Below are 72,089 nucleotides of genomic sequence, written 5' to 3'. Positions count from 1 at the left end.
GTCTTTCTTCTCCTCATGGTATGTACCTTTCATACTTCAGTTTAGGAAATTATTGTTCTAGGACTTTATCCAAGGAAATAAGGGGGCAGAAACTATTATGTTTTCCCCAAAGCTGACTGTTAAAAATGGTTGTCAGGAAGATTTTTGAGGTCAAGAGCAGAGGTCAACCTTGATAAATTATTTGCAGGGTCACTCTATTTGGACATAGTTGTAAAAAAAATAAAATAAAATAAAGCCAACTCAGCAGATACAGGTTCTACTCTATCTGCTCTTTGCCCTTCTCCTCCCCATTTGCCTGTTTTGTTTTGTTTTTTCCCCTGCTCATTTTTAATCAAGTAGACTAGTCCTTACTTAAGACCATGGACCTTAGGACAACTAGGTGGCTCAGTGGTTGAGCATCTGCCTTTGACTCAGGGCGTGATCCTAGGGTTCCGGGATCCTGGGATCAAGTCCCACATCGGGCTTCCTACAGTGAGCCTGGTTCTCCCTCTGCCTATGTCTCTACCTCTCTTGCTGTGTCTCTCATGAATAAATAAAATGTTAAAAAAAAAAAAAAGACCATGGACCTGAACACCAGAGAGTCCTCATGATCAAGGAGTCACAATAAGACACTGATAAACTTTAAAAACATTCTTCCCAGAAGGACTACCAGGATGTACAACTATTAGATGCATCATCTCAAGAGTGAGCCGGCACTGTATCTAAATGTGCATCTCGCCAGTCCCAGAGGAAGAAAGCAATATTCTTTTTGACCAACGACAAAGTCAAATGAACTGGGAATCTTACTGGAATCAACTGGGAATCCTTATGCATGAATCATTTAACAGAGAGAACTCACAACAGACTCCTTTTAAAAAAGAGAGACTGGGCATTATGCACACTGGAGAGAAACTTTCTTTAGTGTCACTGTCTTCTTTTTGTCCTTGTCCCTTCCTATAACTCTTTATTGAAAGGATTTTTAAGGAAGATTAGCAGACTTATTTTGTATAAAATAGACAGAAGTACAAGGTTACTGGCCCTTTAAGATTTTGTTTTATTTCTGCTTTTTCTCTTTATAATTTCTACATGGCTTCCTCCATATAAGATAGTGACACTCACTATATCCTATTGTTATTTTATTTTTTTAAGTAGGTTCCATGTCCAGCATGGAACCCAACCTGGGGCTTGAACTTACGACTCTGAGGATCAAGACCTGAGCTGAGATCAAGAGTTGGATGCTTAACTCACTGAGCCACCCAGGCGCCCCTCCTGTTGTTATTTTTAACATAGAGGTTCAACCTGCTAAAGCGAGTCAAATTTTCAATATTTCATCCCTGCTTCTGACTTTTCTCTTACAATCCACAATCTCAGTATGGTTCTGAAGGTCCAAAAGCAGCTTGGGTAAAATATTAACAGTTATTATATGAAAGATTAAGTTAAAGAGTCACTTCAGCATTGAAAAGGTACTATAAAACAATGAACCAAATGAAGTTAAAGTCAATGTTTGGAAGCCTGAGTTTTGCAAACAAGTTAGAGGGGAAAACGTAAATACAGGAAATGATTAATTACCAAATGACTTCTGATTAAATGGTGTTTTAATTTGCTCCAACTGCATACAAAGGTACGTTACTGTATGATTAGAGAGAACCAGACAAAATGCCGATTTCATTACGGTTGTTGCATGTTTGTACACAAAGCCAGTTAAATTACATCTTCCAGGGTCCATTTTAAGGCCTTGAAATAACTACATGCTGATCCAGTGACAAGAACATCATATGACATGAAAAGCTTGATGAACAGGAAAGATCATTTCTTCTCCTTTTTAAAAAAAATAACTAAAATAGAGGAACTAAACTACAGTAGAGTATTAAAAGTGTGGATTTCAACCAAGTTTTTCCAAATATTAAGGTAAACTTCTAAAACCACCTCCTGGGCAAGTATATTTTTGATACAAGAGAGCTCTATTGGGTCTCAGCCTTAGAACACTCATGCTAATGACAGGCACACCCTAGCCTGACAATAGTCACATCTGGAGCAAAATAGATTCATCATTCAATATCCCTCAAGGATACCCAAATATTCCCAGGAATCCAGGAGTTAAGAACACTCCTTCCCTCAAGCAGAAAAACAAATAACAAAAAACAATCAAGGACAAAAAACAATGTCCTTGTCTGCATGGATGAAATGGAAAATTTTAGATCCAAAACAAAATACATACATCCATATTCATATATTTGTGTGTGTTTATCTATTTGTGTGTGTATATTTGTCTGTGTATACACACACACACATATAAGTGTATATATGCATCCATAGACTTTTATGACATTATCTCCAGTGAGACTAAAGCCCTAAAAAAACAAAAATACCACTGACATGGTCACTCTCTTGAGAAGATTATATGTAGTGGGGAAAATATATTCATCAGATTGATTAGTACATCAGATAAACTACTGTGATGGTGGTTCATTTTAAGTGCCAACTTGATTGAGCCATGAGGTGGCCAGATATTTGGTCAAACACTATTCTGGATGTTTCTAGAAGGGTGTTCTTGGGTGAGATTAAGATTTAAATGGGAAGACCTTAACATTAGATTAACATTTTAATCAGTAAAGCAGATTGCCTTCTATAACATGGGTGGACCTCATTTAATCAATTGAAAGCCCGCATAAACTGTAGACTGACCCTCCTCCAGGTAAGACATAATTCTCTAGCTAATTGCCTTCAAACTTCATCTGCAACACTGATTTTTACTGCCTGATAGCCCCTTAACTGGAAAGTGGGCTCTCCCTGAGTCTCCCACACTATCAGTCCACCTCTGAAGATTTTGGACTTCCCAGCCTCCATAATCACATGAGCCAATTCCTTACAATAAATTTATATACACAAACATATATTTATTTTTTTTCTTTTCTTTTTTTCTTTTTTTTTGTTTTTTTATATTTATTTACTTTATATATATTTATATAGAGAGATTTTAATTATATTAATCATTTATAATAAATCCTAATTATATTGTATGGATATAGATATAGATATAGATACAGATATAGATATAAGGGTTTCTCTTTCTCTGGAGTACCCTAATAAAACTGTGATCATAATATTAATAGCTAATACTTACTGAGGATATATTTGGTGAAAGACATTTCAAATACAAAATTCCAATTGATCCTTACCACATTACTATTACATTAGTACTATTACTCTCATTTTACAGTTGGGGAATCTGAGAATCAGAGTTTCAGTAATTTTTTGTTTCCCCACCTACATATTAGGGAAAGCAATAAAACCTGCAGGATAGGGTTGGGAGCAATAACTGAAAGAAATAATATTTGTTAAAACTTAGAATAGTATCAGACACACAGTGTTGTGTGTTTGCTCTTATAATTAACAGTAGCATTGGTTACAGTATGTTGATCAACATCCCATTGTTATTCTGTAGCAAAACTGAATTTCAAGCCCAGTCTCAAAAAGTCCAACTCCTAACTATTCCTCTCCACTACCCCTCATTATAAACAAAGGGGAGAGATTGTAGGAAGAGTTCATCAAATGAAATATTTGCAGAACTTTCCCACATGTGACATGAGAATGATGGGCCATGATTAATTGTGGTGATGGTATAAAAAGCAGCAGCTAATTTCTGAGGTGAACAAGGCCTAGATTATTTAGGGCTTGATAGACCATAACCAGCTTCCTGAATTGCACTTGAAAGCAAATTGGCAGCCAGAGCTGAGTGAAGATCCTTGGTATAATGTGCTCCCTGTGGCTCGCTCACTTAGCACTTTATACCACCAGAGTTTGTTCTATTTGCTTAGTTTAGAAGTCAATAAAACTGTGCACAGAGCTGCTAAGCACACATAAAACACAAAAAATACAACAGTTGAGAAAAAAGATAAATCAAAGAAAACCAACACTGCCATTCTTTCTGAATCCTCAGGTCCCAGCCAAGGTCCAGAAAGGTCCCACCAATAAAAATATGCCCTTGACATCTTCCTGAATAGAAGGTTCATGCTGATAAACAAATCCCTTTAAGACGATCTTAGTTACACATAGTTGGTTGAAACAGCTCCTAGATTTGGTCACTAAATACAGCTGAATAAAGAGATAAAGAGCTACCTGGAGACCACGGATAAAAAAAGCCACAAAACTCGAACTTCAACTTTAGCACCCCTCATCTTCTTAGCAGTTCTTGAGACAGAGAATATGAAAGAATATGGCTTAAAGGGAAATGTATTCAATCATGTGAGCCTTTATCCTAATATTATGAATCCTAACACAAAAATACTCACCAGACATAATGCAGAGCGCTATGATCTCAATTTAGAGCTCTCCAAAATCAAGGAGGAGAAACCTTAAGGTTTGCACCCAACTCTTGTGTGCCTCTGGCTCCCAGAGCAGAGGTCCTGCGACAGGGGATTGTGTGAATAAAAGTATGTGTCCTCAAGAGGCAGGAGTATTAACATAATCTTATGATCCAGATCTAGGTTACCCTCATGTAACTCTAACCATCAATATGTCACATATACTTTTGATGATACACAAGAAAAGCACTTGCTAAGACTCAAAAGTAAACTAGCCAATTGCTATAAATAGTTTCAATGATTGCAAAGGTTCAAGGTGTAGAAGTAGAGTTTTAGTTCCATTGTGACTCAGTCTAATGCTTTGACTTCTCACTGTTTAGAAAGGAAATGTCCTACTTAAGCTGTTACTGTCCTAGTTGTTTTATATGTTCTTATGATCTGGAGTGTGCAAGTTATTAAATTGCCTTGAGCTTTATGGAGTTGTAATGCATCTGATAATCCCTCAGGTTTAAAAGCAGTAAGGAGGACACTCAGCCACTTTTGTTTCTTAGCTTGGGGAATCCAAAACCCTCTTCATCAAATGAATTAAGAATACAGAGAATAAAGAATGACTAAAAATAATGCCACAGAACCAGTAGATGTCAAACTGACATGGTCAATTGCCTTAGTTTAAGAACTAGGTATCTCTACTTGGTGGAATGGAGATTAGTATTTGATCCATGGAGCAGACATATCTTGAAAAATAACTGCTAAAAGCAGATCAGAAAAAATAATAATAAAATAGACATAGCATATACAGATTCCTAATAGATAAAACTTAGATTAACTAGAATCTCAAAGTCAAATATGAAGCTAGTAGAACTTATAAAGATTTGAAATGGGATCTGTGTGAAACTACAATTAAATCAAAGGAGAATTTAATGAGAAATCAATAAATATCATAAAGCTATATCTCTGCAGTTCTTATGATTTCCAAGACATAAAACAGCATCAAAAATTTCATGGTGCCTGTGTGGAGGCAAGGCCCCTGTTTTTTCTCATCATTCCTACTATTTTTCCAGCTGTCAGACTGAATCTACCTATAGGCAGGACATGGCCATACCAGGCAATCTGTGAGAACAAATGGAATGCAAACAACAAGAGTAATATCAACAAAACCAGATTAAATTTGGTGAAAATGGTATTATTCTAAGCTGGTTATAGATATTTGGTGATTATTAATGAGATCTTGCAGACATACAGTGAGTTCCTCATAGCATTTCCTAGACACACAAGACTACATTCTCCATAGCGAAAGGGAATATAAGGGAAGGGAGAAGAAATGTGTGGGAAATATCAGAAAGGGAGACAGAACATAAAGACTCCTAACTCTGGGAAACGAACTAGGGGTGATGGAAGGGGAGGAGGGCGGGGGGTGGGGGTGAATGGGTGATGGGCACTGAGTGAGGCACTTGACGGGATGAGCACTGGGTGTTATTCTATGTTGGTAAATTGAACACCAATAAAAAATAAATTTATTATAAAAAAAAAAAGACTACATTCTCCAGTCCACTTGCATTTATATGGTGCTATATAGCTGAATTCTAGTCAATAAGAACATGGGTAGAAGAGAATTGTATCACTGCTACCCCAGGCCCCCAAAACTGCCTGTTTGATCCTACAAACTCTTGATCTTCACTCATCAGCCAGCTGGATAGGGGGATGCAGCTGGATTTCCAAGGAGGCTATAGAGCACAGATAGAACCAAGAGAGGAAGATTCTGGATCCCTGAGTCACCACTTGAAGAAGAATAGCCTCTCAACTTACAATTACCACTAATTGCCTTTACTAACATAGCTATTAATATTCCAACTGATTTTCAAGATTCCCAAACTCTGGGGCACCTGGGTGGCTCAGTCAGATAAGCGGCTGCCTTCAGCTCAGGTCATGATCTCAGGGTCCTGGGATCAAGCCAGACATCGGGCTTCCCAAGCTCAGCAGGGAGTCTGTTTCTCCTCTGCCTCTTCTACCCTGCCCCCCTCCCCGCCCTGCTTGTGCTGTTTCTCAAATAAATAAAATCTTTAAAAAATAATAAGATTCCAAACTCTGACCAAAATGTAGGGGAAGTGTGATGCTATATTCCTAAAAATGAAAGCTAATGTTCATCAAGCATTAAATATGTGCCAGGCACTTCCTAAAGACTTCCTGTATACATTATGTCATTCCATTCTCCCAAGAATCTTCTATGCTCTATTAGCTCTATGAGGAAGCTGAAGCTAGAAAGACTCAGTAAACTCCCATGGCTACACAGCAAGAAGCAGCAGAGCCTGGTCGAAACTAGGCAGTCTCTGGAGCCTACAGAAGAAAACTCCATGGAGTCACCACTTGGTACATCCTAGGCACTATCCCAGTAATTGAGACACAAGGAATAAGTAGAGTACCTGACTTTCAGCAGCTCATTGCGAAGTGGAGAAACAATTAAAAGTAAACATTTTGACTGTTTTCACTATCCTAATCGATTTCCTAATAATCATCTACCTCAATAAAAAAACTAAAAGTGCAAGTAAAATAAAAAGAACTTCCAGATGAATTTATAATGGCAGCTTCGAGTGAATACAATCACTATTTTTCATTTGACTGAATAGATCCAACTCCTAAGCATCACCTTGAGGCCTTGCCTACCCTGAACCCCTTGAGGAACCAGCTGAGGAACAGGATCATCCATTACCTGCATATTGGCAGGATGGGTCTTTGAAGGACTTCTCCATTAAGACTTCAAGTAGCCTGGGATTTAGTTACATATTGTTACCTTTTTTTTTTAAAGATATATTTATTTATTTCCAGAGAAAGAAAGAGGGAGGTCACAAGTGGGAAGAGCAGACAGAGGAGAGAACTCAAGCAGCCTCCCTTCCCCACTGAGCGTGAAGCCTGATACGCAGCTTGATCTAACAGCCCTAAGATAATACCTGCATTGAAACCCAGAGTTGGACACTTAACCAACTGTACTACCCAGGGGCCCCATTAAGTCACCTCCTGATTAACTACTGCCTGCCCATTTGATAGACTGTTGCTAAGTTCAAGGAAATAAATGCAACACTCTTCAGGCTCAAGCCATGTTTCCCTAAGTGCTGCAAAAGTCTCTCTGACCAGGTATCCCTGGATGGCTCAGCGGTTTAGCGCCTGCCTTCAGCCCAGGGCATGATCCTGGAGTCCCAGGATCCAGTCCCACGTCGGGATCCCTGCATGGAGCCTGCTTCTCCCTCTGCCTGTGTCTCTGCCTCTCTCTCTCTCTCTCTCTCTGTGTCTCTCATGAATAAATAAATAAAATCTTAAAAAAAAAGTCTCTCTGACCAATCTTAATTGCTCCTTTCTTTGCTAATCACACCTATATTTTACTTGGTGTTTTATAACTGCATCTCCTTTCCTAGTCAATCAAGCTACAGCCAACTGTGAAGAGCCACATCTGATGCATGAACGATTTCTGCCCAAGGGCTTGATACCAACATCCTTTCCAAATGTTTAATTTTAAATACATAAAAATATTAATTAACTTAATAGATATTTACTGACTACTGACTATGTCCCAGAAACTGTGCTAGGAAGTTGTAGGAATATAAAGATAAGCAACAACAAATGCATTCCGAGCCATCACAGAACATATCGTTTGGCAAAGAATAGACACTAGTGTGTCTATTTTTACAACTCTAATAGATGCAAACTGAAATTGTGGTGAGTACCATGAAGCAATATACACATAACATCTCAAAGATACAAGATCAGTACAAGAGGATAATAAGGATAGGTGGGGTCAGAGACAACAAAGGGGAGATGGAAACTGATTAGACGGAGACTGGAGAGAGAGAAGCATTTTATACTGAGGGCCCAGCTACGTATTAAGAGGGAGCACAGCGAACATAAGAAAATTAGAGAATGTAGAGAGCAAGGGGAAAGCTGGGACAAGATGTAGTTGGAAATATGGCCAAAGGCCAGATCACATAGGGATTCAAGGATTCTGTTAAACATGGGAAGGCACAGAGGGGTTCAAGCAACTCTACAACTGCCTCTAGAGATGTACCACTAGATCACGTAGCTATCAGAAAACTGCTGAAATCCATATAAAAGGAGGTTACCCTTCACACCTGGGAGAGCCATCCAGAGGCACAACTGACTTGTTATTTATGCACACTCTGTGGGCAGTTTTTCCTACAACAGGAGCCATCTAATTAGAAAAAGTGCTGTGAAATGTATCCCTGACTTGAGCTGAAGTGATCAATGATACCAACCAGGCCTTGGAAAGCATTCAGGTCAGCTTCAGCTCACTGGCCAAGGCTGTTATGGATGACAGAGTGCCCTAGACTTACTCCTATTGGGCTGAGGCAGAGTAGATACATCCTGCACTGCCTGGATTAAAGCTAAACCAAGTGGAAAGGTCAATACAGAAACTTAAGGATAAACCCACCACGTTTTCACTGACCCTGATGTGTTATGGGATTTGTTAGCTAAGTCTGGGACCCTAGAGGGTATGGCTGGACCCCTGGAAGATGAGGTTGGCCTCACCACACTGCTTGGAATCCTGTTGATAGTAGTCTTGATTCAACACTCCATTCGATGAAGTAAACAGATCTGATGCAGCTTCTGTTGGCCGGCATAGAATACCCCTGGTGTGGCATACTCATGGGAAAAGTCTCCAGAAGCTGAGAGGCAGCAGAAATGTGCGATGTCATCAGGAAACAATTCCACAGGTCCCTCATATTTATGCACATCTTGCAAGTGGAGGCACTAACAGCTTTTGTTCTAGGCTATCTTTTCAGGGATGCTTGTGTAGAAGAAGTCTTGGAAGACAAACATACTCTCTCTCTGGAACAAAAGGTAGATTTATTGTCCAGTATAATAAAGATAACGACTATGTTCAAGGTAAAGGCCAGGCAGATTTGCTTAGAGGACGTTATGAAAGATTCCGCTGCCCTAATCTTAGTGGGGTGGTCCTCTTATATAATGCAACCTATGGCACCTGCAGATGTCATCTGGAGTCTTTGCGTTGCCTTGTGGGAACCGGGCCTGAGATAACTAGTACAAACGCTAACACTCCTCCACTGCTATCATCGTAATAAACCCTTTGCACCCGAATTAGGAGTCCTGAGCAAACATGAACTGGGGCAGGCTAAATTATTAGCTTGCCCAGTAGGGTAAAATCTCAGAATGTTCACACTTCTTGATAGTCATAACCATCTGAGGTAGGTATTTTTTCTGTTGAGACTCTACCAAGCAAAGTGTAGTGTCTTAAAACTACTCATTTAATTTTTTGATTAATCAAGCTATTTCAGTTATGATTCCAGGTGTGATGCATGGGTCATGTGTGCCCCTGAGCTCGATCTCAAATATTCTTCTCCAGGCACTCATTGTTAAATATGCCAGAGTTACTTATTTATTCAAAGACAATTGTTTTATTGATGAGCACTAATCCCTTTATGAGCCAACTAGTACAGATTTCCTTAACCACAAGGGTTGGCATGTGGCCTAAGTTGTTCCAAATAAAATAAAACCTAAGGCTCCCACTGTAGGGTTGAGAACGAACATTTTCTACATTTTCAGATGGAGTGATATAGGGTATGAGGCCTAGAACTAGGCCAGCCACTTTCCTACAAGAAAAAGTATTCCAAAGAAAAGACAACTCAAAAATAAGGACACAGATAATTACAGATAAATGGTGCTGGAGCTGAGATCAAATCTGCCAGCCAGCCAGCCAGCCAGCCAGCCCTCCATTAAAACAACCAGCAATGCATTTTCTGAAACTTACAACTGTTAGGATGCTGATTCATATGGTCCATCTGGCTTTAGAACACATCTTAATAACCACTAAACTATACGGGATCTCACTTTTCCTATTGCCCATCACTCAAAAAGCTATGACCTGTCAAACACTACAAGAAATCAAGAAATGGGAAGGAAGACAGCAAGGCAGGGAGGCAGGGAGGGAAAGAAAGACAATGAGCAATAAATAAGTAAAAAGGTTTTTTGTGGGGGTTTTTTTTTACATGTTATGAAAGAAATAGACTTTTTTTTCCTAAAGATTTTATTTATTTATTCATGAGAGAGAGAGAGGCAGAGACACAGGCAGAGGGAGAAGAGGGCTCCATGCAGGGAGCCCGACGTGGGACTCGATCCCAGGACTCCAGGATCACACCCTGGGCTGAAGGCAGCGCTAAACCACTGAGCCACTCAGGGATCCCCCAAAAAATAGCCTTTCATTGTCCAAGGCCACTGGCATGAAAACTATTCAAATTTGATATGCTGATAAATGATTACTAAGAACAAGGAAGGATATAACAAAAAAAAAAAATCACTGAAAGCTATCTAAAGCATTTGGCAAAGGCATAAACAGTCTTCTACCTATTAAAATGGTCATCAGACATCCAGAAATAGCTATCAGGATCCTATAAATCTTAGAGTTAGCTTCAATTGGTAAGAACATACAATGTTTGAGGAATTTCAAGTAGCAAAATGTTTATGCAGGATAAAGTGGTAGGAAATTAATCTAGAGAGGCAGGTACCTAGGGAACAGATCATAAATGGCATAGGATTGTGGGCTAATCAGTTCCATCTTTATCCTTCAAGTGAGATGTTTTAATTTGGGACGCACAGATCATAATGTAATCCCTGAACACTCTGAGGCTGTGATTACACTGTGTGCACACGTGTGTGTGCGTGCGCGTACACATGTATCTGTACACACGCACACATATACACCCTGGGAAACAATCTATAGCTGTCTTTAAATTCTAAAGGGGGGGGGGCAGATACCTGGGTGGCTGAGTGGTTGAGCGCCTGCCTTCAGCTCAAGGCATGATCCCAGGGTCCTGGGATCAAGTCCCACATTGAGCTCCCAATAGAGAGCCTGCTTCTCCCTCTGCCTGTGTCTCTGTCTCTCCCTGTCTCTCAGGAATAAATAAATAAAATCTTTTAAAAAAAAAAAGTGGGGGGGGGGGTCCATGAATTAAGAAATGTTATGAAATCTGGGATCCCTGGGTGGCGCAGCGGTTTAGCGCCTGCCTTTGGCCCAGGGCGCGATCCTGGAGACCCGGGATCGAATCCCACGTCAGGCTCCCGGTGCATGGAGCCTGCTTCTCCCTCTGCCTGTGTCTCTGCCTCTCTCTCTCTCTGTGACTATCATAAATAAATAAAAAAAAATTAAAAAAAAAAAAAAAACTTTAAAAAAAGAAATGTTATGAAATCTGCTGGGAGTATTTGCAGGGGGATTTATCTACAGGTATGCTTTGGAGAGATGAGTTTGGTTCTGGAACTGTATATAGATTGGGCAGACAGCACATAATACTAAAGGAACAGAAATTGGATAAGAGACTATGGGAAATGCCCAGACTGCAAAGGATACAGACAGCCTGGTAAGTCAGGCACCGCAAGAAGAATTCCCGCTGAATAAAACCAAGAGGCAGCAATGCCCCTGCTATAATCATGCAAAGAGCCATAATGGGTCTATGAATATATACACATTTTAAATAACCAAGGATACACTTACAAAGAATAGCATTATATACAAAATAGCTGCCTGGTAAATCTCTGGACTAATTTCAATTACCATTAAACCTGAAATTTGTTTTATTTTTCATCTTGATAAATGGCTTACAGTTGGTAGATTATGCTAAATATTTCTGGCTACTAAAGTGTCAATCACAGAAATAACCTGCAAAAAGATTGCACTAGGCTATGTGAGTGCAAAGAAATGGGAGTAAACATTCTTAGCCAAAATAATCCAAACTATATTTGTGTGATAGGGACTTATAATAAGAGACTCATTATACAAAAGGACAATACATAAATGAAAAGATGATCAACATAACTAACAATAAAGAAAATATAAAGTCTTTTATAGTAAAAAGTAATAAAAATATTACAGTCTGATAATACCAGGTGTTGACAAGGAAGTTGAACAATTCTTGCACTGCAAGTGGAAGAAAAACTTGGCAAAACAATTTTGGAGAACATCGTGTTAACACCTAGTAAAGGTAAAGATCTGTATTCCCACAACACGTAGAATAATAGCTTTCTCAATGATATCCACCTCCTAAACCCGGAAACCTGTAAATATATACATTATACAGCAAAAGAGATTTTCCAGATTTGATTAAGGATTTGAGACGGGGATATAATCTGGGTGGACCCAATGTAATTACAGTGGTCCTAATAAGAAGGAGTAAATAGGATAGCCAGACAGCAAAACATAGCAAAATATTGAGATTTGTGAAGTTGAGAGTTGAGTATGCAAAATTTTGACATTCTCTTTCCTTTACGCTTTGCTGACTTCAAGAGTTTGAGACCCAACATTCTGCTGTAAATTCTTCCCCACACCCTAAAAACCAGTCAGACATTCCTGGAGATCTATCAGAAAACAGAGCATTGCTTTTCTGAACTTTTTTTAGATCAGAAAACTACATAAAAGTATCAGACACTAAAGAGAAAATATTTATAAAGTCCCCTATATCCAGGTGGTAGAACACAGAAAGTTCAAGGAAATACAAGTTTAGGAAGCTTTATGAAAAGTGTTCTCAAATTTGGGGGCTCAGAAGCCCAGTAAGCCCTTAAAAACGACTGAGGACCATGGTGATCTTTTATTTGTATGGGTTGTATCTATCAACATTTACCTCTAAGAATAAAAGTGAGAAGCATTTAAATACCTGTTAATGCATTTTTTTTTCTTTAAGATTTTACTTATTTTGAGAGAGAACAAGAGAGAGTGAGAAAAGGAGCATGCATGAAGAGGGAGGTGCAGAGAGAGATGGAGAAGTAGCCCTCCCTGAGCAGGGAGCCTGATGCAGAACTCATTCCCAGGACTCTGGGATCATGATCTGAGCTGAAGGCAGATGCTTACCCAACTGAGTCATCCAGGAGACCCTCATATTTGATAATGCATTTTAAATAACAATATTATGCCCACTGCATGTTTAAATGTAAATACATATCTTTTATGAAAAAATAAGTACATTTCCTAAAACAAAAATAATTAGTAGAGTGGCTTTGTTCTCCATTTTATTTATTTTTTTTACTTTAATCAACTTTTTTTTTTATTTATTTTTTATTGGTGTTCAATTTACCAACATACAGAATAACCCCCAGTGCCCATCACCCATTCACTCCCACCCCCCGCCCTCCTCCCCTTCTACCACCCCTAGTTCATTTCACAGAGTTAGCAGTCTTTACGTTCTGTCTCCCTTTCTGATAATTCCCACACATTTCTTCTCCCTTCCCTTATATTCCCTTTCACTATTATTTATATTCCCCAAATGAATGAGAACATATAATGTTTGTCCTTCTCCGTTTTAAAAAAACCTTTTTACAGTCTCGCTTGACAAAAGCCAGCTAGCCTCTATTGAGATGTATTGTTTTGGCTGAAGTATATAAAGATAATCTGGCCTCACATAGATAAATAGTTGTAAAGTGGAAGCTTTTATGGACCTAAGAAGACGTGGGGGACTTCTATGGGTCTTCAGACCAAACTATGAGTACCACTAATCAAGGGAGTGGTTTCTTATGCTCAAAAACTGAAGAAGTATCTGATCAAAAGTATAATGATATTACATTAAAAACAGGTTAAAAATTATTTTGTAATCTTATTTCTCAAATTACAGAACACCAGAGCTATAATTTCCACACACTCATAAATGCCACACAGTCATCTTGAAGCTTCAAAGATGAAAATTTTTTGGACAAAAACAAGGTAATGCTACTTTATCATTAGATGACAAATTTAAGCATGAATAAACAGAATGTGAAAAAATAAACATTTTTTAAGGAATTATATAATTTTGATTCCAAGGACTTTGAAATACTAATAGGTGATTCATGATGGGTAAGAGACTAGAGTAGCAAGTCAATCCCCATAAATGTTCTCTATCCAAGAGAAGTAAAGATGTTCTGGACAACTTAAAAAAAATCTGCATTTTACCTACTATTTACTTTCTATGGAAGAGAAAAATCAGCCAAGAAAATGAAAGTCAAAATACCAAATCATTTGCAATGCTGTCACAGAACATTATGATTAGTCAGGTTTTAGACAATATTCATTTAAAGGAGTACTCAGATATCTAACTCAGGTTATTTCAGTCCAGAAATTAGTCAATGAGATTATACGAAAAATAGTAGTAATAGCAGCCACACCACTATTCCCTCCCTTGGTACTTTCAAGGGAGTACAGGGAGAACCATAAGTAAAACACAGCAATCATGGAGAATCATAAATAACAAACAGCTACAAGTTCATAGTCCACTTTCATCCGTTTAGCCTACACCTCACAGTACCCAAGCAACATTCTCAGGGCCAGATCCTAATAAATCCTGATAGAAATACAAGGGCCCAAGGCTTATTGCTAACATAACTAACCTGGAGCTTATCTGATAAAACTCCAGAAGGGATACGGTGGGGCAGGGAATTGTCACAAAACAGTGGCTCCTTACTCTGGGAGAAATTTAACTCTATGTCAACAGCTCCAACATACAAGATCCTTGGCTTAAATATTAATTGTGTGACACTTCCAGAGAATGAATGCAATTACTTACTTTCCTGCAAATTAACAATCTATAAATCAGCCATAGATTTACTTTTGAACGAGCTTTCTTTAGCCTTTTAAAAATCAAGTGAAGAAATAAAGTAGTGTTAGCGGTAGCTAAATACAAAAGAATAAGCTAAAAAAAGCATTATTTTTAACATCATAAATTAAACAAATGAGTAAATTAACAAGGCTGCTAGATATACACAGTAAATTTTCCCAGCAATTTGCATCTAGCAAAGGACAGGTCCAGCACATCTTATGGGAATCTACCATGATTAGCACAATCTTCCAACTTTCAGATTCAAGTGTTGATAACAACACTGTAAATTTAAATTCTGGAACAATGCCCAGAATTTTTTTTTAACTGAAAACCAAGCAAGCATATCCCTGAAAGATATAGGTCTCCTCCGTCCGTGGTTAATGCATATTTTACGTCTCAATAGTTTTAGCAACAGATTCTTGGAGTTATTTCTCTGGCCTGGCTCTGTGACATCAGTTCTCAAAAGCAATATGTATCATTAGCACAATGGGTGGGCACTTCTCAAAAACACTAAACAAAACAGTAAAATGTGATTCAATTTAACTTTAAACAAATATCTGACACCTAATGTCCTAAAGAGGGAAAGAAGGTCCATAAAACCACGTGACATACTCTATGAATGTAGGACTACAGCATCCAATAAGTTGTCATTATCCAAAATGATTGAGGTCAGATTATTGAACAGCTCAAAATTTTCAAGATCTTAGGAAGGTAATACATTAATATTCTATTACACTCTGTCAAGCTACAATCAAACACATTAATATCCTGTAGTAAAACATAAAAAAACAGATACCTGAATAGCACACTCAGTTAAGCATCTGGGTCTTGATTTCAGTTCAGGTAGTGATCTCAGGGTCATGAGATGGAGCCCCATGACTGGCTCTGCAGTCACTATGAAATCTGCCTGAGTTTCTCTCTCCCTTTCCCTCTGTCCCTACTGCCCCTCACTCTTGCTCGCTCCCTAAAAAAACAAAACCAATATACATTAACTGAAATAAAGACTATAAATCTCCTCACATCCACTCAGGTTAAATATTAAAATTAAATGAAAGATGAAAAACCAAATCTTTTACCAGTCAATAGTCCTCTGAAATACATGCGAACACTGAAGGAAAAAAAAAAGGCAAACAAAAGTGAAAACAAATATAATAGAGGAAATAAAAAGATCTGAGCAGAAATTAAATGATAGGAGGGAGGGAGGGGAGGGAGGGAGGAGGGAGGGGGGAGGAAGGAAGGAAGGAAGTAAGGAAGGAAGGACGGAAGGAAGTAGAAAAAGAAAGAAAAGAAAAAAGACAAGAAAGAAAAGAAAAGAAAAAAAGAAAAAAAAAAAAAAGAAACCAGAAAAAAAGAAGAAAGAAAGCCAAAAGAAAGAAAAGAGACAGGACAGAAAGGACAGAATGTAAATGACAGGAAAGCAAAGAAAGTATGACGGCCGTCTTAACCGCTGATGATATATAGATAGACAGACATCTAAATAGATAGATAGCAAGTAGAGAGAGAGGTCCATGCCTTCATGGTATCAACAGGTAGTAAAAACTTTTAAGAGTTCATGGCCCAACATAACTCATAAGCAAACTGAAAGGTCGAGATCATACAATTGGCTAGCGAGGGAGACTTTGAGCTAGTTCTTTAGCTTTTTTTATTGCCATCCTAGAGGCAGAATGACACTCACTGGATGGCCATCCCCAAATCCCTAGAATCTGAGTACATTACAGGGCAAAAGGGATTTTGCGATGTTGTTTTAAGCCCAAAATCTGTGGTAATTTGGTACAGCAGCAAAAGAAAACTAATACAGCCCATACCTGTGAAAAGCAATGTTAGCCAACTCCAGTTGGTGGCTGGCAACAGAGAGAGCCATCACAAGTATGGCCTCCCAGTGATATTAAACAGGAGAAACCAACAGGGATGATTAAATCTGGCCATAGTAAAGTGCAATTTAAATAGACCAAAATATTTTTTATTGTCTATTACATGCTGGCAGAGAGTACACTACAATTTATATAAATGATGATCTTTATTATTCAAAGTCAAAACTCCACTTCTCTAATATCTATGGTATTACCATCTGTAGGAATTATTAACATCATAACTCTTTTACACAGATTTGTGAAATTGAATAAATAAGGAGAAAAATCTCTCAGTGAAAGGCATGAGTATATGTATGTATCAAAGATAAACCAATGTAGTATAAAGGCAAAGGTTGTCATTCAAACTGACTTACACTTAAGCAAACATTCAAATATCATTTAGCAAATGATTAGATATTTAAGTATATTATTTGTGGAAGATAAATGCTATTTAATTCAGATATTGACAATAATTTGGACTTCAATGCATAACCAAGTTATGTCTCAACAAGCACGAATTGCCTCAAATTTTGTTTTTATCTATTGAATTTTAAAAGATACATAGAGGATTGTATAGATAATCATCTCATTATCTGGTAGCCCTGGATCATCTTACTGTAGTAAGTCATACAAGTTCACACAGTTTAGGAATACTGATCTCTCTCCTTTGAGGTTAGATCTTAGAACCCAAAACTAAAAGAAAAAGGAAAAATACATTGTTTGTACTCCTTTGGCTAATCGTTTTTTCTAAAGAGTCTGTAAGCATCATTCAAGCAAGAGGAGTATTACTTTATAATTGGAGACTGCACTCATGTTCAAGGTTCAAACACCTTTTTATAGAAATGACTATATTTAACCATTTTCAGGACTATCGGCATAAAAATTTTCAAAGTTCACAGAAGTAAGAAAAGTTCAGTAGCCAATCATATTATATGTTTTAATATTACCAGAATGCTGTATAAAGGGAGTTCTATTATTTCTCATGCAGTGTAGTGCCATAAAACTCATAAAGGGCTCTAGCAATATTTTGAAAAATATCATCAAAATGATGTCAGGCATCTTAAGAATTTTTAAGACTTTTTCTACACATGTTTTGCTTTATTGTAAGTTACAAGTTCCCTTATAACAAACCTATACTTTCCAAATCTAATTGGTCTTTTCCAAGCATATTCAAAGTAGGAATTATCTTCCCAAAACTGGCTATGAAATGTACAGATCTCATTTCTTAGGTTTGCCAGGTAGTATGTGCCAATAAATTTTTAATTAGTTACATTTGTTTTTTATCTAATTCATTAACAAACTTATTAAAATAGAAAGTTAAAAAATAAAAATAGAAAATTTAAAGCTAACCATAAAATGCTGGATGTATGTGTTAAAATGTATTAGTATATATTCAGAATATGAGGGAAATGTCATGCCCATGATATTAAGAAAAACATTCAACCAGCAATATATATTAATACGTCCAAAGGATATTTAGTAACCAGAGCTATGTATTCAATAAGAAAGGAGAGTAACTGATAAAATCCAGAAAGCAGCCTCATTCTAATAGCTAAATTTTTGTTAACCCTGCAGTATCACATAGTTTATGTTTGGTGTTTAAGATGTATTTATGAGTCAATGCACCTAACCAACAAAATGGGTCACCTACCTCACGCCCTGCTCTCCAAAGTCATTTTCTTTTTTTTTTTTTTTTTCAAAGTCATTTTCTAACTGCATTTTGATTTTCCTGAGTACAAAACCAACCTAAAAGGTATAAAATATCTTCCTGAGTAATGGTCACGTTCTTTTCCCTTAAAAACTGGATAAAGGCAACTACCTAAAAATAGATGTACATTCCCCTGCAAATGAGCATTGGCCTAGAGGATGAAACTGGCCAGACTTAAAAGAAAGCAACAGAAAACTGAGAATATTAATAAAAGATGATGACTGTCCTCCCCCACCCTGCCCCAAGCCCTGGAGCTAATGCATCTGCCTCAGGACACACGTTCTTAGGATTTGGAAAAATAAAAATTAAATTTTTGCAGACTGACCTTTTTCTAGGATTGAATTAGTTTGAAGCAATCTGTAAGTTGGTATTTCCTGGGCCCTCAAGGTGGTTTATAGCTGTAGCAAATGTGCACTTTTGCTTAAAGCAAATGGTAGCCTATCTCAGATAACTAAAACCTACCTGCTCTAGATTGGGAGAAGTTTGTATCACATTAATCACTGTCTTCCAGAGAGCAGCCCCAAACAGAGTTGCTTAGGTACAGCAACGCATTCATTAATCCTGGTATCGAGGACAGCATCAAATGATAACCTGGCACTTCTCTTTCATTTCTCTCTACCCCATTAAAGCAACAGACACCTTAACATTGTTAGGATGTAATTTTTTTCACATAAGAATGTCTTACAGAGAAATGCATGTAACGGCAAAGGAGAGAGGAACCAGCTTTTTATGGCATGAAGCCCAATGACAGAATGAAAACTAGCATTATGTAAGTGAAGAGTAAAATGCCGGAAAAGCAACTGGAAGATGATTACAGAAGTCGCAGACACTCGCCTCTAGATTTCATCATGTTGCAGCTCATAGACTTGAAATCTCATGCAGCTGAAGGTTACAAATGGGGGCTGGGACCGTGAAAACTCTCACTTGATGAAGCTATTCAGAATCCAGGATGGTCGGATAAATCCAAGATTCACATGACCCCTGGCAGCATTCACATCTCATCAAGGCGAGGAATGTCCCGTTGATGGTCTGGAGAGCATCGATCACGTCAGCACAGCCTGCCCGTGCTATAAACCACCTCTGTGATTTATAGGCATCGGCGGCCTGATGGTGCCCTTTCGGCTCTGCTGGGCGCAACAGGGGCCTCCCGAGTCATTTCAATGAAAGAAACTTACATTGGCTGTTCAATCCTATCTCCTGTGAGCTGAATTCTCATTATCTCACGCACCTAGAAAGGATTTGCCTAAAAGGTTTCAGTACCTTTCAAGACCCATCATTTCCCTGCAAGGAGCTCCTGAAAAACGTATCACAAAATGATTTTGTAGTCTCTTTTATAGTCCTACATGCATAAGAAGTCTGGAGTTTTATTTTTGTCAAATAACTTGGAAAAATCAAACCTATTTTATAGATCACCATCTCTGACCTACTTCCATTGGGTATTGCTGCTCCCTCCTTTAAACCAAATGAAAACTTCAGTGCCACCCCCCACCCCGCACACAGGTTAAGTTCTAACTCCTTGAATGGACACGTTGGCCCTCCACAATCTAGCTCAGGGTTTCTCAATCTCACTGCTGCTGTTTTGAGCTGGAAGATTATTTGTTATATGGACCTGTCCTATGGATTTTACAATATTTAGGAGCATCTTTCATCCCCACCAACTAGATGCCGACATCACCACCTCACCACTCCAGTTACAACAGCAAGAAAACATCTCCAGACATTGCTAAATTTCACCCCCCATTGAAAATCACTGACCTAACCACAAACCACCTTTCCAGAAATCTTCCTCCTTATAGGCCTTCACACAAAGCCTCTGATATAACTGTATTCTAGAATATTGCTTGGACTTTCTTATTTTGATACTTTACCAGAATATCCAACCTGTATCTTCCTCAAGATCCACCTTCTACTCCCATTTTTAGAAGTTTTTTCTGAACATGTCATCTTGAATGCTGAAGTTTATTTTTTAAGGATCTTGATTTGACCCTTGTAGTACATTTACTTAATTATGACTTCATGTAAGTCTCCTTAATCTCTAGCCTGTTTATCGTAATTTAATGAGGAGGATATCCAGCCTATGTACCTGATGAGTATGAAAAGCAAACTAGATGATATACACGGAAGTATTTTGGCAATTATAAAACACAAAAGAAATGTAAGGTATTATTAATAAATCATAAAATGCCTTCTGCTATTTCACTTTTCATAGCTCTTGTTATTTGGCCTTTGTACTATGATTTACATGCTCACACTCCCATCATATTTTCATTCTGTGAAGAAAAGAGGATCACACCTGTTGCAGGAGAAGGTAATTTACCTTTATATTTTGTATCTTCCCTAAGGGCATCAGTTATACCTAAAAAAGTTCCATTTGGTAAGAAAGACTACTCTGACTACTCTATCATTCCCCCCGTCCCCCCAAAATAAAACCAATCTGGTATTTCATTAGGAGATCTGAAACCAATTCTCAGCACTAAGATATATTTGAAAGAAGGATGGAAAAGGGAAAATAATCAAGATGGGGTGAGGTATTAAGTGCTGATTCCCTCTCCTCCTCTCCTATCCTATCCAGCAAACAGCAAACTTGCACCCTTTCCAACTTTTGGCCTCCTTTTACAGTGCCAGAGCTGTTTCTATCTTTAAAAGCCTCCAAAATCATCAATAATTATAGTTCCAAAGCTGAACTATCTGTAGAATCCATATCACTGTCACATGAGTATCTTCATCATCTGAAAATGGATTTAATACTTGATTAAAGCCAAGTCATTCAGACAAAAGTTCATGAATGAGGTGGGTATCAATGCACCTAACAAGTTAATTAGCTCTATAAAGTTAACTGGTATGCCTCAAACTCTGTATGTAACATTCCAAAACTGTGACAAGAATGACTGAGAGGCATTGGGTGGCTCAGTCGGTTAAGCATCCAACTCGCTTTTGGCTCAGGTCAGGATCTCAGGGTCTTGAGATCAGTCTGCTTGAGATTCTCTTCTTCTGCCCCTTTCCCCTCCCCACTCCATACACATGCACTCACTCGCTCTCTCTCTCCCCGCCCCCCAAAAAAAGTTTGATAGTGGCAACATTTGTTGAAAAAGTATGTGACCTTCCATATCATTTTACAGCCATAATCACATAATCATTTGTATGATTTTTGATACTTCATTATAAAAATAGTTACAGTACCTAAAAGTGAGAGCTCACATGGGGAAAAAGCAACTTCTAGTTATAAGCATCGCCTCTGAACTATAAATAAAATTAAATGATATGGAATCAATCCAACTGCATTCTGCATTTTATGAATAAGTTTATTTCTCAATAATGTATATTTTAAGTAAAGGACAAATACAATTGGATTATTAATGCTTTTTTTAATATTTTATTTATTCATGAGACACACATAGAGAGAGGCAGAGACACAGGCAGAGGGAGAAGCAGGCTCCATGCAGGGAGCCCGACGTGAGACTTGATCCCAGGTCTCTAGGATCACATCCTGGGCTGAAGGCGGTGCTAAACCACTGAGCCACCCCAGCTGCCCTCATTGATGCTTTTGAAGGAGCTTTTAATAAACACTATCACAGAACATAGATTTTTTTTTTCTAATTTGGACTATAAGTAACCTAAAATTCCTAGTGAATTTATTTACTCAAACTAGACAATAGCCAATACAGATTGTAAATAATAAAAGAGGATTTAAAAATCTTTACTATCTCTAATCTTGATATGTATCTTTCAAAAATAAATGTGTACTCTAAATATGGTGCCTCTAATTCCTGCTTTCATTAAGCAGTGAATACTCACAGGTGCCCATTTTAAAAAATAGACCATAGTTCACAGCAAACTGTACTCTAGCATCATCTTGGCAAAGACTGGGGAAACCATCTGAGTTACAGATCAAGTCTGTACACAAATATATAGAGATACTCTTGTGGTTTATAAGTTCTTTCTAGGATAAGAGCCTTTTTAAAAAAATCAATATGTTTCCTAATTGATCCACTAGAAGTTTCATTTTGACAGTGAAAAGTCAAGTCAGTGGTTGATTTAATTCAGCACTTTAGAACCGTAGACCATGATTCAGATGTGGTTAGAAAGAAATCTATGGAGATTTAGAGCTGGATTTTAGAGGCTGTTTGATTTCTAAAGCAGCAAACTTGACAGCTAATTGATAACTTGGCATTGTAGATGAGTTGTAAAGTTAGGCCAAGTCCCCTGGAGTTAAAGAGAGAGGACATACAAACCAATAATGGATCTGAATAAATTCATTTCAGAAGTATCAGGATATGAAAACTAAGTCATTTAAATCTGTGTAGAGCCACGGAGAGAGGAAAAGGTACTTTTTTAATCCTAGAAGATCAATTTTTAAAATACTCATCTAATAGTCTATATATAGACTCTTAAAAGGTAATGTTTAATGGCTTTCTGAAGTGCGTGGCCCAATGTTATCACATCCACTAAAACCAGAAGAATGCCTTTATGATACCTCAATATCAAGAATTAAGATCTAATAGTCTAAAAGTGATTAAGAAAGAAAAGAGCAAGTTGCAGTGCTCTTCCTATATAAACTATTCTAGCTAAAAAGAAAGACCCCAAAATCCCTTTTCATCCAAAAAAATTATAATCTTCAAGTCTAAACTGGCTACATATTAGTATCATCAAGGGTCATATCAACCCATTAGAGACTACCTATATTCAACAGAACACTGAAAATAAACCTGGTGAACATAAGGAATATTCTGTAATTATCCTATCTCCCCTAGACATAAAGATGATGGTCTTTCCTGGGAGTAAAATCTTTAAAGGAAAAGGCTTCTAAAGAAGAAAGGAATCTAAGGTGAAGAGAAATAAACCCAATGCAAAAGGCTCAAATTAGTGTACATAAAATAAGCACTTGCATTTCCCAAAAGCTTGTCCAATTCTGAATATTTCCATAGTTTATGAAAGAAAATAACTGTCACAAACTGACTTTTTTTTTTTTTTTTTTTTTTTTTTTTACAAACTGACTTTTTAAAAGCTACTAGTAAAAGCTACATGAATAAGTCCATCACCCAGGATCCTTTGTAAGTCATTTACATCTCTTTAACTCTCCCAACAAGTGGGAGAGTGCTATTAAGGCCTCCAAGGTCATACAGCTAGTAAGTGGCAGAAGCAGGATTAGCCTGAGCTTTTAGCCACTACTGTATACAGTCTCTGCTAAAACAAGCAACTGTATAACCATAAGGAAAGAACAGAGTCCAATCCTCTCTAGATTAGAAAAGGCTTAGTAATCACAAGCAAAAGGTTTATAGCCAAACTATGAATGCCGATGGCAATCTCATTTACCAGGGAAACCAGGGGAAATAGTTCTCTGGGGATTAAATCTAAATAACAGTTATCCTAATTCTTCTTTGGAAAAGTCAGAAAGTAAAACTGATAGATTAAGTACTTACTGAATACCTACTAAGTGCCAATACTGCCAGGTATTGTGGGGAATGAAATAGAAGTCATGGCATGTTATGTACCCCACAGGACATTAATAAAGTTTATTCCAAATACCTTGCTAAATGCAAGAACAAACAAGGCCAGAAATAATGAAGGAATAAGCTCATAGGTAATGAAGTGCAAATAACTGCAGCACAAATAGCAACTACTCTTAAAAAAAAAAAAAATCCAGTTTCTACTTCAGGAAAGCAATGCAAAGTTGTGAAAGTTTACATTGACCTATCTACAATTTACAAAATCCCACACAAGCTAATATGAAGATATCAAAAAATCTACTTGAAACAAATGTTAATAGACCATCACAGAGAATTAGAACCATAGGGATCAATAGGAAAAGAACATCCTAGGTTTATTTTAAGTGTGTATCGATGTAAGATTTGAGCCAGCTTAACAGTGGTTAATTTCATGGCTTTCCTGGCTTTTCTCACCTCTTCCACCCAATGGGGCACGTGGAGAGTGAGTGCAGAGGACAGTAAGTATGATTTTAATGAACATCTTGTCTCCATAAGGAGTCTCCAAGCTGCTGAGGAGTTGGTAAAAATATAGCTCCTACTTTCCCCCCCCTATTATGCAGACTGCTTAGACCTTTGCTATAGAACTTCTTCCTGAACTGTTCTACTTCCCCCATTGAGTACACAAGCCAGAAAACTCCAATTTACTCTCTATTTCTATCTTATTTAATAGCACCCTATCCATTGTCTCCTGGATCCAGAGAAAAACAAACTCATGGATTCTTCCCACCCAAAGTAAATGTCAAATTTAGAGTTCTTCATTACAGCAAGCTATCGTGCATTGTTGTGGCCCAGAAGCAATTATGGTGATACAGAAAGCTGGAAAGCATGTGTGAATGTGTAATGACTACTGTCAATCCTCAGTGAATCGTGTACCCTTCACTCTTTGGATGTTTCTTAACAACCAAAACCTGAAATTTTGTCTGGAGATTCAATCACTAGGCCTGCTGTGAACTCCAGGCAATGATTACGGTTTAAAAGTGAGCACCTGCAAACCTTGTAATGGTTTCACTCTTTTGGGACCTACTCTCAGCTCTTCATGAGGACACCAGCCCTTTGTGTCCATGTGGGACAATGGATGCATCAGTGCTCCAGAATACATGTGGTATGAAAATCTTTACATTCATTCTTCCTTCATTTATCAAAACAACTACAGACTTATTTTGCCATCAAATTTCACTTCTGAAAAGCTAATTAGGGTAGAAAAAAATAAACAGATGACTCAATCCAGTTCTATACCATTCAGAATACTTGTATGGGTGAGTACTCCTTGAATATGATGGATGGCAATGCTTTTATAGTCAAAAACCTTGACCTCAACATGGAGATGCTTGAACTTCATAAATAACTCAGGCTTGTAATACAAACTCCTTTTGAAGAACTGCAGGAAATATTTCCCTAATGACTCTTCAGCATGAGAGTTGGAGAATAAATTACTTTCTATTGTATGGATACTTGTAGTGTTGTCTATTTTTTTCTTATTAAAGACCCAAGAATGTTCTCAATGGGCTAACACGCACAATAAAGGCTGACACTCATACCCTTTTAATATGTGAGTGCCTGGCATTGTTCAAAGTGGACTCCATGTATTAACTCAGGTTACCTTCACCACACCTGCATGAGGAGAGGTGCTTCACTGCGCAGGTGAAGAAACCTACGGCACAGAAACTAACAGCAAGAAACTAAGGCACAGAAACTAACAGCAAGAAAGTGCCAATCCAGGGTTCAATCTCAGGCAATGTGAGTCCAGAGTGTGTGCCCTTAATCCCATGCTGCCTCTCGACTGCACCGGAAATGCCAACTTGATGCCACCTCATGTTATTCAGCTGAAGACTCACATGAAAACATACTATAGGATTGACTTTTAAAATTCTTAACTGAAAGCGCTCACTATTACTTCTCAACCTCTTTCCTGAAAACACATCTTCCATGAGGCTACTTAACAACATTTCTACAATAAAGTTGAAGTTTAAATAGGGTACCAAAGAAACAATGTATTATCTTACAGCATACTCAAAATTATGAGCTTTTCAGGAACTTCTTTATGTACTGAACTTGTGGCAATGAAACACACATTTCATCTAAACAACTAGAGTCTTAACTCTCCCAAGGATGTGATAACATCAGTAGGTAACAGCGTTCAAAATGCTCAGTGATGGAAGTGGTCAGTGCTTTCCAAATCTCTTGACTTTTACATAGAAGTCAAAGCACATGCAAAAAGGGAAAAAGAAAAAAATGCAATGGTAAACATCTTTTTTGTGTTTATAAATTTTAGTGATATATTTACATTCTACTAAACTACTCTAGTGGGGAACAGGGTCTAGCAGGAGCATTTCCTCAACAGAATGTAAGAATTAATTATCCAACTTCGACTCTTAGAATTCTAGCACCCTTTTATAGGGCATCTTTCTTTATAAAACCCACGAGCAACTATTACTAAATGGGCAGCCCAGGTGGCTCAGTGGTTTAACATTGCCTTCAGCCCAGGGCCTGATCCTGGAGTCCCAGGATCGAGTCCCACATCAGGCTCCCTACGTGGAGCCTGCTTCTCCCTCTGCCTGTGTCTCTGCCCCTCTCTCTCTCTCTCTCTCTCTCTCTCTCTCTCTGTGTGTCTCATGAATAAATACATAAAGTCTTTTAAAAAATTACTTCCCATCCTTATAATAAATAAATGGATTAACTGGTCAAGGTTAATAACTGGCTCATCACAGTATATGCAAAAGAGGTACAGTGAACACAACTTTCTAACCTCAAAGACCAAACACTAGAACTAGTATTTAAAGCTATATTGCCTCAAAAGCTTCAGCAAATGAAAAATAGGACGAAAGGAATGCTGTACTATTTTCAATGACATAACTAATAGCAACCCCGACTTTGGGAAACTAAATTGGAGCCTCTCTTAGATTAGGGACCATACACTCAACGAGGAGGAAGTGAGGAAGTACAGGAACTGAGGTGGATGCTAAGTGCACATTAATGATGTGTATCCAAACTTGAAGTTTTTTTTTTAAATGTTTAAAGTAAACTAACACCTCTACAGATGGAGTGCATTCCATGTGCACATCAGTTCCTAACTCCTCCTGCAAATATTAGTCTCATCTCCTAATTCCTAACCAAGCTCTTCGCATTGGTTACTTTCCCCCTTCAACCCTGTATTTCAAAAGAATTGGCTGTAATTTCAGCCCAAACTAAAAGATGTCTTAAATAGTCTATGCAGCAGTAACAACAATAAATGCTTAGAGTTTTTGAGAATAAAAACAATTTACACACTCCCTTAGAGAATACTTAAATGTAGGCTCTGAGAACAGAACAATCTTGATAGGAATCTCAGTTCAGCTTCAATCACATATCATTTAGGTATATTATCTTAGACATGTTTCTTGACCTCTGTGTATCTCAGTTTCTTAACCTGTAAAATGGGTATGACAACAACACCTGCCTCATGGGACTGTTGGAAGAGATTAAATGAGTAAATAGTTGATGAACCCAACACCTGGTAAGTCATCCACAAACATGAGTTGCCACAACTGCCCTATGAACACAAATTCCTAAAGTTCACTAGACTGACTACAGATAAAACCACTACATTGATGTCTTCTTTCAACAACAAAAAAAAACCCCAAAAAAGACATCAGGTTGAGATATCCTTCTCTGAGTTTATTATGAAGTAAAATATTTCAGTGGAATGGGGTATTAACAGTTGGCAATCCTTTGCAGATATGAGTTCATTTTAATTTATGAAAAACAGGCTAATCAGAGTTTTGCTACAATCTTGACAGATGTTGTCTTATGTTGACATTGAGCTTTAATCTTCCATTTGCAGCTCTCACAATTTCCTCTTTATTATTTCATTATGGCAAACAACATATGTTTTAAAAGTGTCACACTACGTTTTATACCACTATTATTACTTTATGTCTCCATGAGGAAAAATCCTACTATCACCTCCTGTGATATAACATAAGCAGCTTCTCCTCTTCAATTTCAGTACTCTATCCACAAAAACCAGGCCTAAATATGCTATTTCACTTCTCAAGACTAATATTATCAGGTTAAAAGAATGGACATGTTCAGGTTTGAATGACAGGTAACGTTTAGTTTATTGAGCAATTACTACTCACCAGGCCTGGCAGTAAACAATTCACATGCATTAATTCTTACAAAATTCATATAAGATGGACATGATTGTTATCCACATTATACTAAGAAACTGAAAACAGAGTTACATAACCTGACAGAGGTCACATGGCTAAAAAGTGGCAAAGCTCAGATTCAAACCCTGGCTTGTTCCCAGAGCTTGTACTCTTGCAGAGATGTGTGTATGTGTGTATACTAAGTGAATCCAGTCGGAAGCAGTATTTAAGCTCCACATCTGAAATGCCTCATAAAATATGGGTAGATCAATACCTACCTAACTCAGGTTGTTACAAAGCCTAAATAATATAGACTGTATAGTATAATAACTAAAGCAGAGTTGCCATTCAATAATCCTTCCTCTACTCTCTAAAATAACCATGAGGCTAAGTTATACCTAAAGCTCACCCTACAGAATATTTCCTCAGTACTATGCAGAAAATATCAAACAAAAATCCATTTTAAAAGTTTGTTGTTGTTGTTTCCAAAAAAATTTGTGCTGGAATAACTGGATATCCACATGCAAAAAAGAGAATTATCTAGATTATATTATACACATTACAAAAATTAAAATGGATCACAGACCTAAATGTAAAGTACAAAACTATACAACTCCTAGAAGATAACATAAGAGAAAACCTAAATGATCTAGGGTTTAGCAAGTGACTTTTTAGAATACAATACCAGGCATGATCCATACCAAAAAAAAAAAAAAAAAAAGAATTGAGAAGTTGGACTTCATTAAAATTAAAAATTTTTGTTTTGAGAAAGTTACTGTTCAAAGAATAAAAAGAGAAGCCACAGACATGGAGAAAACATCTGCACAAGATGTATCTGCTAAAGGACTGTAACTATTAAAACTCAATAATATAAACAACCCAATTAAAAATGAGCCAAAGACCTTAAGAGACACCTCACTAGAGAAAATATAAAGACAGCAAATAAGCATGTGAAAAAATGCTTCACATCATATGTCATCAGGTAAATACAAACTAAAGCAGCAGTGAGATACCACAATATACCTGTTGGAATGGCTGAAATCCAGAACACCGACAACACCAAATGCTAGGGAGGATGTGATACAACAGGAGTTCTCATCCATTGCTAGTGGGAATAATGCAAAATGGTACAGCCTCTTTGCAAGATAGTTTGGTGGTTTCTTAGAAACTAAACAAGCCTTAACCATTTGACCCAGTAATCCCACTCCTTGGCATTCACCTAAGCAATTGAAAATTTATGTCCACACAAAAACCTGCACACAGATGTTTGTAGTTGCATTAGTCATGATAGCCAAAAACTGGAAGCAACTAAGATGTCATTCAGTAAGTAAATGGACAAATAAACTGTAGTACATTCAGACAATGCTTTTAAGACCACGCTGAAAAGAAATGAACTATCAATCCATGAATAAGACATGAGGGAACAAAAATTCTATTAAAATTCTATATTAATATAGAATAAATTCTATATTATTAATAGTACAATTATTCTATTATTATAGAAAACCTCAATCTAAAAAGGCTACAAATTATATGTATGATTCCAACTATATGATATTTTATAAAAGGCAAAACTTTGGAGACTATAAAAAGATCAGTGGTTGCAAGGCATTAGGGGGAAGAAGGCTCAAATAAGTAGAGCACAGAGATTTTCTGGGCAGTGAAACTGCTCTTTGTAAGATTGGGGGTTTTTGTTTGTTTTTGTTTTGTTAAAGATTTATTTATTTATTCATGAGAGACACAGAGAGAGGCAGAGACACAGGCAGAGGGAGAAGCAGGCTCCATGCAGGGAGCCCGATGTGGGATTCGATCCCAGGACCCCGGGATCACGCCATGAGCCACCTAGGCGTCCCTGCTCTTTATAAGATTGTAACAATGGATATACATTATAAATTTATCTAAACCCATAGAACGTACTACACACCAAGAGTGAATTCTAATGTAAACTATGGATTTTGCATCATAAGGACAGGTCAATGTAGGTTCCTCAGTTGTAATCAATGTAGCACTCCGATGGGGGGTATTGATGATGGGGGAGGCTTCACACTTGCGGGTGCAGGAGATATATGGGCAATCTCTGTACCTTCCCCTAATTTTGCCATGAACTCAAAACCTACCTAAAAAATAAAGCCTATGGGCACCTGGGTGGCTCAGTTTGTTGAGCATCCAGCTCTTGGTTTCCGCCCAGGTCATGATCTCAGGGTACTGAGACTGAAGCCAGTGTCAAGCCTCCCACTCAACAAGGAGTCTCCTTGTCTCCCTATGTGTCTGCCCCGTCTCCCACTTATGCTCACTTGCTCTCTAAAATAAATAAATAAATCTTGAAAAAAAAAATAAAATGAAGAGGCATAGATTTTTTTCTTTTAGAATGTAAGCTGCTCAAGAGTGGGGATAAAATTGTCTAAATGTACTATTGTGCCTAGTACACTGCAAGCAATAAATATTGATAGAGATAGTAAGTCTTAATAAGGGTAAAGCATGTAACTCTCAAAACTAAAAAGGCAGCTGTTAAATGTATGCATATGTGTGTAGCTAGATGTGTGAATACAGACACATACATGTATATATGGCATAAAAGTACATATATTTTTATATATTCTTTTTTTACTAACATAACCAAAAGGATCAGTGAAGGGTCCCCTTGTCTCTGGTGATTCTGGGAAACAACTGAAGATGTTAAAAGACCATTGTGGCAGATGGGATTTCTGTTCACCCACATGTTTGCTCTGAGGCACCCTCTGTGATGCCCATCCCTGCCCCAAAATTTAGCAGTTTAAGTCAGCCATTAGCTACTTGGCCTGATTTGGCCAATGAAATGTAGGCAGAAGGGATACACACCATCTCTGGCTTTAAAAACCAGTGCATTGTGCATGAACTCTCTCTGCCACAGGAGCAGCAATATTCTACTATCGTTCAGGCAGGGAATCAATTGAAGAAAATGAGGAATAGCATTAAATCACAACAAAAATCTTCTGTGAGAAATAAGCTTTTATTTTTGTAAGGTGCGAAGGTCGGAGGGTGGTTAGTGCAGCATATCACAGCCTCTGCTGATATAAGGGTGCTTCCATCAGAGCTTAAACTTTGGAGGTTAATCAATAGACAAGCATCCCATGATTCTGTAAACTACTTCCCACTACAGCCAGAATGCAGTAGCAAAGAAGTCTGACTCCGTTTCTCTGCTCTTAGAATATTTTTATTTAACCCTCTTAAGGTTTTATTACTTTTATGAGGGGAGGGGACGTCAAAGAAAAAATAAATCACAAACTTTCACACCTAAAATCTTGAAAGCTTTCAAATATTTAGGTCCTATACTTTATTTAAAAGGATGATCAAAGGCATCCAAGGGGGAGAGGCCCCGCGAGGAGCCGGGCCTCAGCCCGGGGCGAGTGTCCCCAGGACAAGAAAGCTCCGTCCGGAGAAGCAGGAGCTGTACCAATCTTCCCGGGCAGAAAGGGGCTCACAGGGAGTTGGAGCAGGACCCCAGGAGGGCGGGGATGACCTTAGGCTCCCTAGGACACTAACAGACGGAGCTACTGCGGGAGCTGACTCGAGGGCTCCAGAGCTGGCCCCGCCAATGCGGTTGTTCCTCCTGGGGCCTCACGGGGTAAACAACTCCCACTGAGCCCTGCACCAGGCAGGGGCAGAGCAGCTCCCCCAAGTGCTAACACTGAAAATCAGCACAACAGGCCCCTCCCCCAGAAGACCAGCTAGACGGACAAGTTCCAGGGGAAGTCAAGGGACTTAAAGTACACAGAATCAGAAGATACTCCCCCGAGGTTCTTTTGTTTGTTTTTTGTTGTTGTTTTGTTTTGTTTTGCTTTTTGATTTGTTTCCTTCCTCCACCCTTTTCCTTTCTTTCTTTTTCTTTCTCTTTTTTTCTTTTTTTCTTCCTTTTTTTTTTCTCTTTCTCTTTTCTTTCCTTCTTTCTCACCTCTCTTTTTCTCATTTTCCCAATATAACTTGCTTTCGGACACTCTGCACTGAGCAAAATGACTAGAAGGAAAACCTCACCTCAAAAGAAAGAATCAAACAGTCCTCTCTCCCACAGAGTTACAAAATCTGGATTACAATTCAATCTCAGAAAGCCAATTCAGAAGCACTATTATACAGCTACTGGTGGCTCTAGAAAAAGCATAAAGGACTCAAAAGACTTCATGACTGCAGAATTTAGAGCTAATCAGGCAGAAATTAAAAATCAAATGAATGAGATGCAATCTAAACTAGAAGTCCTAACGACAAGGATTAACGAGGTGGAAGAACGAGTGAGTGACATAGAAGACAAGTTGATAGCAAAGAGGGAAACTGAGGAAAAAAGAGACAAACAATTAAAAGACCATGAAGATAGATTAAGGGAAATAAACGACAGCCTGAGGAAGAAAAATCTACATTTAAGTGGGGTTCCCGAGGGTGCCAAAAGGGACAGAGGGCCAGAATATGTATTTTAACAAATTCTAGCTGAAAAGTTTCCTAATCTGGGAAGGGAAACAGGCATTCAGGTCCAGGGAGATCCCCCCCTAAAATCAATAAAAACCGTTCAACACCTCGACATTTAGTAGTGAAGCTTGCAAATTCCAAAGATAAAGAGAAGATCCTTAAAGCAGCAAGAGACAAGAAATCCCTGACTTTTATGGGGAGGAGTATTAGGGTAACAGCAGACCTCTCCACAGCGACCTGGCAGGCCAGAAAGGGCTGGCAGGATATATTCAGGGTCCTAAATGAGAAGAACATGCAACCAAGAATACTTTATCCAGCAAGGCTCTCATTCAAAATGGAAGGAGAGATAAAGAGCTTCCAAGACAGGCAGGAACTGAAAGAATATGTGACCTCCAAACCAGCTCTGCAAGAAATTTTAAGAGGGACTCTTAAAATTCCCCTTTAAGAAGTTCAGTGGAACAATCCACAAAAACAAGGACTGAATAGATATCATGATGACACTAAAATCCTATCTCTCAATAGTAACTCTGAACGTGAACGGGCTTAATGACCCCATCAAAAGGCGCAAGGTTTCAGACTGGATAAAAAAGCAGGACCCATCTATTTGCTGTCTACAAGAGACTCATTTTAGACAGAAGGACACCTACAGCCTGAAAATAAAAGGTTGGAGAACCATTTGCCATTCAAATGGTCCTCAAAAGAAAGCAGGGGTAGCCATCCTTATATCAGATAAACTAAAATTTACCTCGAAGACTGTAGTGAGAGATGAAGAGGGACACTATATCATACGTAAAGGATCTATCCAACAAGAGGACTTAACAATCCTCAATATATATGCCCCGAATGTGGGAGCTGCCAAATATATCAATCAATTAATAACCAAAGTGAAGAAATACTTAGATAATAATACACTTATACTTGGTGACTTCAATCTAGCTCTTTCTATACTCGATAGGTCTTCTAAGCACAACACCTCCAAAGAAACAAGAGCTTTAAATGATACACTGGACCACATGGATTTCACAGATATCTACAGAACTTTACATCCAAACTCAACTGAATACACATTCTTCTCAAGTGCACATGGAACTTTCTCCAGAATAGACCACATACTGGGTCACAAATCGGGTCTGAACCGATACCAAAAGATTGGGATTGTCCCCTGCATATTCTCAGACCATAATGCCTTGAAATTAGAACTAAATCACAACAAGAAGTTTGGAAGGACCTCAAACATGTGGAGGTTAAGGACCATCCTGCTAAAAGATGAAAGGGTCAACCAGGAAATTAAGGAAGAATTAAAAAGATTCATGGAAACTAATGAGAATGAAGATACAACCGTTAGTTCAAAATCTTTGGGATGCAGCAAAAGCAGTCCTAAGGGGGAAATGCATCACAATACAAGCATCCATTCAAAAACTGGAAAGAACTCAAATACAAAAGCTAACCTTACACATAAAGGAGCAAGAGAAAAAACAGCAAATAGATCCTACACCCAAGAGAAGAAGGGAGTTAATAAAGATTCGAGCAGAACTCAACGAAATCGAGACCAGAAGAACTGTGGAACAGATCAACAGAACCAGGAGTTGGTTCTTTGAAAGAATTAATAAGATAGATAAACCATTAGCCAGCCTTATTAAAAAGAAGAGAGAGAAGACTCAAATTAATAAAATCATGAATGAGAAAGGAGAGATCACTACCAACACCAAGGAAACACAAACGATTTTAAAAACATATTATGAACAGCTATACGCCAATAAATTAGGCAATCTAGAAGAAATGGGCGCATTCCTGGAAAGCCACAAACTACCAAAACTGGAACAGGAAGAAATAGAAAACCTGAAGAGGCCAATAACCAGGGAGGAAATTGAAGCAGTCATCAAAAACCTCCCAAGACACAAGAGTCCAGGGCCAGATGGCTTCCCAGGGGAATTCTATCAAACGTTTAAAGAAGAAACCATACCTATTCTCCTAAAGCTGTTTGGAAAGATAGAAAGAGATGGAGTACTTCCAAATTCGTTCTATGAGGCCAGCATCACCTTAATTCCAAAACCAGACAAAGACCCAACCAAAAAGGAGAATTACAGAACAATATCCCTGATGAACATGGATCAAAAATTGTCAACAAGATACTAGCCAATAGGATCCAACAATACATTAAGAAAATTATTCACCATGACCAAGTAGGATTTATCCCCGGGACACAAGGCTGGTTCAACACTCGTAAAACAATCCATGTGATTCATCATATCAGCAAGAGAAAAACCAAGAACCATATGATCCTCTCATTAGATGCAGAGAAAGCATTTGACAAAATACAGCATCCATTTCTGATCAAAACTCTTCAGAGTGCAGGGATAGAGGGAACATTCCTCGACATCTTAAAAGCCATCTACGAAAAGCCCACAGCAAATATCATTCTCAGTGGGGAAGCACTGGGAGCCTTTCCCCTAAGATCAGGAACAAGACAGGGATGTCCACTCTCACCACTGTTAATCAACATAGTACTGGAAGTCCTAGCTTCAGCAATCAGACAACAAAAAGACATTAAAGGCATTCAAATTGGCAAAGAAGAAGTCAAACTCTCCCTCTTCGCCGATGACATGATACTCTATATAGAAAACCCAAAAGTCTCCACCCCAAAATTGCTAGAACTCATACAGCAATTCGGTAGCATGGCAGGATACAAAATCAATGCCCAGAAATGAGTGGCATTTCTATACACTAACAATGAGACTGAAGAAAGAGAAATTAAGGAGTCAATCCCATTTACAATTGCACCCAAAAGCGTAAGATACCTAGGAATAAACCTAACCAAAGAGGTAAAGGATCTATACCCTAAAAACTATAGAAAAAATAAAAAAAATAAAAAATAATAATAATAAAAAAATAAAAAATAAAAACTATAGAACACTTCTGAAAGAAATTGAGAAAGACACAAAGAGATAGAAAAATATTCCATGCTCATGGATTGGCAGAATTAATATTGTGAAAATGTCAATGTTACCCAGGGCAATTTACACGTTTAATGCAATCCCTATCAAAATACCATGGACTTTCTTCAGAGAGTTAGAACAAATTATTTTAAGATTTGTGTGGAATCAGAAAAGATCCCGAATAGCCAGGGGAATTTTAAAAAAGAAAACCATATCTGGGGGCATCACAATGCCAGATTTCAGGTTGTACTACAAAGCTGTGGTCATCAAGACAGTGTGGTACTGGCACAAAAACAGACACATAGATCAATGGAACAGAATAGAGAACCCAGAAGTGGACCCTGAACTTTATGGTCAACTAATATTCGATAAAGGAGGAAAGACTATCCATTGGAAGAAAGACAGTCTCTTCAATAAATGGTGCTGGGAAAATTGGACAGCCACATGCAGAAGAATGAAACTAGATCACTCTCTTGCACCATACACAAAGATAAACTCAAAATGGATGAAAGATCTAAATGTGAGACAAGATTCCATCAAAATCCTAGAGGAGAACACAGGCAACACCCTTTTTGAACTTGGCCACAGTAACTTCTTGCAAGATACATCCATGAAGGCAAAAGAAACAAAAGCAAAAATGAACTATTGGGACTTCATCAAGATAAGAAGCTTTCGCACAGCAAAGGATACAGTCAACAAAACTAAAAGACAACCTACAGAATGGGAAAAGATATTTCCAAATGACATATCAGATAAAGGGCTAGTTTCCAAGATCTATAAAGAACTTATTAAACTCAACACCAAAGAAACAAACAATCCAATCATGAAATGGGCAAAAGACATGAACAGAAATCTCACAGAGGAAGACATAGACATGGCCAACATGCACATGAGAAAATGCTCTGCATCACTTGCCATCAGGGAAATACAAATCAAAACCACAATGAGATACCACCTCACACCAGTGAGAATGGGGAAAATTAACAAGGCAGGAAACCACAAATGTTGGAGAGGATGTGGAGAAAAGGGAACCCTCTTACACTGTTGGTGGGAATGTGAACTGTGCAGCCACTCTGGAAAACTGTGTGGAGGTTCCTCAAAGAGTTAAAAATAGACCTGCCCTACGACCCAGCAATTGCACTGTTGAGGATTTACCCCAAAGATTCAGATGCAATGAAACGCAGGGACACCTGCACCCCGATGTTTATAGCAGCAATGGCCACGATAGCCAAACTGTGGAAGGAGCCTCGGTGTCCATCGAAAGATGAATGGATAAAGAAGATGTGGTTTATGTATACAATGGAATATTACTCAGCCATTAGAAATGACAAATACCCACCATTTGCTTCAATGTGGATGGAACTGGAGGGTATTATGCTGAGTGAAGTAGTCAGTCGGAGAAGGACAAACATTATATGTTCTCATTCATTTGGGGAATATAAATAATAGTGAAAGGGAATAGAAGGGAAGGGAGAAGAAATGTGTGGGAAATATCAGAAAGGGAGACAGAATGTAAAGACTGCTAACTCTGGGAAACGAACTAGGGGTGGTAGAAGGGGAGGAGGGTGGGGGGTGGGAGTGAATGGGTGACGGGCACTGGGGGTTATTCTGTATGTTGGTAAATTGAACACCAATAAAAAATAAATTAAAAAATAAAAAATAAATAAATAAATAAAAATAAAAAAAAATAAAAGGATGATCAAAACTTAAAATTCTAGGATCCATCCATGGAATTATTCACAATATTTTATTTTATTTTTTTAAAGATTTATTTATTTATTCCTGAGAGACACAGAGAGAGAGAGAGAGACAGAGAGACAGAGACACAGGCAGAGGGAGAAGCAGGCTCCATGCAGGGAGCACAACATGGGACTCGATCCCAGGACTCAGGGTTCATGCCATGGACTGAAGGCAGCACTAAACCGCTGAGCCACCCGGGCTGCCTTATTCACAGTATTTTAAATGAATATTTAAGCACTTAACTTTTACTACAAGTACACGAGAAGGAAGCCTTGACTTGAAATGAGAAGACCCAGGTGTGGATTTTGGCCCTGCTCTGTAGCAGCCCTATTTCGAGATGCCAATCCTATCCACACTCCCTTATTTGGAAGCGACTCCACCTTACCAACTCTGTGGAAGTGTAGTCATGTTTGTGACAAGTGAATGCTTTACCTTTCCACCCAAAGACTTCAGATAATCAGCTCCCAGTCGGCAGGACCAGGCACCATGTGGTCCAAATGGACTTCATTTGCAAGCCTTTAGTGTGTATGAGAATGCATCCTAACAAATATCTCTTATGATAAACTGAAAGGGCTTTTTAAACTTGGATTTAAAAATATTTTGATTGGGATGCATAGGTGGCCCAGGGGTTGAGCGTCTGCCTTTGGCCCAGGGCGTGATCCTGGAGACCCAGGATCCAGTCCCATATCGGGCTCCCTGCATAGAGTCAGCTTCTCCCTCTGCCTGTGTCTCTGCCTGTCTCTGTCTCTCTCATGATAAATAAATAAAATCTTTAAAAAAAAAATACCTTGAATAAAACATGTACACTTTAAGTGAACTGCTTCTCTGAGCCTAGGTCTCCCGAGCTGTAAAATAGACTAAAACATCTCACATCTCACCTGAGATTCAAATAATGGGAATATGTGCAACCAAATGGGAATGATCAATTTTAAAGAAATTTCAAAGAAGCAACTCGAGTCACTGATCATTCTTCTAAATGCTCAGGCAAGGAAATTACTGGTAATCCAGTATTAAACAACTATACCTGCCATATTTATTTTAAGTATATCAAATTTCATGCGAGTATTTAACTTCCATGTATCATAACTCCCTATACAACAAAAATATAGTATTTAATTTTTAAATTCAATATACATGCTTAAAAGCATAATTTTAGCATTTTAGACAATAGTGAATTTTAGTTGAAATTCAACGTTATTACTTCTTTATTTGTTATAACTGTCTAGCCTTATTTAGAAACTCAATAGCCTTTGAAAGCATTGTTTCTTTGGCAAAGTATACTGTGCATGAATTTTTCTGAAACTGTTTATAGCAAAAGTCTAGAACTGATAGGAACCCACCTTTGGGGAAAGAGAAAGGAGTACATTGGGTTTAAGATGGCCTTTTAAGTGCCTGGAGGATTTTTATTTTCTCTTCCTATATACAGCCTAAAGAATAGTGTTTACTGGATGAACTGTCATTCTAATTACCTACTTAACCCTGCAAGCCTGATGTTTAATAAGCACCATCCTTATGCAAATAGTGTTTTCTTTGCAGAAAAACAGTAACATTTTCTCCCAAAATGGCTTGAATAAACTTAACGATTTCCAGAAAATTTACCTTAATATAGTACATAAATTCTAACATATGGATCCGCTTCTAAAAGCAAGACAAATATTAACTGCTCAGTAAACCATAAACATCATTTTAGATACAATCCTGTTACTTCCCTAATTCTCTTTTTTTCCAGGTCTCCAAAAGTTGTACTTACCTGTGTACCATGTTTTGAATTGCCCTGCCAGAGACAGTTTTCAACATTGGACATTATTTTACTCGCTGTGGATCCAAATTTGTAGCTATGATTTGCTCCATGAAGGCCATTTTTAATAAAATACATTAATTTTAAAAATATTTTCAAGTTACCTCTTTCTTTTATGTGTCTGAAAATTGTTTGATAGTGCAAAAATTGTTTGGATGTCTTCTCCTAAAAGGACACTTAATAAAGTGGCATCCGCATATTGAAGTTTAATGACTAAAGTAGCCGTGATTCCAGCTTGAGCTTGATCTACTTCAATCTCTGCTACATAGGGACAAATAAATAGAAAGCATTTACAGCCATTCTTGGAGCCATTCTGTTATATCCTAAATGTTATTTACTGCATAGTTTTCTCAGTTTTCTTTTCACATTAAAATGCTTAGCTCATTGGAATTTTCTCAGAAGTCAATTTAAGAGAATTTAAGCAACACAGTACTGGTCAAATGGAGCAACCTAAGTTTATGGGATCACTGAGAAGAAACTAGAAAAATCTTGAGCCCAGACTCCAAAAATAAACATATCATAAAGGTAAAATTCTGTACCAACCATACAACATGAATGGTTTCCTTTCTGTAAACATCCCAGAAAGTAATTCTACTTGCAAATATAGCAGGCAATTATATAGCTCATTAGAATATTTTTAAATCAAAATTAAATTATTTGTGTCATTTCCAAGGCATTTGAAGTTCTAAAGCAGTGATTAACAAAATTTGGTCAACGGATCATTGGTGGTCTATTGATATCCACCAGGTGGTGTTTAAACAGACATGCAATACTATTCATGTTTTGAGTATATTAATGAGCGCATTAAGTAATTTGTTATAATTGCTGCTGATGAGGCATAAGAAAGAACACTGCCCATCACTCCACTTATAAGAGCCAACATCTCTCCTGTCTTTGTCTCATCTCAATTACAAGAGAAAAATATGACATGACGACACCCTAGTTCTTTTGTCTGGAGTACTGAATACGGAAAACATTAACAAAAAAAAAAAAATCAAATATCACAAGCGTCCTTCAAAAAACAAAAAGTCTTTCAATGGAAGGATAGTCTGACTTGGGTCACTGATAATAAACAAAGACTTGATCCTTCTGACCAATGGGGGAGACTTGCTCTGCCGAAGGCACCATAGCAAGCTATATACCCCACTGATAGAGTGGTACCAGTACAAGCTCTACTCCTGTTTATAAGAACTAATTTTAACACTTAAGACTTGCATATACATTAAATTCATACAAATTGGGACTATTTTTAATACATAATGTGGCTTAGTTGTCAAGATATCTCAGTAGTATTTTTAATAGTAGATATGAAAACTAATTAAATGCCTTATAATATTCAATAAGAGGCAATAATTTAAAAGGAGAAATTTTATTTCTATTAGTATGGATAAATCTTACTTGAGCTCAGAAATTTAGATGTGTAATTATGAGAGGAAAATACATGTGAGAGACAAATTAGGAATTTTAAGCATGAGAACACAGAGTCATTTTATCTTAGTTTTCCTACACTTTTAGTAAAATCAATCTAAAAGACAGAAAAACCAATCTTTTGAGCAGCTGTTAATTAAATAAATTACTCGCTTTAATAATGAATGATACATAAATATCAAGAGAGAAATTATTCACTTCATGTCTAGGTTATCTAATGATGTTTGAACTTTGTCTATTGCAATATAATAGAATTTTAACTTGATTTTATGTTAAAGCTGCAAGATCTTAGCACCTTTTAATAATGAATTGAAAGAATTTCATGTTCAGGCTTTAAACTGTTGCATACTCAATATCAGAAAGAAAGTGTTATTTCAGAGAAAGCAAAAAGTGAAGTCTTGACTCTTCTGACCTTCTAAATTTTGAGGATCCATGTGTAAAAAAAAATAAATGGCTTAAGTATGGGAATTCCATAACCTCAGAACACTCTGCAGCTTTTACAGAAGGCTCAAATCTCTCAAAGGTATAGGCACCCTTCATGCTAGAGCCTTTTTGCCTCCCCATTAAACTTCTTAGAGATTCTATTTTTGAGGATATAAAAAGAAAAATACAAATCTTGAGAAAAGAAAGGCATGAATTCCTATCTGGAATATTAGGGAAAAATCAACAACACCCTCTTTTTAAAAAAATAAATTAAGTTTCATTATAGTGCTCAGTCTATCCTATCTTCAATATGATCATTTGTCCTTCATATTTCTGTATACGAGAGTTCTCTGGATCATCAAGAATCTAGAAAATAGGAATGCCTGGGTGGCTCAATGGTTGAGTGCCTCCCTTCAGCCCAGGGCATGATCCTGGAGTCCCGAGATTAAGACCCACATCGGGCTACCTTCATGGAGCCTGCTTCCTCCTCTGCCTATGCTCTGCTTCTCTCTCTCTCTCTCTCTGTCTCTCATGAATAAATAAATAAAATCTTATTACAAAAAGAATCTAGAAAATAAAACATTAACAATAATAACAGTCTATCTCCAATAAAGCACCTACCATATGTTAATAATGGTGTTAGGTGATCTAGGCACATTGTGTCTCCTTCCTAAAATAATCCAGTACAAGTAGATACCGTGATACCATTTTCCAAGCAATGAAATCACAGGCTGAGGATGCTGAATGGCCTGTCCAAGGTCATTTGGCTAGTAACTAGAAGAACCGGAATCAAATCAAACTTGGCTTAAAGCCCTCCCGCCAAGACCAAGGGGTTAGACAAGCTGTGATGTGAGCCTAATAGAATAAGGTAGAAAATGCAATGAGAAGACGGAGACCTTCTCTTCCCTACACTACCTCTGTCCTGATGCTACTACCTCAGCAGTAGTGTCCTCTATGCCCTGCTGTAACACTACACCTCTCTAACATTGGCAGGGCATCTGTCAATATTGGTATTAACACCAGCATGCTAGTTAAGAGCAAGAGAAAAATAAAATCTACAGTATATGTCACTTTGTGTAAGAAATGCAAGAAGTGAGTTAGATTAGATGAGACTGCTTCTGAAAAGGAGCTTCAAGGATCCTTAATATCTTTTACCTCTTTTTTTAATAACTAAGTAAACAATACAAAGCCTAAAGACTTTTAAAACACAGACTTCTTGGAAACATATCCTTACCAGAATAATCTATGTAGGGTGTTAAACCCCGTATTTTTCCCTTTGTAAGAGTAAGCTTATATGTGTTAGAGCTAGAACATAAAAATGTTAATGCTATGAGTGACTGCATATAGTAGATATTTCTCCCACAGAGGTTTTACTATTTTTCTCATGTTAACCAATGTTAATTCAAGGACTCAGTCATTACAAGAAGCCAAGACAGTCCTTCGGCATCACCACTATTCACAGGTACCCAGTATCCCAGGCATCCAATGCAGAGTTCACAATCATGCACTTAACCATCAGTTCAGGTTTCTTCCTTCCCCTTAATATGTCTTAGAAAATTTCTCACAGGACATTTTTCATGCCTTTATTAAGTTTCATTTTTCACTTTTTAATTCTCTAAACAGAAGTTAGTAGGGATACTGAACTCAAAATTCATGATAATATCAATTAATAATACCTTGACTCCAAAAATCAAAAACTCTAAAATTTAAAAATTCATAAAGTAGACTTAAAGTTAAAAACTTTTCCATTTCAAAAGACAGCAATAAGAAAATGAAAAGACAGGGATCCCGGGGTGGCGCAGCGGTTTAGCGCCTGCCTTTGGCCCAGGGCGCGATCCTGGAGACCCGGGATCGAATCCCACGTTGGGCTCCCGGTGCATGGAGCCTGCTTCTCCCTCTGCCTATGTCTCTGCCTCTCTCTCTCTCTCTCTCTCTCTCTCTCTCTGTGTGACTATCATAAACAAATAAAAATTTAAAAAAAAAAGAAAATGAAAAAACAAACCTGAGACTGAGAAATTATTTATCAATCACATCTGATAAAGGACTTGTATCTGGAATATATGAAGAACTCTTCCAACTCAGTAAGTAGACAAACAAAACAATTTAAAAATTGGCAAAACAATGGATATTTTACCAAAGAAGAATGGCTAATAAGCATATGAAAAAGTGATCAACATCATTATTCATTAGGGAATGCAAATTAAATCCACAATGAAACACCACTATATTTCAACTAGAATGGCTAAAAATCAAAGACAGACAGTACCAAATGTTGATGAGGATGTGGAAAAACTGGGATCACTTGTGTGTTTCTGGTGGAAACTGGTCCAGATACTTTGGAAAATAGATTGGCAGTTTCTTCAAAGTGAAACAGACCTATGATGCAACAATTCCACTCCACTCCTAGGAATCTAACTAAGAAGAATGAAAACACACTGTTCACAAAGACTTGTACACAAATGCCCCTAACAGTATTATTCATATTAGCCCAAAAACAATCCAGATGTCCATATACAAGTGAATATGACAATACACAAAATGGAGCAATATTTAAAAATAAAATAGGAATGAATTACTGTTAGTGCTACCTCAGAGACGTTATACTAAGTGAAAGAAGCTAGGCACAAAAGACAGATATTCCTTAATAACATTTATAGGAAATATCCAGAGAAATGCAAATTTATAAAGACAGAAAAGATACTAGTAATTGCCTAGACTGAGAATGACTACAAGAATGCCCATAGGGACTTGGAGATTGACGGCAATTTTCTAAAAATGAATCGTGGTGATAGTGGCACAATTCAATGAATTTATTAAAAAGCACTGAATTGTACACTGCGGTGAATGAATTTTAGGGTAGGTAGAGTTTACCCAAATAAGTTTTTAAAATGATAATGCCTTACTTGGCTATACTTTCATATTTTCTGACTGAATAAAAAGAAAAACTTTAAATCCAGAGCAGCACAAAAGCTAATATAAGAGGTATCAACATGCCAGTCACCCAGAGATAAGCCATATTGACATGCTTTATATTTTTCCAATTGTTTTCATATACATTATAATATCTCAGCTACTTCATTGTATAAAGGAAGAAGAAATGTTGTCATCCAAATATTTCATAAGTAGAAGCAGGCAGAAATAGCAAGAGAATTAAATAAATTTATCAAAACCGAAACATCTTTAATAAAATTCTAATTTGGTGTCTTTCTACTTTTCCAAGTTTTCATGCATTTAAAAGTGACAAGCCAAACAATTCACCTCTTCCCATAATTCATAGTTAATTCCAAAGAATTAAAGACTGTTGGAAAATTTATTCTTTTTCATAAAATATACGAGGTCAGTCAGAACAGTGAATCCCTCATCCTAATGGGTAAATCTTAGTCGCAGCTTTGAAAGTATCATGTACTCATGAAAAATGGAGAGGAAAACATGTCTTTCTCTCTACACCGGGTTGTGACAGCCATCAGAGTCTAACTATATTCATATCCTGTAAATCTGTAACTAAGATTTTAAGGTTGTAATGAATCAGATATAAAACTTGGCTTCAATGGTTATTGAGAAAGCCCTTCAAAATTACTGCAAATGTTGTTCAACAGGAACTACCTGAGCCAGGTAATGGCTAGGGTCTGAGACATCGGCTGAGAAGAGGCATCCCTGTCCTCAAGGAACTCATGATCTGAATGGAAAACAAATCATTTAGATATCCTATGGTCTACTCTTTTTTTTTTTTTTTTCATCTTCACTTAATACATGTATAGGCCACATCGAAATGTATTTTTCTCCGTAAAAGTTCCTATGTGTAAATGGTTTTAGTCCTGCCAAACAGAAGTGCTACATCACGATTTGGTTTGACTTAGATTGCTACCTCTCCACAAAAGTCATTTTGAAATACTTCAAGACATTCTGAATTGGGCAGAGGTCACATCCAGTTGCCCACAATAAGCATCTTAATTGGTCGTCCAGAGAAAGAAACACACAGTTGCCTGATGACAACCACCTTGGGTAACAATGAGTTACATACACAAAATGGAAGACTTAAAGCTTCGGAAACCACAGTTTAATGGTTTGTATTTAAAACTGGAAGTCCGGGGCACCTGGGTGGCTCAGCGGCTGAGAGTCTGTCTTCAGCTCAAGTCATGACCCCGGGGTCCTGCGATCCAGTCCTGCATCAGGCTCCCCGCAGGGAATCTGCTTCTCCCTCCGTCTGTGTCTCTGCCTCTCCCTCACTGTGTCTCCCATGAATAAATAAATAAAATCTTTTAAAAAATTAAAATAAAACTGGAAGTCCGAGGGTGCCTGGTAGTCTGTTGAGGGTGTGACTCTTGATTTCAGCTCAGGTCTTGATCTCACAGTCATGAGTTCAAGCCCTGCAATGTGCTCTGCATTGGGTGTGGAACCTAATTAAAATAAATAAAATTGGAAGTCCCGATTTAAGGGAAAAAGAAGCAATTCCAGTCCTCAATGGGATTTCTAATGAAAAGTTTGCTCTAAGCTTAGATGAGTGAACCAGATACATTTCCACAGCTGCTCCAATTAACTAAGGATAATTTGAGTAAACAAAACTTTTGCATATGATTTCAATAAAAACAACAGTGTCTTGTGGACTCATGCTTGGAAACTAATCAACTACATGGTTGTTCCTCTCAGAGGCTGAATACACACCACAATGGTAATCTTTAATATACCTCTAAATCTACCTTTTTTTCCACTTCCAAAATGTCAGGAAATGCCTATGATCCATAAGAGTGTTCCACCCAGACACTATCACTTGAACACTGGATCAATGTTGTGCATTTCTGAAATGATGAGCTGGCTTTCCATTTATCAGCCAGATATTAAGAACATCTGCTGATGCTGGTTTGCCACTGCAGAAGGAAGTTTGCAACCACCCCAGAAGTTCCCCTACTGTCCTCTACTTTTCCCTAAGAATCTTTAATGAATACAAAGTTCTTGGCTTTCTCTCTTTACAGGGAGTAGCCTCAAAAAAGAGGACAATCAATAATAATAAACGTTTCACATTTCTGTGCTGTTAACATGGATAGGCATTTTTTAAAGATATGGGAGTCTCTACATCCATCTTTGAAACCGAGCCATTATTAAGGCAGAAGAGAGGAATTCATCAAGTCCTTCAGAATTACTCAGCAACCAAAAAATACCACAGGCTGGATGACTCAACAAAGGCCCCAAAAAGGCAACCAAGAACCATTGTCTACTATACCCTGGCTTTCGATTTCTGGAACACTGTAACCTTTCAAACTGCTGTCTGGCTCCGCAGAGCAATTAGCTTTCCTATGAATACATAGATCAGAAACTTTTTCATTCAACCCAACCAACCCTGGGCCAGTATGTGGAAGGTTTTGGCCATTATGCAGTTAAATACAAAACAAATGACAAATGAGAGCAGATTTTTTTGTAATAGCAATGACATTCATGAAACTGAAAATAGACACATTTTATGAGATATTGGAGTCTGAAAATTTGGAAAATCATTATTCATGGACTTAGACATCATCAGAGTTCATCATGCAGAGTTAATCCTGCAGAGTTATTTGACCTGTGATTAGAGAGAAGACGCGTCATCTCCTTTGTGGAAGCACTGAGGTAGAGTGGCCTCACTAAGCCCAATGCATAGATAGGGAACACTGAAGATAAGGAATTAGGAGGTGGGCAATAATTAAGAAACCACAGACAATGCAACTTAAGGATTCTTGGGGGATTCAGTCCCTGAAAAACTATAGGAAAATTTTACTTTCATTTCCATATTCTGGAAGGGTCATCAGGTCTAAGAGTCCCCACCATATCTCAGATTGGCCATAACTTCATGATTCCAAATGGGTTTCCGAAAGGTAGGGAAAATAGTAATAAAGCTATTCTCTAGAAGCATTAGAAACATTCCAATCTCATCCCATCTATATCCCAGATCTCCTTCAAATTAGGTAGGGTCAGGCTACTCACTTAAGCATCTCTCAGTTTATCTGTAGTTCTTAGTGCTATTAAGACTACTACTTAGCCAACTCATTTTCCAGAATTCTCGTAGTTAGGATGAGTTCAGATACATCTCCTACTCTAAATTGCTAATTCAAGTGTATTTGCTGGAAGATTTTCCTAATATAATTTGGTATACAGCTTCATGTTTCCTCAGGATGATATATAATCAGTAACAAGGAACTGTCTCAAAAGTATATACAGGATATACATGTTTTCAAGGCCTGGAATAATATTTAAAATGTCACTAAATAGTTATCTAATGGTTACAAAGATAATTCAGTGTCCTTGGGACTAGACCAAAGGCTTTCAGAAATCTAGAAAACTCTTGTGTAAATCTAGTCCATCTTCTTCAAGAGATGTGCAAATTTCTTTCATGACACACACAAGAAAATACCTACTAGAGAACAGATTTCTACATTTGATCTAGGAAATTTGATTTACTCTAAAACCTAGATCAAATGACCTGCTCTTGAAACCAAATTTTAGTTCGACACTAAATTAGTTTCCAGTGTTTTCCTAGGAACGTAATTCCTTGAGATGATTGATAAAGATTTATGTGGTCAAGAAGGTTTGAGAAGCCCTGTACTCTCCTGCTGGATATTCCCGAAGCACAATAGCATATTCAAAGCTCAGAGGAGTCCTTCAGTAAAGAACCTTTTCTAAATATTTAACCCAGCATTTTATGTATTTGTTAGCCACAGAAACCTTTTCTCATACGATACCTTTTTTCCTGATTACAGTCCCTGCCACTATATTCCTAACACACAAACCTCGCTAACTCTGCTTCTGCATTAATCTATGCAATTTCTCTACCTTATTTAAATAATTGAATAATGAATAGTGGCAGAGATCATTCAGATGTTTGTTTACAACTACCTTGCTTATCATCCATGTCCCATAATTTAATTTCATTAAATAGTTTCTAAATGAATAAATATCCTCCACACTTCCATTGTCAGATGGTGTAATGGGTTGAATCATCCACCCCCCACCCACCAAAAACATGCTGAAGTCTTAACCCCTACTACCTCAGAAAGTAACCTTATTTGGAAATAGGGTAAAAATGAGGTCACTAGGGCTTACAATAATTAAAAAAAAAAAAAAAAAAAACCCAGTTTGGACAAAGAAAGAGACGTACATAGAAAGATAATAATGTAAAAACACAAACAAAAAAAAAAGATGGCCACCTGACTAGAATGATGCATCTAGAAGCCAAAACTCCAAGGATTACAGCAAACAGCAAACACCATAAGCTAGAAGAGCCAAGAGTCTCTTGGAGCACTCAGGGAGAGCATGGCCCTACCAAAACTCTCATTGTAGTCTTCTACCCACCAGAATTGTTCGACAATAAATTTCTGTTATACCAGCCAGTTTTTGGTACTTCATTACAGCAGTCCTAGGAAACTAATACAGATGGCCTATCTACATGTAGTTTATATTATTTCTTCACGTTAGCTTGATATAATGAACTATGTCAGTAATAAATTATTTTCTTTAACAGCCTCTTTCATAATAGGTTCATTTACCTATTGTTTTGACAAGTTGAATTTTAGATTTCATTCAGCAAACCCACATCCTTTGGAGAAAACTTAAAAATCAAGGAAAATAATAATCAAAATATAAATCAATGTCTGATGAACATAACTGAAATGCAAGAACTCTACACCAAGGACCTCATAACATTTTCACGGAATATACTATGCTTGATACTCCTCACATCTGGAAAACCTCTGTGCAAGAATTATGTCTTTCATGTATTGCAGTGGCTACTGCAGAACACAGAAATTATCGTCTTCTGAAATTCTAGATTATGATCGGCTTGTTTTAAGCCAAACAGATGGGGAGGGACATGAGAGTAATACAATTATGTATTTGAACCAAAGTGCCCACATGTTTTTTAAAGAGATGTTACTCTATGTTGATTTTTTTTTTTTTCACTTTCTTAAGGCACAAAATGAAATTCCCCACAGAAAGAACTGGAGGGAAAGTTATTCAGGAGTCAGAAAGGTACAGAGTAGCTGATAAATCCATGGATCGTGTATGGAGACAGAAACATTGATTTTACAATTCAGAAATAAAAAGGCCTATAAGAAATGTTTCCTGAATTTGGTTACCTTTCCATGTATTCAGGTAGAGTCAACAAGGACGGCATTCATCTTACTAGTCCTACCTCAGAAGTGGTGACCTCCAATCCTAGGAAGGTCACTAACTAATCACTAACTAGGGGCCCTGATAGCCATGGATACCCAGAGCCCATAACCATCATAGCCAGAAAGGAGGCAGACTCTACTAGTAAAGCATACAGCTAGTTGAGAAAGCTAAATAATACTCTGAAGAATATGCTGTACAAATATCTAAGTTTCGTATTCATTGCCGAAAGTTAGAGAGAGGATGAGCTTTTTTTTCTTCCAGTTCAATAATAAAAATTTTCAACTAATGTCTATACCCATCACATTCAAATTATTACCAATACAACTTAATATTGATAATATTGACTGTACAAAGGCGCTATACACCTATGAGCATATACACACATGTATTATATAAATTCTATAAAAATCTAACAACTATGTAATCCTTGTTGAATGCCCAACTGTCCTTGGGTGATAGTAAAAACACACACATATATCTCAACATTCATATATATGTAGATATACAAGTGTATTTTTAAGTAGATACACCCAAAGAACATTTTAAAAATGCAGGGATGCAAGGAATAACCATCTGAGTGGTTCAAACTGATAAATGAAGCATTTACCAGTAAGAAACAACAGAAAGATTTAGATGTTAAATAAAACATATAAAGCTGGTTACTATTTACTGAACTATATTAGAAGAGGGTCTTTATTGATTCCACAGTGTCTATCCCATGAAGAATATATATTTTAGGGTCCACATTTGGATTCATGTCCCTATATCAATGGGTTCCACTCTTTAAGTTTTAATTATTTATTCATCTAAGTAATCTCTACACCCAACATGAGGCTCAAGCTCACAACCCCAAGATCAAAAGTCACATGCTCTCCTGGCTAAGCCAGCCAGGCAGCCCCGGATCTGCTCTTTTTAAATGGGCTGCTCAGTCTAAACCCAGAGAAGCTGGCAATGGTCTTAACCCTATTAAGACAGGAACTGCTTATTTTCTAAGTATTTGTAAGGTATCAGCCATCTATACAACTATTTCCTGATGCACTATGGCTGGGCACAATCCATATAAAAAAAATACTGCACAGTAAAGAATAAAATTCCAGTGCTCGAGATTCAACATCTCATTATTTATTCATTAGGGATGCATATCTAATGTCTCAGCACCAGTGAAAACACACTGATGCTAATGAAACAAACACTGGCTTATAAGTGGCAGATATTTAAAACCTATCTCTGGAAAGTGATTCAGTTCAGTCACCAGCAGTATAATAACCTTATAACCTTGGGCTCAAAAACTAGATTTGTAACAGTTCACTTTGTTTAAAAGCCAAGAAATCCCAATCAACTTCTCTAATATCACTACGTTTGAAAATAATACAAGAACTAGGAAGTGCCAAAATACTTTAAAATTCATGCTGTTATTGGCTTTTCAGGATATTACCACATCAGACAAAATCAGGAATGTCTGAGTACAGAGAAATCCGAGCAATCTTTGATGTTCAGTATCAGACAGGGAAACGCTACAGACTGTCTGCTCTATAAACATCAAGCTGCATGCCCTGGAACAACGCCAAAGAGAAACAGGCATTAATGAGTTATTTTCTATTGTTACTCACTGTATGGCAGTGCCTTATAATTATGCAGACTACTGAAAGGACAATTTAAAATCTAATCAGGATTAGGAAAAATCCTTACATTATCGTGTTTTTTTCATAAGCCACATTTGTTTGAGTATCTACTTAGCTAAACTCATTCAGAGCATGCCCCTCCTACAATAAATCAATTTGAATTTATTTTGTCTTTCATTTTTCTTTATGCAGTGCAAATAAAATGAGTTAGAAACTGACCTCCAGAAAAATTAAGTCAGACCTAGTTAGTTTATATTACTTTGACGGGTGAGAAGAAACGGAATCAATATGACTTTTTTGAGGCTGCATTTTTCATATCCACTTTATTCATCTGAATCCTTGCAAAATATCAAATTAAGTTGTTACGAGAACGCTTGAATTACAATGTAGAATGCTGGGTTGCTTAATAGAAAAGCGCCAGAAGGATCACTCCCAGACCAGACTTGACACCGTGAATCAAATTCAACAGAGTATGTAGGCTTTTGAATTGCTTTTGTAGTTCTTGTACAGCAAAACTTCAAAATTACTACACTATAAGATATTGAGCTTTCTCCCCCATATTGTCCTTTCATCCAAAAATCAGAGTAATTAGCTAGAAGGCAATACATTCTCTATTATAAATATTGATGTACTTTGGGAAACTAATGCCTGCTTATACCAAAAAAATCAAACACAGAAGGGAAAAAAAAAAAGAGTCCTCTTCTCTTCTAGACCCCATTTCTATTTCTCAGGGGTGACCCACTTAATAACTGCATATTCTTTTCTATATTTTCTGTACAAAGAAGAGGATCCTGTAATTTCTTTTCACTTAATATGTCTTGGACATCTTCCCAAGGGTTTCTGTCATTTGTTGTAATGTCTGTACATCTCACTGTATGGATTTGCCATAATTTAATCAGTTCCTAATATAGCAGCATTTCTTTGCAGTTTTAGATCTGCTATCTAAAACAATGATATCATGAGCACAATTGTTCCTAGATCCTAAGACTTTATTCTTCAGCTGTACAAGTACATGGATGGCAATACTGGTTTGTCAAAAGACTGTCAAACTGCCTTCCATAAAGTGCCTCTCAATTAACACTCTATCCATCATTGGTATATGGAAACTCCCAGTTTCCCATGCCCTCACTCAGGAAAAAGTATGGATAAATAATTTCTGTTGGCCCAAGTTTCTATAAGCATCTTAAATCATATTTGAGTTTCATTTGCTCCTCTCAAAACAATCCTGTAAGTTTTGTATTATCCTCCTTTTAACAGCCATATGAGGGAACAGAGATTTAGTAAAGTTGGGCTGATACAAAACCAAGATTAAAATCTGAGATACCTAGTTCCCAGATTTAAGCTTTTTCCAGTCTGCTAAGTTCCCCTGTGAGTCAACAACATACTATGGGTTCTTAATTAAAATTCTGGAACTTGTACCACCATCTGTCTTGGGAGGATTCACGGAATAAGGCAAGCAGTACATCACTGAGATGTAATAGTAGCTGTAAAATCTCTATTTAGAAGGTGCACAGAGTCACTATTCTGATTTTATTAGCCTCATTAACAGGAGAAGTTAGGAGACAGTACAAGAAATATATTTACTTTCTGTTTTAATTCTTTCAAAAAACTTATCAGCAACTTAGGAGAAACTAAGAACTTGCTCCTCGTCCTCTGACCAACCTCTCACAACTGAGGATAAGAAGTCAGTAGGTACAGCATTATCTCAGGATCCTCTGGTTGTTTCGTTTTGTTGTCCAAAGACACTAAGGTTCTGCATCTCCTGGGTACCAGAAATCAACAGTATTTTTAATCAAATTGGCCCACATTATATAGAAAAGTGCTACAATTTATGACTTCATTTGACCATTTGCTTTCAATCTCCTAATCCTTCTCTCATCAAACTTGGAAAAAGAATTTCTAGAACAGAAGACATATCTGACCAATTTTCCCAAAGTAGATTTAAATCACAAACTGCAACAACAAAAAAAAAAAGTCAAGGAATTATAGGAGACAAAGAAATAATACAAACTCATTCTGTTTTATTTATCTATTTAAAGTTGAACTTTTTCCAGAAAGGATTTAAAATAGACCTATGAATATTTGGGAAAGGGGGTTTTTAAAGAAACAAAAAAATATATATATACTTTGCAAGCACTAAAGAGATTCACAAAAAATAAAAATATAAAAAGCAGTCAAGAGCTTAAAAAAAAACTGGGTGAACCAAGGAGTCAGAAACCTAGTTTTAAGTGCTGTTCTGCCAAAATCACCTACCCAAATTATGAGGCAGCAATGTAGCTGGCACAGAGCTGGTCTCCCAATAAACATTTTCCCCCAACTCCTCTCATTCTGTAAATATTTTCTAAGCAGATATCACATCAGGTCCTGAGCTGTCCAATATGATAGCCATGGGCTACATGCTGCCACTGAACACCTGAAATGCGGCCAGCAAGAGCTGAGATGTGCTGTAATTATAAATACACACCAAAAAGCAAAGGCTTATTTTTTTAAATATAGAATATCTTCTCATTTTACATAGATATACTGAGTTAAATAAGATATTAAAAAGTAAAAAAAAATGTGAAACTAACAAGCCTCCTAGAAAATTTAAAATTACATATGTGGCTGGCATTCATTCTATTTCTATTAGAGCACAATTCTACATTCCTGTTCCCCAAATTTTAGTGTGCACAGAATTCACCTGGGATCTTGATAAAATGCAGATTCATGAATAAATAAATAAAATCTCTCATGAATAAATAAATAAAATCTTTTTTAAAAATTAAAAAATAAAAATAAACAAACAGCATATGGGCCAAACGTTGTCAGACTCACATGGTACAAGCTGTGTCTGCTAGTCATCACTAGTTGGCCATTGTGACAGGTGAGAATGTCAAAAGTTGGTACTTCATCACAGAAATTTCAGAACCACTGCTCTAGAACTTAGACCATCCTGGCCAAAGAGGGTTCACAGAATACCTGGGTGTGGCATATCAAGAAATGTAAAAACTTACTGGTTAAATAAACTTAAGAAACATTATTTAAACAAAATTGAAACTGGCCTCTTCACTGCAGGACTTCTCAGAGCCTTCAATATGCCTGGCATGCTTTTGTATCGCCAAGAGAACATAGCATACGTTATTTCCCAACTATTTTTGGTATCCAAACCCCTCACTGTACACCACCAGCATTACCATATCTCAAGAAATAGCACTTTGTAAGATACCAGTGTATGAAATCACACTCCTAAATGATTTAATCGAGGTATCTTGTTTCAGCCATCTGAAAAATACTGTTAAGTATTTACTTAGTACTTACTAAGTAAAATTAACCTGTAGTACATTTACTATGATCCTGAATAGTTTAAGCAGTTTTAATTTGCAAGAAGTTATTTATGTTTCTTTGAGATGAGACTCAGTCTATTAACAGCAGGATGGTTGGCATATAAACACATCAGTATAAAACATGATTTAAATTTTTTAAAAATACACATTGACATGACACCACAGTATTTAAGGTCTTACAGCAATACCATTTACAATTTTATTATAAAGCTAATTTAGAATTCAATTTAGATAACAGTTTTGCGATTGTTGAGTCTCTCCCTCTTACCACTAATGAAATCCCAGATAAAATATATCACCGGTCCACTTGGTATATGAAATCACTAATTAGGCTTAGTTCTCTCTTTTTACAAATCATGCTTCTTAAGTTTATAAGCAATCAGAGACTTTTAAATATAAACCCTAAGTTACAGGGTATAGTATGTATATTCAATGTCTTGACCTCCATGCCTAAAATCTCAGAACCAATGGAATGAGGCTGAGCTCTACAAGTGAAACACGGAAAATTAAAGATGGTCCTCAACATCTTTCCTTTTAACCACCACTAGCAATAGGAATACTTTTGGCCATAAAAATCACAAGTCTGTAGAAAATATCCATGATCATTTTGTGAAGACAATAAAAGCAATAGCCTTTTTGTTTGTTCATTAGGGGATGGCTGCTATGAGGTGCAGGAAGTTCACTCTAGTTGTATAAGCTCTACAGGAAAATCAGCTTTTATTTCACAAATATGCCCTTGGCACCTAGAACAGAGTTTGACCGATGCTAAGCATTCAACATTACAGTTTAATAAATGTGAAGGGCTCTTATATGAAAAACATTTTAGTACAACCTGAGCATGATGCACTTGTACAAAAATTAGAGAAGATACAGCATCTAAAGACAAAAGCAAGAAATGCTCATAATCCTCATGATTTACCTTTAATGTCCATTTGTACCTTAGTGCATATATTCTAAGACACATTTTTTCAATAAACATAGAATCATACTCTGTGCTACATTTTCCCAATTGTTACTGGTACTAAATAAGAATATGCAGCTTCATTGTGAATGGCTATGTGGGCACTTTATAAATACAGCAAATTTAAGTAACAGTTCTATTCTTGAAGACTTAAATTATTCTTCTTACTCTCTCATCTTCCACTCTGGGAAGACATTCTTCTGGTCAAATCTTTGCCTATCCCTAACAGTTTAGGAAATATTCCTGAAAAAACGTGGACATTTTAAAATCATTGTTATACATTTCCAAGGTATCCTTTAGAAAACCTACAACCTCTCACACCCCTAGAACTGGTACAGAAGACTGATCTACTGAGTTTTAACTAAAAGGAGTTAGGACTCCAAAATCCCACATTTTCACTTTCTACCAAACCATCAACAAATAGCATCCATTAAACCACCACCTGGCTGTGATGACTACTGCAAGAAATTTTTAAAATTTAACCTTTCTTTCAGGAAACCAACCAATAAAAAAATAATAATATAAAACAAGGATTTGTCCTGAAGTACACAGTAGGGAAAAAAAAAAAAAAACACCACCACCTCAGAGCTCAATGCTCAGAATGGAAGAAATAACACCATGTGAAAAAAATAAGAAGAATGAATTTCATCAGGTAAAATTTTAGTCTTGTAATTCTGTGCCAAGGAGAGTATTAAGATGATAATAGGCTGAAAAATTACTCATTTTTCTCACTCAGAAGAAGAGAGGTTCTAAGTACTGTTTGAGGAGTAAGGTGAGATGCTTGGGAAAAAAGGCAGTATGTTCCTTCTTTTCTGAGGTGAAAAGACCATACATGGATAATGTTCTTAGCAAAGATCACTACAGTATAATCCCAAGAAAAATTATTATCAATAAGAAACATAGGGGTGCCTGGGTGGCTCAGTCAGTGAAGCAATCTGCCTTCAGCTCAGGTCATGATCCCGGGGGCCTGGGATCTAGTCCTGTGTCAGGCTCCCTGTGTGGGGAGTCTGCTTGTCCCTCTCTCTCCACCCCTTCCCCAGCTCACACATGTGCACTCTCTCACTCTCCTTCTCTCTCATAAATAAATAAGAAACTTAAAATATATTTAAAGAAAGAACATAGACAAATCAAAAACAGTCATATCATATTAATAGGCAACATCAATCCTAACACAGTAAACAAAAGTATCCAATTCAAGTCTCTTAAAGGTTCAGTAAGAAGATGGTCAATGTTTTACACATAAATTTATCCAGTGGATGGTGAGCTGATTCATGTCAATGGACATGATAACTCTTTAAGGCATGATACACAAGTTTCTTGTTCATAAATCTGTTTATTGGGATCCACTGCACCTAATGTCACCTTCTAACAGCCAACAAACATTAGATTCCCCCAAACAATTGACCCACCCAACTAAGTTACTGACAAGCAATTACATCCTGATTTATAAGATCTTTCCAAAAGACTCTAGTCTAGGTCACACTCTTATTAAAAATACAGCCACCAATATCTTAGGGAAGAGTCTAAGAGAAATCTGATGAGGACTTTAGAAACTGGATTTCAATGAGACGTTGGCGGTATTAGTCTGCTTGAGCCTAAATGAAAGACAGGAAAGGGGTACATTTGTCTGGTTTTGTCATCTTTAAGTCTAATCGTGTTTTCTGCAAAACCCATGGCCTCTGCCTGTGGCAGAAAATACATCCACTCCTAAAACGACACTGTCTAGGTCTCCAAGAGGCTCAGTCTCTGAAACACTCATTTGTGGTTGTGCGAGGACCCTTGTATAACTGTGACATCTGCAAGAAATATAATAATGATTGATTTCAAAAATTTGGGAATAAATGTGGAGGAGAAGGAATGTTAGGAAAATCATCTGATGCCCTCTTTCACATAAGTATTCAAAATGCAACAAACTTAAACACTGACTCTTCATTTAAACAGCATATGAAACTCCCACAATGACAAATTCTTCAAGTATTTTTCAAGACATATAACATATGTTTATTTACCTTTCACTGTAATTGGGCTTTTATATTTTAAAAAATCATTGAATCATGTCTCTGTCTTGGTGAAAATTCCCAGTCATATGGTTATAATCAAGGGTCAAATTGCTAATGACATCAAAATCAAGGAGAGCCCTAAAATTAGAGGGTGGAGTCCACTTGACTCCCACACCCACCTTAACTCTTTTTTTAGGATAAAAAGAGACTTGAAGCACTCTTATTTCTTGGGTGGTTTATTTAGAAGTACATGGCATGTGCTGCTGCTCCCTATGTCATGTTCAAATTTTTCATCACACATACCCTGTACACACACACACACCCACACACACACACACAGTGGGTAGGGGGAGAGAGAAAGGAGCAGGAGAAAAATTCAAATATCTTCTGACCTCATGATCTGGAAATAAGACATAAATTGGTAGGTTTCAACTAAAAATGTGCCAGTTTCACATAGCTCAAACAACCATCTTAAGAAGACTTTTCTGAACTATTTTCTTAAAAAAAAAAAAAATCAAGACATAGGTTATGCTTCCTCTAATAGAGATAAATGACTCAATTTTGATTTGCATTACTGTTTTTTTAATTTTTATTTATTTATGATAGTCAGAGAGAGAGAGAGAGAGAGAGAGGCAGAGACACAGGCAGAGGGAGAAGCAGGCTCCATGCACCGGGAGCCCGACGTGGGACTCGATCCCAGATCTCCAGGATCGTGCCCTGGGCCAAAGGCAGGCACCAAACTGCTGCGCCACCCAGGGATCCCTGCATTACTGTTTTTAAAAAATATCTTTTTTTTTTTTTTTTAAATATCTTACCTGACAACATCTAGTGAAACAAAACTTATCAGGAAAATATGAGGCGTTTAAAACAAATAATTTTGATATCTGATTATAAGGATAGGAACAATTACAAATTCAGCTGGTGTGCAAAGTTTAAAAGCTTACTTTACAGACTGAATTTCATCCTGGATACACATTTGTCTCGATAAGAAAATAAGAAAGAATACTTTCTTTGGTTATTCTGCTACAGCCTAGAAGCTAGACTGAAAATCTTTGTTGTAACAGTAATCTGTTCGTATTATAAAATGAATTAATGAATTGAATACAAATTTGTTGAGTACTTCTGCCATTCTGAGAAGTAGAGGTTGTACAACAGAGGCAAAAATATCTACCCACACAGAATTTTCATCGTTTGAACTGAATTTTGATTGAAAATTTTATTGTGTTCAAACACTGAACTACAGCAACTATAGAATATTAAATAATAATTAAATAAATCTCACCCGCAAATTGCAATGATATTTTTTCCTGATAACTGTTTCTGGTTTTTACTTTTATAGAAAGTGAGTTCTGGAATACTTAGACCCACGTTAGCCTGCCTAACAAAAGAGTTTAATAGACAATAACTTAATTAACAAATATCAAGAATTTCCATTCATTTAAAAAAGCATTCCCACTTCTTTAGTTTAAACAAAGCTTCAAAGTTATCTAGAAGCAAGTGATAATGTTGATAAATCTAACTTATTTACAACTATTAATTTCTAGGGACTCACTTGAATTTTTAATATATTTTTGAAAATACCTCCTTCCATTTACCTTCCACATCCCTCCCTCATTTGCTACCCATAGGCTGGACCACAGTTATATTTCTATATTTCGATTAGGTGATACTTGAGTTGAATTGCCTTTCCTACTAAGGCCCAAAGTATATTTTCTTTGATTCCTACTTGGAAAACACATTAAAAGATAAGCTTCAATCAGATTACAAATTCCAAATTATTCAAAAGGGGATTTCATTTCATTACAATTTTTGAGTGTAAAAAAAAAAAGGGTGAATTTAGCATGAGGAGATGAAAGTAAGGCTCTAGACAGTTACACCTGTTACCATGTAAGTGATAACTAAGTCATCTCTGCTCATATCAGAGGATTTGAACACACAAAAGGATAATATATATGCAAAGTACAAAAATGAAAACAATGATAAATTTGAATGCATTGTATAAGAAAAAGCAAAGCCGCTAAAAGCACACTGGTGTTCTCCTGCTATTATTTTGATGTTGATATCATAACATTCAACACAACTATCTGAAGAAAGAAGTTCTTCTCTGAAATTGTGACTAACCAGGAGCATAATAATCAAGAAGCCCATTATTTTTATGTTTGTGCCTGGAAGAAAATTAACGGCCACTTGAAGTTTTACATTTCGTTGGGATTTCACAATGTGTAATTAGTTTCAGTATAAAAGCAAATTAAACATGTGTGTTTTTTCATCATAATGACCTGTCTTTGTATCACGGAACTATGAGAGTTTGAGATGCTGGTTCTGAATATACACACACACACACACACACACACCAAAAAAAAAAAACCTAACTGCAAATAGACTATTCAGGAAGCCCAAACAATGCTCAATCATGACACAATGATCTTAGTTTGCAGATGTGAACACGTCTTTATTAACAGGGTTGCTCCTTAAGAGGGGTGCACCAACACCAATTATTCTCCATTCCTGAACCTCTACATGCACAATGAGGGGGATCAGGACTTGAAACAGTGCCATGAGTAAAAGGGAAATGATGGAGGAGAAGAAATGGGTTTTGGATTAAAGAGCTGGCATGCACACCACGGCCTTAATGGGCAGCGCTGACAGGGTTCAATTATAGTGGAGCGCGCGCAGCCTCATTACTGCCAGGGGCTGTCACTTAGGGCACTGGTGCCGAGAAGGATCCAAGTGACTGCAGACAAAGGGAAAGAGAAATACATGAAAACAAAAGACATTTACAAAGCATCTTCAGAAGCAGACCTTCCCACCCTGCCCCCCCCCACCCACCCACAGCCAAGTCCATACATACACGCACACATACACACACTCCTCAGTTCTACTGGCACGCAGAGCGCACACACACACACACAAACAGGGTGCAAGCTCTTTGTATTTACACACAGTGAGGTTTCCTCCAGCGTGGCTTGCTAATTGATTATTACAGAAGGGCTTTTAGTCGGAAAGCTAATTGAATTAGGAGCTGGTGTCAAGGCAATTTTTAAAAATGGGACCTTAAATACTATCCCTCCAAAAAATAAATACACATTAAAACTGTTATTCATTTTATTGGTCACTGGTGCCTTATAGTTCTATTACTCCACGTTGTCTTATTAACGATTATCACCCTTTACCACAAAATTTTCACTACAAAGTCAAATAAAAAATTTTAAAGGAAATCTTTTGATTCCCTGAATAGATGTATGTAAATTTTCTAGGCTATTGAAATTCTCTTCATGTCCTAATGTTTAAGTGGAGGGAGAAAAGTGCTCAATGGAAATTTGGTAAGGCCTGACTAATAAAAGTTTCAACAATGTGTGGGATCAGGTCTTGCCACAAAAAATCCATTTCTAAAATGCATTCCATGAATTCACTTACAAAAGACAAAAGGCTGCCTCTCTTTCCCATGAAAAATCGTCTGTCTCTAAAAAACAAATACACATATAACTGACTCGAAAACAGCAGCTCAAAGCATGAACACCAAAAATAATCAGAGGCATTAACAGAAAACTACTGCATATCTACTATGCATTTATACAAATTTAGTCTGGGAGATTTTAACATACAAACATATATATTTAGTATTTAATATGCATTATATTCTTATGATACCCAAACAGCAAATTGTAATGCTGACATTTTTTTTCTCCTAGAAAACACCTCCAGGTCAATCTTAACAACCTATCGCTAAATAATAATTGGATTATTTTCAATTATCTATGACCATTCAGAAACAAACATTAATCTTAGTGGGAATAATTCAGGATATCCTTTAGTGTCTCTTAAAAAGAAAAAAAAAAAAAAAAAAAAAACAGGAGCAGCTGTGTGGCTCCAGTCGGTTAAGCATCTGCCTTGAGCTCAGGTCATGATCCCAGGTTCCTGGGACAGAACTCTGTCTTGGACTCCCTGCACCTCCCTCCCCCTCTGCACCTCCCACCCCCAGCTTGTGCACACTCTCTCTCTGTCTTTCAAATAAATAAAATGTTTTAAAAATAAGAAAAAAATAACAATAGAAAACTCTCAGGATCATTCAGAGGATAGTTTCCAGTTCCCCTTCCTGAACTCATAATACATATGTATAGTTGAGATGATTTAAGCCTAGGAATATACTCCCCAAATCAGGAGGAATAATACACAAATACACAGGGCACAGATTCATGAGTCAAATGAAGCTAAAATAACAAGAAACATGCAAGAAGAAAATGTCTCAAATGAATGAGCATTTTTATATCAACCAAATTATCCCTTGAAAAGACCAAAATGATTTTACATTTTAAAAAAAGTTTAAAAATAGCCATTTTCTATAAGGATTTGTATCATGACTTCTAGAATAATCAAGTGCCAGAAACAAGGCATAATTATGATTCTGAATGGAAAACACAATAAAACCAACCCTTAAGATCAATATCTCCGTTTGTTTTTATATTACCACATGTATTCTCATTCTAACATTTACAGGTAATTAGAACACAAATAACAAAAAAAAAAAAAAAAAAGAACACAAATAAGATTAGCTTATCTCAACAAAGCATCCTTTTACCAGGGATGGTTACACTTTGGTGATAGTTTTTCCAATTTTCCAGTTTGAAACACTAACTTAGACCAAAGGCAGCCTCCCAGCCATCCTACTTAAGTCACAGTCCAGGAGCTCCCGCAGGCATGTTCTACAGGTGGCATCCCAAGTAGTGAGCACCGGGGAGGTCAAGCCACACCAGCTGCCTGGTCACCACTGGTGTTAAGTGTCATCCTTTCCTGTCTGCCTGGAGTCTACCCATACTGTCTCCTCACTTCTTCACATTTACCTCTCCATCCAGACTCATACCTCCCATCACTTGAATGACCTCAGTAGGTCCTCAATGGCTACACTGACAACAAGCTGCACCGTGGGCACTCAACGAAGTATCAATGAACAAAAGAACTGATCATGTAACATCCACTGTATACAGAGATCACTGCTTTGGAGGACTCCACTCAGCACTGAGAAACCATGAACATAAACGTGGTTCACTGCAAGACATGGAGTCCCATAAATCTATAGGTAGGGAAATTAAGGCAATCTTTATAGAGTTTTAGTAGGCAATAAATACAGAAAGAGTGAAATGTATCTGAAGTATCTATGTAGAGTTTGACTACTGGAAAATGTTGATTTTCCTCCTCCTCCCCCCCCCCTTTACCGTAATGCATGACTTCATTTTGTCCCAAGACCCATAGCACTTTGTGGCTTATGTCCCATCTCAGATCTGCCAAGCTAAACCACAAGAGTGTAGGATAAGGACTGCCACAGCTTAAGTGCTGTGCAACCACTAAAAATATATTTTACATATACCTCTGATCTCATTGACATAATTGGCACAGACCAAAATATACTGCAACCCATCTCATCATCTCCTGCCTACAGCGCTAGTAGTTCATAGAAAGATCTCGACTTTTGGTCCTTATTATAGCCTTAATAAGCCCTACACATTCTTTATTCAAAAGAACCGTTGTTACTGAAAGATGCTTGTGTTCTCTTCTGAAAATTTCAAGTGCTTTCATGAATAAAATTCTTTTTCCTCCCAAAATATGGAAAGCTGCATACATACTATAGTACAAATTGATTTAAAATTTTACTCAATATTTTTTGTATTATATTATGCATTTAAGTAAAATTAACAAAAATCAACATAAAAATTAAATTTTAATTAAAATTAAAATTTTAAATTAACAAAGAATAACTATTGACAGTTCTCCAGCCATAAGATCGGTGGCTTCCTGTCATTTCCAGCAGAAAATGTAGGTTTTACTGTTTCTCATATCTCAACTTAGCAAAACCTAATGCTTTACTAGTGTTTCTATCTTTGGGCCTGGCCCCAAAGTCCCAGGTTCACTGACCTCTGGAGAGAACACGTGCATGCAATAGTTCTTCATCTGACCTGAGAGACAGGACACAGCTAAGCCAGACTCAGCAAACATCCCACCAATAAAATGTCTTTTCTCTAAGGAGTAAGATTTGATTGGTTTTCCACCCCCCAAGAGGCTGACTCACCTTCGGCCAACAACATTCATTTGCCTAAACTTGACTCAGCTGGGGTCTTCCACTCTCACAAGACGTCCAAGTCTCTGATTTTTCCAACAGTTAATAGCTGCCAGACTCCACAGTCATCTAGTGTGCGTTTCACCCCTAATTGTATACAAGGCCCCTCACGCACACTCCATAAAACCAAATGCCAAGCAATAATGAGGGTTTTAACTGTGGCAACCACTCAAAATACTATCTGCTCCCTTAACCTACCCTCCCACCACTGAAACAAACCGACCCAAACTCACATACCTTCCTTTGATCCTGATTCTGTACTTGAGAGCTTCCCAGGCTCAAGATGCCTCACTCTATATATCCTAATTTCAATTTCAGACCCATTCCATCTCAGGGAACTAGATCCATGTTCCTACACTTGAATGTATATATTATCTTAGTTCAGGCTGCTATAACAAGATGCCTTACACTGGATGACTTAAAAACAACAGAAATTTCTCTCTCCCTCTTCTAGAGGCTGGGAAGTCCAGGATCAAGGCAGCAGCAGATGCAGTGTCTGGTGAGGACCTGCTTCCTGATCCAAAGACCAGACCTGATTCACATGGCAGCAGCAGGAAGGGAGCAATCTGGACCCTCTTTTATAAGGGCATTAATCCCAATCATGAAGCCTCCACCCTCACAGCCCAATTACCTCCCAGAGGCTCCACCTCCAAATACCCTTACAACGGGGGTTAGGTTTCAACCTATGAATCACTAGGTCTGGGTTGTACCTTGGATTCTACAGGTCTAACAAGCACCCAGGTGATGCCTAGGCCGCAGGTCCTGCTAACTGAATAGCACATTTCTATATGTCCCTTAGTTTTTCGACCTTAACACTCCTAATTGTTTGGCCTCGCCAGCTCTTCTAGTAGCCTCCCCTGGCTACTCCTCTGACTAAATGTGAGGTACCCTCGTCCCTTCGCATATGTTATTAAGGACATCCTGATGCAAACATAAGGCTGTGATTATTTAAGATCAAGGTAGTTAGTCTCTATGGAAAAAGTTCAGATAACCTAAAATGGTCATAAAGCCCCATTACGAAATCATCATTCTACTTATCATCTGTTGTTGGGCTATTTGAAAATTTTAAATTGCCCAGTCATTTAAATTAAAATATTGATGTTAGATATATAAACTAAGAGATATAATCGGGGTCCCATTCTCATACTCTGATCTCATTTATATCATAACACATTGGTCACACATTCATATAACTGAAATTTATAGGCATGACTGAGATTTTCTGTAAATTTCCTATACTGTAGAGCCCTTGGACTTTATAGGAAACAGCTTGCTACCACTTTACCACACAGCTGCTTCTTCCTTTAACAACTGCACAGGTTCCATAATAATAAAATAACCCCATGTATGAGCAAACCACATGCCTCCTTCACTATCTTCTAAGGGATCTTTTGCATGAACATGAAAAATTTGCTCTTTTCAAAGGATTTAAGGGAGGGGAGTATCAAACAATGTTTAACACCACAGTTAGCAGCTCAGGCTGCTCTAAACCCTTGAAGCACACATCAATAAAGCTATATTTCATTATGGGCTTGACAGCATTGTATAGCTCTGAATTTTTTTTTTATTTCAAGCCCACACAAAAGTATTGAGGAAGAAAGGAGGTAATAACGGAATAAAAGAACGCATCATGAAATACAAAGAATGCCATTAAACCAAGAAATACCTACAATGTGTTTAACACTTTCTCAAAAATACAGAAAACTGTGTCTAATACTTTGCTCTAGCTACATTTTGAGTTCCTAAACTGGGTCCTATTTTCAGCAGTGGAAATTGGATAACCAAAACACACACACACACACACTTTCCAATATTTTTTAAACCAATGAGTTCTATTTGCCCACAACTCCTCTACTTCAAATTATGATTCCCTAATTACATATTTTTAGGCCTCATGACATCAGCGACTCCTTTTGGTTATTAACAGTTTACTGTGGTTTACTTCTTGCCAGAATACCTCCAACATTCTCAGTAGAGAACCCAGGAGAGTCTCTGATTCCTGGAATATGTGTTCTAGAACAACCAATTCTATGTACCTGAGATTTGCTTCCAGGAATACCAGGTTGTCACCACACCTTTGCAGAAGAATAGATACAAGGGATACCAATGTTAAGGATATGGGTGCATATTTATCACTTCACTGATAAATGAAAAATATTTCAACAGACCTGGAAATAATTTTGTACACTCCCCCAAAACCTGGTGTTTTATAATTAGTTAACTTTTGTCTTTTCTCGAATGCACTGTAGAAGTTAACCTCTATCTCGGCCATTCCTACAACTCTTTATTTTTATTCCTGACACAAATTTCTCCTGTTATATATGCTCTTTATTATTCAGAAAAATAGATGACATTTACTGTCCTTCCAAATGTTCCTCATGGACTTACAATTTGTATGTAAATCACCACTTATTTATCTACATGTGAAATAATTTTCAATTCCTGTTAACTTTTACTCATAGGTCCTATTTCCCAAACCATTAGTCATATTCCAGATGTTTCTAGGAAAGACTATTGGAGAAGGATTACTCGTGATTACGGGATGCTACATTCCTGTTTAAACAGCCCTACTTCCAGTTTAGTTGTTTGAAGAAAGTAGAAGTACAAAGGGGTTTAGTCAGGGGATAAGAAATGTGCCTCTTAGGAATTGTTTCAACTACATTAAGTCAGGGAACCCTAGGATTTTTAAATATCAATAAAGGGTTGGCATTCTAATTCCAAATAAAAAAGATGAATCAAAACTCACAACATGTAAGGTTTATACTGCCATGAATACAATAAAACTCAAATGACTAATTTTAATTGGTTCCTAGGAGTCATATAATTGTAACTTCTCAAAGTGTGGTTAGCACAAAGGGAAATTCCCACATTTCTAATCTAGAATTTGAAAACCTTTTTAATAACCAATCTGGAAACTCTCATTCTTAATGTAAATAAATCATTTATGATCCTCTCTAAATACAATAAACTCTGGAATTCTCTTTCTAACAATGACAGCACTGCATTTATTTTTCTACATGTGAGGGAAGCAGGAAAAAAAACTTTCCTGAAGTTATAAAACTGGACGTAACTCAAAAAATGACAGATTAGGTGGGGCAACATGCACACTCCCTTCATGATTTTGTTCTTGCTTTATAAATCAAAATCTGAGATATAAGTGCCAGTCAGACGTGTTCCACCTGGGATCTGAAAATACAGCTCTTTTCTTCCTTCTTATAATACTGCCCAATAACAGAAGTTCTGCAAGCATAATTTACATCACTGACAGCTTTGGAGATAATGCAAGAAAAAGGATTCCAGCTCTTTCTTTGGATTTGGATTGCTTCTTTGATGCCAATAGCAATGTATACTTACCTTTTATTTTTCCTGCAAAAGAAATAGGGATGCATCAGACACTGTGGCTGATGACAACTTCAGTCAGAACGTGCCATTTATACATAATCTTTTTTCTGGACATCATGGTGTTTTCATCTCAAACCAATCTTGCATTTTCTGAAGTTGGATCCCATCCTTCATTTTTACCCTTTTATTTCCACCCAGAAATAACATTTGTTGATATCATTTATCCTATCATGTATAACCTTGTCACAGTCCACTTAACAACATTAGGTTAGATTTCACTGAAAATTATTCTTCCAGAGTAGTTTTGTTTCTGTTTTTGTCTTTTCCTTGGATGGGGGGGAGCCTGTAACTTTACTACAACTAATATGTATGGTGCAGAATTGCATGCAAGTGAGGTGTGCCAGCAGTCTGGTGATTTAATCATATTTAACAAAAACAACAAAAAAGACAAATGTACAAACTTACTGCTGCTCAGATCAGTGAACTTCTAGGATCCCCTTTCTTCTACTGATTTAAAAACAAAAATAAATAAAGCAGTGCCTGAAAAAAATGTGTCTCTGACTTAGGAATACACCTCTTATTCTGGTTGCGTTTTCTTTATAGCTGTGGCAAGAACAAGACAGTAATAAATAGCCAGGAATTCTGAAGTCCTACTCCTATGTCTGTTCAAGCAGCAATAATAATTACTCAACTCATTCTTCCCCATTTGATTGCCACTATTCTGGATGCTACAGGTAACTGAATAATCCATCTTGGTATTTTTTTTTAAGATTTTATTTATTTATTCATGAGAGACACAGAAAGACAGAGAGAGAGGCAGAGACACAACAGAGGGAGAAGCAGGCTCCATGCAGGGACCCTGATGTGGGACTCGATCCCGGGTCTCCAGGATCACGCCCCAGGCTGAAGGCAGCGCTAAACCGCTGAGCCACCAGGGCTGCCCCCCATCTTGGTCTTTACAGTAGAAATTGATTAGGCTAAGTTACTCAGAAGAGGGAGTATGGATGCTCATTCTCAACTTAAAAGGCTACCCTCTTTAGAACAAGCAAGTAAAATTTTACAAGCAAAATTCAGCCTAAGGAGAAGGCTTTAGAACCGATCCTATTTCTTAAAAGAGAATTATCAAGAAGATGTACGATTAGAGATAATTTTCCTTTGATTGACTTTATAGAAATTATCTACTCCAGTTCCCCCATTTTATGGATATGAAAAGAGTCCTGGAGAGGAAGCATGACTTACCCAAAGTCACAGAGAGGCTGCAAGACAGAGAGGACTCAGTCTCTTTGCCAGTTGGACATTTTACTACCAGGATAAGGACAGAATGTATTAAACCATCATTTACAACCTACCTCTAACCCTCCCGTCCTGAGCCTCCCTCTAAATCTTGGCCCATTTGGGAGTGCCAGAACTTCCCTGAAGAAAATTGAGGAGAGTGGAGTTCAGCCTGAAGACCCCATAAAAACAAAAGCAAAAGCATGCGGGTAAACCACCTGTAGGTAGGAGGACCCTCTATGACAGCAGGACTTGCCCCAGAATTTTCATCTGTTTTTGTCAAGTCCCAAACTACAGAAGAGATCCAAAAACCATACCGCTTACAGATGAAACGTGAACCCCAAATTAATCTTTCAGAAAAGCTTAAATGGGGCAGGGTTCCAAGAATGTATCCAGAACAACATAAAATGAATCCAATGGTATTCTAGGCCACTCTCTTACATGGACGTATCATTTTCCACTTCTCCTGCCTTCAGTAACTTCCTCTGTAGCTGACCCTATGTGGAGCAATGTCTAGAGCAAAGGGCCCTCACATGCATTTGTATTCCACGCCTGAGGGTGTCTAGTATTGTGCGATGGTTCTATTCTAATCACCATGCTGTTGCAAACTGAGAAAAGCAAACTATAATTTGCAAATGGTTGCTGTTGTGTTTGTCTGATTGTTTGTTTCCTCTTTACAGCCCCAGCACATAGCAAAATACATCGCGTATTGTATGCACTTAACAAAGAGCTGTTGAAGAATTATCTTTTTTAATGTTATGTTCTATTTGTGATTGTAGGCCATTTTGACTGCATCTGTCCTGGCTCTATTGCCCTGTTCCTAAAGATTGTCCTATACAAATTTCAGGAATAATGAAAGGCAATATTGACTCTAAATATGACTATGTTATTATAGGATACTTTGTAACATCCTGAAAGAAAGCAAGACCTAAGAAACCTAAGTAACCTTATGAAAATACTTTAAGTGATAAATTCACTTTTGAACCTAACTCAGGTATGTGTGAGTCTTAAGTCAATGAACACAGAATATACTCAAGCATAGAACATACTCAAGAAGAAGAGGAAGTAGGCCCAAGTTCCTGTCTAAAGCAACTCCCATATTCTGCAGTTATTTCTCTCAACTACATGATTTTTGCTGTAATGAGGTACAGAGAGAAGAGTGCTCCTACTGCATTTTTGGTATTATACGGCAAACACTGCTGCTTTCCCAGCTTCTCAAGAATGTCATCTAGTAATAACAGAGTATTAGACTCAGAGGGGAGCAAGCCAATACTCTCATTTTACAGACTGTACATAAATCCTCCTAGCCCTCCTCTTATAGGCAAGGCAGCAAATGTTCTTCTAGTATGTCTACCCCCAATCTTCTTTATAACATCTCAACTTTGCCACGTTCAAATTTTTTTCCAGCTGTCTTTTCTCCTCTAGAGTTATTTAAATCTTCAGAATAAATTAACTCTTTCCCACCACTAGAACTGTGTGACCACCTCTACAAAGCCTCCCACATAATTTACAACTCTAAAACTTAGTTTCTGTCTTCCAGTGCTTGCATCAAGGCACAACCTGTCCCTCCACTCAACATCCTTATCTACTCACAGACCACTGATACGGAATAGCACTATACCACAAGAAGCAAGAAAATTAGTATAATCAGAAGAAATGATTCTATCAAATAGGAGAGGACACCAAGAAGTTAGAGGGGTACCAAGAAGGGGGGACAATCTCTATTTAAAAAACTCCTGAAGGATGCCTGGGTGGCTCAGTCAGTTAGGCATCCAACTCTTGATCTCAGCTGAGGTCTTGATCTCCAGATCAGGAGGTCAAGCCCCACGTTAGGCTCCTATTTAAGAAACAGAAATACACTCTTGAAATGAATGTTGGTTGTCTCTATGTAGAAAAAGTGGTGGTTGAGGAGACATGACTATGAGGTGCAGGGAAGACTCTTACATCTGAAACTATCTCACCCATCTGCCGACAATTCTTTATTTCATTGAAGCAAAACCCATGAGACTTCTTGAAGTTAGAAAGCTGTACTTTTAACAAAATGCACATGCTAAGAGGCCCAATACAATAACTCTTCTGAATTATTTCCAATTTCAAACAAATCTGATTGATCATCTGGCTCTCCTATTCATTAGCTGAAAGCCAATGCACATGAAACTCCTTAAAAAGTGAAGATTGACAATAAAATGTTGTGCACTGCTGTGCATTACAGAAGGTAAGTAGGAATAAGTTTGAAGTTTTGGAAAGGGAGCATTAGTAGGTAAGAGGAAAGAAAGAGCAGAATGCAAGACAAATGTCACTTGCCTCCATGTTGACAAAATTCTATCCTTCCTTCTAAAGGACAATTTGCTAAAGAGGAGCAAAAACACTTAGTACTTTTACTTTCTGGGAAATGTGGCCCTTGAGACTTATAATCATTGAGCACTTTTAAAATAGTGTTGATTCTAAACCTCTGCCTTCACATAGATAGAGCACTTTAGTAATTCCCTCGACCTAAGCACATCAGTATTCTCAGAGGGAAAAGAAGTGAGCTGAGAATGAATGACAGGAAGAAAGTAAGAAATAAATGAGAAAAATCAGTCATTAGTTAAAAGAAGACAGTATCCTGCAGGAACCAAACTCAGTAGAGTTTACATCAGGGGTTCTCAACCCAGAGTGATTTTTCTTCCCTGGGAGACATCTGCACAATGTGAAGACATTTTTGGTTGTCACAACTGGAAGAGGAGGAATGCTTCTGGCACCTAACAGATGCAGCTAGGGATGCTGCGAGACCATCCTATCATACACAGAACAGCCACCCACATATAGAGTTATCCAGCTCAGAATGACAAGGGTGGTGAGGTTGAAAAACTCTGGTCTAGACTTCTGTAAAATATGAAAAATGATAGTAGGAACAATCAAACAAGGATCTCTTGCCAGGTTCAAAAAGGTTTTCCAGAGGTTTCACTTCACTCGTGCTCATCTGCACAGCCCAGAATCAGGCCTAGGTTTTCTCCAAAACATTGTTAAGATAAACATAGATACTAGTGTGAAAGGGTCTAATTCATATCCAAGCCTTCATCTCTAACTGACCAAAGAAAATGAGCATGAGTCAGTGCACTGGCACTCAAATATGCAAAGCGATTTGACATGAAGAATTATGGGTTGGGCTGATACCACAATCTCAAGAACGGCACCATATTTAGAGATGTAGCAAAAGCAAACATTATAACCTTGGAATTTTTAGCTCATCCTATGAAAAGTACAGAAGTCCAAATGAATTCAGATGATTATGACCAGATCAACTAGCACAGATTCAAGACTAACTATGGGCCAAATATGTGCTAAATTCTTTACAAGCATAATATCATTATATACTATCCATTCTATGTTAAGAAAACTAAGGCTCAAATTTGTGACAACACAGATGAACCTAGGGGGTATTATACTAATGAAATAAGTCAGAGAAAGACAACTACCATAAGATTTCACATACATGTGGAATCTAAAAAACAAATGAACAAACAAAAAAGCAGAAACAGACCCATAAATACAGAAAACTGATGGTTGCTAGAGGAGAGAATTAGGATGGGGGATTGAGCAAACTGGTAGAGGAACAGGAAATACAGGCTCTAAGCATGGAATAAATAAGTTGCGGGGATAAAAGGTACAGCATAGGGACTAATGTCAGTGGTATCGTAATGGCGTATGGTGACAGATGTAGCTACTCTGTAGTGAGCATAGCATTATGTATAGAGTTGTCAAATCACCATGTTGTACATCTGAAACTAATGTAACATTGTACGTCAACTCTACTGAATTTAAAAAAACCTGAGGCTTGGAGAGGTAAGGTAATAATCAGAAAGATGACATTTAGGAATCAAATCCAAGTAGGTCTGACTCCAGAGTCTACCTTCAACTACTGTGCCACACTAACTTCCTAATGAATCACAGCACTGATCCAAGAGAAAGAAAACAACCAATGTTCCTTCATTTATCACTCAATTATTTAAGCATCTCCTAAATGCTAAGAATACAGCAATGAAAAAGACACACAAGTGCCTTGATCTCAGACAACTCAGAAACCAGTGGGCATACAGAATGTGCAGAATGGGACTGTCATCAGACTCCAACCAACCCCTAAAGTCCACAACGTTGAAACAGAAGCAAAAGCCCAGTGCAATGCAATTTAATCACATGCTGAGTCCTCTCCTCTGTTAAAAAATCAAAATGAAGCCTTTCTCCCCTTTTCAGATAGAAAGAGCTCTCTCCCTGCTGAAGATCATTTTGATGGCAAATTCCAAACAAAGATTCTACATAAGAACTTGCCACTTGTTATCCATCTAACTCTAGAAAAAAATAGATTTAGGACCTTCTTGACAAGAATTTGAAGTCCTCAGCTCTCAGACCGCCAGTCATACAGAAAATGATGAAGGCATCAAAATACAAAACAATAAGGAAAAGAAGCTGCAAAAGCAGTTGTCTGATGGAACAGCTGCTGCCTGCACATGAAACGGTCTCATCTATTTTAAAGAACACAGTA

This window comes from Canis lupus, chromosome 15 (genome assembly GCF_003254725.2).
Source record: "Canis lupus dingo isolate Sandy chromosome 15, ASM325472v2, whole genome shotgun sequence".
Lineage (NCBI taxonomy): Eukaryota > Metazoa > Chordata > Mammalia > Carnivora > Canidae > Canis > Canis lupus.
This window is presented reverse-complemented; position numbering follows the sequence as displayed.